A 72,089-nucleotide genomic window follows, 5' to 3' on the forward strand; every position below is an offset into this window, starting at 1 on the left:
GGCTTTTTGGGAGCTTTCCTGGTGATAGAAATTGTGTAACACAGCCTTATTTCACCCCTATTCAATAAAAATAGGGGTGACACTGATGTGAAACTCTAAATTATGCTGGTATGAGCTATTATAAAATGTACTCAAACATATCATCTTTAGATAATGATGTGTATCTATCAAAATGCTTAGAAAAAAAAACATTTGAAACCAGATTTAACCACGCTTCTATAGCGAATGGTTTTGCAGTCTGCAATTATATCCCATTAGAATTTACACCACGGCCAGATCATCCCTCCTCTCCATTATTCTATGCATCCATTCATCCTTTCATTCAACCAACCCCTCTTCCCATTGGACACCTAGAGCCCCTCCCATCCAGGCAGCCACAAAATACACTTCTTAATTCACCCGCATACAATCATCACCCGAACATCCCTCCATCCAGCCCTTCCAACCTTATTAATCTCGTCCTCCATCCCTTTCGTTCCATCCTCTCGTCTCCACCCAACCATTTTATCCTCCATTCACTGCAAACAGAAGACGTACAGTATCTGAAGTGAAACAGAATGAATATTAAGTGGGTAGCATTTGGACCAGGCTCACTGTACTACTGTCTCCTCTCCTCTCTGTCTGTCTCTCTTTCTCTCTGTCTCTATCATCTCTGGCTCCGTCTCAATCATGCTTCCCCGGCTCCATGATAAAGAGTGGTATGAGCTCCATCAGCCATGCAGATGAGTCCTGCTTCCTTTACCTTAATTAGAGCTCTCAGGGGACAGGCTGTGGGCGCCGAGGAGCATCAGCATCAGCCACTCATACCACAGAGATACCTTTCATCGAAAGCCGGAGAACACCAGGATGAAAACTAACACGGGCACAGCGGCTCAGGCACTATACAGGAGAGAAGTGAAAAGCAGTCATTATGGAGAAATGTTCCAGCATGGTGTTCAAGGCCAGTCACTTAAACAGCAGGCAGAAATGCTGCATTTCACTGTTGGGAGAGGAACTAAAAGCCAGTCGAGAGGAGGGAATAATAATCATTGAGAACTTATACATACAAATATCATGTTGATTTATTGAGAAGTCGCTCAACAGAAAATCAATTTGCAATTTTGATGATCAACTGATTGTTGTGGTCATTTTTTGAAGCAAAAATGCCCACATTTCACTGGTCACAGCCTCATTTGTTTTAGACTTCTATAAAATCAACTGAAATATCTTTGAGTTTGGGTATGTGGTCAAACCAAACATGCACATTGAATATACCAACTTTGATGCACTATTTATCTTGTCTTTGTTTGTTACATTTAATCGAGCTAATGTTGTAAATAAAGGTTTGTGTTGATTAAAACATAAATATTTTTAATTCAAATATTTTTGATTTACAAATCAAAGATTTATAGATGAATAACTAAACTATGAAAATTAAGACCACAACTACTGATTATTTTTGTTATCAGTAAATCAGCCAATTATCTTCTCAATTAATTGATATATGATTTGATCACAATTGTCTCATAAAACATAAGAAAAAATATCAATTTGATGTTGTTTTGTCTAAAATCCAAAATATGTACAGTTTAATATAACATGATAAGGGAAAGCAGTGAATCCTGACGTTTAACTGGAACAATCAGATGCATTTTGTGCATTTTCTTCCTTGACAATGTTCTTAAATCAAACCCTAGTTTCCAACTGATCGAGTAATGGATTAATCAACTAATCGTTCCAGCCTCTAATGAAAATAAATCACATCATAAAATGTTTTAATTCAAAATATTTTAAACAATTTAACCACAATCAAACGATGAGTTTGCCATTAAAGTGTAGCTATATAGTAGAAGAACAACAAACAGCAATCAAATTATTGATTTACAAAAAAATACTCACAGGACTAAACTAATATTTAGTTGTAAGTCGAACAGTTACACCTTCCCTCTCCGTCCCCTTTAAACGGGGAGGTGCTCCGGTGCTCACCCCCAGCCCGGGGCTCTCCGCTGCGCTCCGCTCCGGGAGGGGTAGAGCGAGAGTTCGGGCTGACTGAGGGCGGACGCGTCGGAAACCTCCCCGGAGGGGCCCCGTGTAATTCGATGCATGCTGTTAAAGCTTAGAGTATATTGTCTTCCCTTTGCTTATGAAGCCTCCACCCACCGGCCCACCCTACATTTAGCGGATCATGTGACTCGGGGTAAGTCATTTGCAAGTACAACAGTTCTCTGTGCGCTCCCATTCATTTCCTGAGAACTGCCTGAGCTGAGCAGCTGAGAGGCAGAAGGGGAGGGAGCTGCTCACTCACTCACATACACTCACACTCACTCACTCACTCACTCACACACACACTCACACACATACACACGTACATACACGCAGCAGAGTGAGAGGAGAGAAGAGGAGAGGAGAGGGAGAGGAGGAGAGGAGACAGAGAGGACTGTAGAAAGGAAAACAGTCTCCTAGTCTCCACGGCTCTGCAGCTTCTGACAAGGTCTGTGCATTTTTTCTCGTCCTGTTCCTCTGCTGGCTGCTGCTGCTGCTGCTGTGTGCTTCATTTGTCACGTTGCTGGGCTTTGTGCTTGTGTTCAGTTCGTCTCGTTCAGCTGTCATTTCTCTGTCAAAGCAGATGACAGCTCAGATCACCTATGGCATTGTGTTTTGGTGTGTGTCAGTGGGGGGAGAACAAGAAGACCCTGCATGGTGCTGCCTGGACATGCAACACCTATTCCCAGTGCAAATCCATAAGCTGTCATGACAAGAGAGAACAAAAGTGATCACACACCGAATGACCAGCAGCATCCTGACTTCACAGTGCCGGCACCAGTTGTCAAGTCTCACTTATTTACCTCAGAAGCAACTTCAAAACACATCAGCTTGTTGGAGAACGATACTGCCTGAGTGTGAAGTGAGACAGTGCCGCACCAAACTCTCTCTCAGCACTCTCTCTCGCTGGAAAAAAGTTTGCTGCTTGTCAGAGTTCCGTGCATGCCTTAAGAGAGCTGTGTGTATGTGTGTGGGTGTGCATTTGTGTGAAGCATTGTGGTGTGTGAGACAGGCTTGTGTGCCTACCGTTTCCTACTGTAGCAGCTTAGAGACAGAGGAACTGGGCTGTTAGCAACGGGTTAAACATTAGGAGGCTCGGGTAGCGGAGGAAGGACACTGGAGGGGTGTGTGTGTGTGTGTGTGTGTGTGTGGGAGTGTTGCAGGGGTGGTGTCTTGGATGTCATCGGCAGCACTCTCACTTTCAGGGTAATAGTCATTGGTATTGATGGGTGGCTGTCAGAGAGGCAGAGAGCCACCAGGTTGGGGAGAGTGGCCGGGGGCTGGCCCTTGGCTGTTATTTTCAATTACAGGGGACTGGGGCAGAGCTGACAGCAAAGGCATTTGTCCATCCAGCAAGGGGGAGGAGGAGGGTGTGTGTGTTGGGTGGGGGGGAGTGGTGGCCAGAGGAGGGGAGGGCGGAGAGCAAGAGAGAGCAGGAGGGAGGGAGGGAGGGAGGGGAGTGGGAGGGGAGATGAGACTCTGGCCTCTGCTCCTGGGTTTGATGTGGAAACTGAGCACTGACCTCTGTGACTTTACCCCCGCGTTGTCGAGAGGCCCTGCCTTGCCTTTAACTGTGTGACGGCAGTAGGGTGTGTGTTTGTGTGTGTGTTTAAGTGGGGGTCTCATCAACAGGGGGGAGAAAAAAAAAGAAGAGGGGGGCTGGGTCATGTGTGTGTGTGGATGAGACCCCCTGCAGCTCACGGATGTTCAGCGGGTGAGATTAGTGCCCATTTAAACTCTCACTTAAATCCATTTACAAAAGGGGCCTTCTCCCTGTGCATGAATAATCAGGCTGATATCACCACACATGTAGAGAAGACTCGCGTTGGAAGAAGAATCGTGTTGGAGCCCTGAGACAGAAAACATATAAATATTTCCTGGCGTTGACGACCAAGTCAGTGAAGCCTGTCATGAGGAGAAAGCGCTATTAGCTGAAAATAATATTATAATACTGCAGGGAGTTTTTTCATGATATGATAAAATGCTGAAGAATACCTTGATCTTATTTGCTGCAACAATAAACCAACCATAGTTGTGATTGAGGGGAGGTCGGCACAAGATGTGTAGTGTAGTGTAGTGTTGCTATTAAGGGCAGTACAGGTACGAACAAATCTTCAGACTGAACTGACCATAGTGAATCATCATTGTCACTTAACGAATTTAGTTGCATTTAGCACCAGAGCTTTTCTCATTGTTGTCAACTAACATACATCCTTGTTAAAAGCATATAAAAAAACCTTTTGTATAGTTTTGGACTGAACTGAGCTGCTCCAACAGACTCTTAACTGAATCAGCGCAGGACATCGCGGCTGTGTGAAAAATGACGTGTTCACTCACTGATAAATTCAGTTGGAAAATAACGCAATTGGTAAGCTTGGAAAAAATGAATGATTTCGAGTCAGCTAAGTGCTTCATAAATTTCCGCCATAGCATTTCTTGTACGGGCGTTAAGTGAGTTATTGCGAGCTGTTCTTTTCAAATGTTTGTATCGCCATCTTTATGGAAAACAAATCTCGACCACTTCCTGTTCACGTTCGCGTCATGTAGCCAGGTCAATAATTGGAACAAGTTCTCCAAATTTAACATCAAAATATGTTGCTCGTCCATGCTGACGATGGAGTTGGTCAGTGCTTAATCGCCATGGTTATTGTTTGGTTAGGCTTAGGCACAAAAATGATTAGCGGGGAGATCATGGTTTGGGTTAAAATAATACTTTGTTAAGGTTGGGGGAACTTCAACATCACAAGGGGGGTTAGGGTGAGGGTTATTATAAGTGAACCACAGTCTCTACCTCTACCTGTACTCAAACAGGTTGTATTGTCCTCTTTTGCTTGTTTCTGCTCTACATACACTTATATATGGATGCTAGTAGTGGACTATATTAAAAATGATAGTGTAAACATGAAAATAAAAATGTATTTCCACAGCAGCATCAGAATGTGTACGTGTTATTGGCGGAAAAACAGTATGATGTGGTACACCCCTAGTTGTTCTACCCCGCTGTCGCATCAAGCTGCTACTCCCACTCATGATTCCTTCGATGGCTCAACCCCCCACCCAAGACACGGTCCAGAGGCTTATGATAGAGATCAGTGCAGGTGGGGGGACTCAATTAAAAAGCCAATCACCAACGGATAGACTCTATCTGTCCATCAACACTGCTCCGCCCGGCACGTTTAATTGCGCAGCAGGATTCACCCTTTAAACGCATCATCTGTCTGCCACAGATCACAACACACAAATTGGGAACGTGTTGACAGATTGCATCTTTCAGGAAGAAGTGACGTTCTCTAGTGTGTGCAATCTAACAGCGTGGACAGACGCTTGTCTCATTCAGGGAGATGTGAAATTCCCCGTATTACCCCTAATCAGCTGGGTTAACTGCTGGCATATTGACTGAGCGCTGTCTCATTGATCCGGGTGGGTGTTATGGAGTGTATCGTCATTGATTGCAGATAGACTGCAGCGCACTATATGGCTGGATTCATTTGGGTCCCCGACTATAAGCCAAGGCCAGAGAGGAATGAGGCCAATTATGAAGATCGGGTATGCTCAAGGTGCATTGTGGTAATCAAGGTGTGTCACACTCGCATTTTCAGCCACGGGAGATTGCCATATGTTAAGACCCTGAGACACATATACACCCACTGGCTCTTACAATAGACTAGCATGTCAAGGGCATGCATGTGCAATGTGTGAGACAGACTGCACCCAAATAGATGGGTGACTTTGTATATCGATAGATGTACCTGCCCGCAAAAGCCACCTCAATCGACAGGACAAAAAGGTCATGGATCAAGAGGGTTAAACATCCAAAACATCTGCTGTTGTTTTGCAGTAGTTTCGTTCTGAATGACACATGCGTTGGTAATTACGTCGAATATCCTGTGCATGCGTGGAATGAGTCTTATACTGAAAGGTGATGGCTGCGAGCTGAACTCCCCCGAACATCAGAAGATGACAAAATGTTCTCTCCCTTTGCGATTTCTCTTGTGGATTCAACCTTTGACCCATGTGTCCAGCCCACGTTTGTTTACCAAAATTGAGTTAAGGGTGTACATGGAGTGCTGGAACGTGTGTGTTTTGTGACTGAGCGAGAGTGAGAGAGAGAGAGAGAGAGAGAGAGAGAGAGAGAGAGAGCGCATTGGAAAGTATTGTGCAACAGCCAGTGACTGTGGTCTGAATAGTGAACACAGACAGAAAGAGCTACAATCTAACATGGGTGATTACAGTTTGTCAAACACTCATGTGAGTATTTTGATTTTTTGCTGCCTTGCTGTGTTGAGTACTTATAAGGAGCCCGTACTCTCCGGAGCGACGGAGCTTATCTTTTGATGGAAAGAAAAACTGTCATCAAACAACAAACAGAATTTAAGATGATGTAGCCCGACCAGCACATTGGCCCAAGTTCTTTTTCGAGTAATGACACAATCTTTGGAGTAGCACACTCAGTGCTTACTGGAAGTGACTCATTTAGCAGAGCTGGTCCCCAGACTCATGATTTAAGGTTTCTTGACATGTTTCCGTGGCGAGGATGGGGAGGTGTGTCAATGGAAGTCCTGTCCATCTGTGCTAATGTTTCTCCTTTCCACGCTATGTGTTTTACTTCAGCCAAATATGGTCAATGAACTGGAGGAAGTAGAAGAGGAAGGAAGCCAAGAAAAGAGGATGGAAGAGCAGTCAAAGTCAGCATTTTCTGTGTGTTTTGGACCCTTTTTTGAGCTGCTTTTACAGGAAGAGTTTCCCCTTTACAGAATCTTTGGGGAGCTGCGTCTCTTTAGCTCCAGTGCAGATGGTTTCAGCAGACCTGTGCAAGGATGCTGCACGGATCGCTTTGTTTCCAGTTGTACTGTAGGTCAACTGTTAGGAAAGGAAATTATGCATACAACATGTGGAATCCATTTGGGGTGCCTGTGGCATTCCACAGGCTCTTTGGCTTTGACACAACCGAATTCAGGTTCACGCCATGGACCATAACTCCTCTCAATTAGCTGCTTCAACCAGGTATCAGCACGACACAGCAACGGTTGGAAAAGAGAGGAAAAATAATCGAAGTGAAGGCGTGAGTAGATGAGTAATGGAGGTAAACACAGCTGCTGGCTTTTATTGAGTGGCGTTGGAGAGCTGGAATGGGTCAAATCAAGAGGAAAAACTCGTGAGCGAAAATAACTGCGCGCGCATTCGATGTAACAAGTGTCAGTGTGTTGGAATGTTTTAGTTGGTCCGGTATTGTCTGTTTCCATGCGCTGCGCGTTGAGGTGGATTTGGTTGTGTCAGCACAAAGTGAGGTTAGACGGGGTAGGCGCTTGGTGATGCTGCGTCAAGAGGACTATTAAAAGTGTGATGCATGTGTGCTCGTGTGTTTGCGTCTATGCCTGCGTGCATCGCTTTGTTTGCATCGTAAGAGACAGTGGGTGAGAAAAAAAGGGACACGGAGAAAAGTGTAAAAAAAAAAAAAAAAAAGCGTGTTTATGTGTTTGAGCTGGTATTATTTCTATGTGACTTGTTTACAGTAGATACAGTAGATGAGTCAGTGTATTGGTGCCACTGCGTGCTCGCATTGTACAGCAATTGTAAAACATCTAGGTCGATCTTTGAGAGTGCATGTGAGTGCACATGTGCTGTGATGCATGCAGTAGACAAGCTATTGTGAGTAGTATGTACACAGTGCATATGTTGGGGGAAGGGGGACCGCTCACACATACACACACATGCCGGCATACATGTTGTAACACAAGCGCACACACATTCACCATCAGAGCCTAGGGGGGATATAAGGCAGTAGCCAACTCAAAGAGCCCCCCATTAGGGCAGAAGCCTACTGTACTGTCATCCCTTGGGGAAGGGAGGAAAAGAGTGAGTATGTGGGTGGTTGGTGGTGGTGGAGAGATGCAGGTTATTGTGAGGATGCTAATCTAATGCAACCCACCTCCCTGTTAGGACAAGAAATGAGAGCAGGGTTTCTCTCTGACCTCTGCTCCGGCATGTAGAAAGCGGCTATAACCTTTGCATGAGAGGCTGTCATGGTTCGCTTGCTTATACCTTCACAATGTGTCTTCATGCGTTTTTATTCTTAGCACCGACTGTCTACAATATACGGCATTTCTCTGTTTTGTAGTGGTTTCTTTACACTGCGGCATAAGGGCATAATCGCAGAGATTTTTTCCGGTATTCAATTTACTGTGAATTCAGTGCAGGACTGTGCCCACGATGCACCTCTGTCAGTTTGAGAGGATTATGAAGTACTGCAGTGTGGTCACCTCGACTGAGGACCTGTGCACTGAGAGTAAACAAGAGACGAGAACAGAGTCACTGAGTGCATTTTTTATTGATTCACTGGAGCTAACCTCTTTCTCTCTATCTCCCTCCCGCTCATGCGCACATACAGTATCGCCCTACAGTGAGTAAACTTCATCATAAACAAGAAAAGGATATTGCAGGATCTTCCTGAAAGGTTGGGCCAATGACTGCTGACGTTTAACGTGGTGTGCTCAGCTCCACTCCCCCCTCCTCTGGTACAAGCAAGGTTTTTGTGTCAGAGGCTATTTTAGATGCACAGCCACTGACCCTACTGCATTTGCTGAGGTGTGTGTGTGTGTGTGTGTGTGTGTGTGTGTTTGTGTGTATGTGTGTGTGTGAAGGGTGTTCTAGAGAGGTCACCCGATTATGTTGAAGCAATATCTCAGGGTCCATTGGCTCTTTAGCAGCCGTTTTGGTGCGACTCTTTTAGGTTTCTTTTTCGCCAAGCCCAATCCAGCCCTCACACAGAATATTTAACTTATTCTTTCTCATGATTACATCAAAATGATCTTCAATTGGACATAAACGGTCCAGAATGGTGTCACAAATTGCTTTGACTTCTAAGTCGAAGCTCTCTTGAGTAATGCCACCTCACTTTAGCGCTGTCACGGTCACAGCTTGTTTAGCTGTTTCTCTGCTGCATTTTGAGGCACATGATGCAAGAGGATGTCAGACTCTTCTGTTTACCTCTCTCTGGAGCACTGTGGAGGAGTGTGTGTGTGTATTTGCGCTCGTGTTCGTGTGTGTGTGCACACTGTAGGTGTGTGTGGGTGGCTGTTTGTGTTGAATGGGCATCTTTATTCTTCTTTCATGAGCACAGCAGCAATATTGAAAGACAGAGTTGTGTGTGTGTGTGTGTCTGTCTCCTAATCTAAGATAAATATGGTTCATTGTGGGTGCAGGCAGAGGTCACAAGGTTTGTGTGTATGGTAGCCAGATTGTATCAGAGCAGGGGCTCGGGAAGTCAGCTTTATAAAAAAGTGCGTTTGACACAGACTGAGACGCAGACAAGCCAGACAGCGACCAACACTTCTTTTCGCTTTGAGTGTTTCCTCTCAGAATAAGTAGCTTCTTCATTTCCCACAGTTTCATTGGCGGAGGTGGGGAGCTTTCACAAAGACAGAAAGCCACAAAAAAATAAAAAAGAACACTCACAAAAGATTTCCCTTTTGTCCTTTTAAAAAATGATATTTTTGACAGGTTTAGAAAGAAATACAAGGTTTTGAGTTTTTTATGCTAACATTAGAGCTCTCAAAAGAGACACCAGAGACGTTATTATTACTGACACAACTCAGATTTAACTGTCATCTGCTTGCTTTGAATACGTGTATTAGGGCTGACTTTTAAAGTGTGCGACAGAGACAGTATGTTAGATGTTTTTATAGTTGCTCCGTATGTTTAGCTGTGTTTCTGCCTGCTGTTTGAGCACATTTTATTAAAAACTGTACATTTGTTTTCTTGTGTAAACACACTGACACAATTGCGGTGCAGTATGTAGTGTCCACTCAGCAAAGTGTTCCCACAAATTATTTTTATGTGTTTGTGCGAGTGTGTGTGTGCTAGTAAAGGCAGTGGACTTGAGCTGCATCCGGCGACCTCATCCCCCTCATCCCGACAGGATTACTGACACAGGATCTCCCTGCCCCTGGCAGAAATAGCAAGGACCCAAGGGCAATCCACCAGAATATGGGAACTTCCGTGGGCCCTGCTAGTGTGCAAATGTGTGTTGTTTGTGTGTGTGTGTTTGTGTGTGTGTGTGTGTGTTGTATTTACATGGGTATCAACTCTCTATAAATGGAGCTGGTTTCCTCCCAGGTGCTGAGCTCGCTCCCCGGGCAAGAACATGAGTTCACTGCTCTTTCTCACTCTCGCACGCACACGTGCACACACACATGCATAACCCGAACCCCAGTTTTACCTAACTGTCTCGTCAGTCATTGCTACTTATGGAGAGGATTTACTGTATATTGTCCAGTACATGAAGGGACATTTTGTGTACAGGAACTTACATAATGAGGTCATTGTGCATGGATAAAAAAATCTGGCACTCTTGCTAAGCCCATTTCCATGTACAAATACTGTATCGAACCCCCTGAACTCATTTAACCTGACGACGAACCCATTCTGCATCGCACAAAATCCACTTTTTAAAAATTAAACACACTATGTATTTGGGCCACCTCCCAATCAAAACAATGAAAACAAAAAAAGACATAAATTGATGATATCGTTGGTGACGCAGCGTGGGATTGCGGGAGTTGTTGTCATTAAACAACCGCATTTTACGATGAGAATCGTTCTGACATGATTCAGGCAGAAATAAAGTTGGGAGACGAGGTTATGTATTTAAGTTTTATGTCATGTTTAGTCCAACTCGGTGACTTCCTTAGAACGTTGTTGGAAACATAATGTAAGTACACAACTCAATAAAATATAGAACAATGGGCTAGTAAGTTTTAGACATTTTAGTGTGGAAATGTTACGTATTATATCTTTAAATAACTTGCTGTTCCCTATAAAACAGACCACTAGAAACTATATATAAAAAAAAAGATCTGTGATTTATGAAGAGTCACACAATGGGTATTTTTTTTTCTACACTGGGTCTCAAATGTGCATTTCTTTTTAGATTTTCTCAAAGCTGGGCTTCACCACAACAGAGCTTGATTTGTATTCTGACATGCGGATCAATCAGATCAATACTCACCCTTTGCCATCTCCATTCATCCTTTGCAAATTGTTTTAGTGTCCATCTCTGCCGCTATCTCAGCCTATTCTCCTCTCTGTCTCTGGTTTTATTCATGCTTACATTTTCCCTGTACATGGCATTTTTTTGACAAACGTCACAAACGTGTCGATAATGTCCTCCCTCACAGCTCGCTTTCAGAATGATATGCACTGAGTGACTGAGTCGTAGAGTATTGTGTTGCTGGTGGCTGGCTATTTAAAAAGAATCATCCCCTATTACGTTTGTAATGCGCAGCCAAGTTTCGTGACATCGAGAAACGTGACCACGAGATGTGTTTTGAGTCGCAGGCTACATGTCTGAGTGCAGCGGCGAACCCAGTCATTCATGTACATCACGTCAAATTCAACAACAAGCAATCCCCGGAAAGAATCAGACAGATAGAGGATGACATTCAACTTGAACTGATAGGACCTGATAAGCTCCCCATGTTTTTCTGTATGTCCCAGAGATGAAAACATCCAACACATGAGAAGTGTATTCTGTCTAATAATAGCTGTGTTCATGAAGAAAGCTGTGTTTTCTCTCTGTGGAACTGATTTATTCCCAGAGGAAAAGGGCAGGGTGTTTTGAGGTAAAGTGCATCAGTTGAGTGCATCGCTAAGGGTTTTTTAACCCTAAAGGGAACTTTTTTCTCTTTTTTTCAAAGGGTAGTGCACACAAACTGTGGTTTGATACCATTGTGCTCTTCGGGTCCATGCTTCTATGAGCAGCGAGGTAGCGGCACTCTGCTCTCTTGAGCCCCGTTCAAAAATGTCCCAGAAGCATCCAAAAGACTTCGCCTGCTGCTCCTGCCAAGGAAAATACGGCTTATGAAATGGAAATTCTGAGACCATTCACAGAGTGCCAGGAATGATTAGAAAAAAAAGGACTATGTCCATCTCAGTACATCCAGGAGTGAAGTCTGAGGGAAAACACACATCCCCCACCTTGCTCACACAGCTAACAAACAGCATCAACACTGTTTACCTGGTACAGTATGTGCTGTTTGGGGTTAGAAAGTCATTAAAGGGGACTTCCACCAATTTTATACATGAAGGTTAGTAACCTCGCGACTAACCTAGTACTAACCTACTCTGCTTGTGAAAACAGTTGTTATGCGTCTGCTGTGGCTCTGGAGTTCTATTAAATCTGACAAAATAAGCCCTGATGACATCATCAGAGGGAGACGGATTTATAACAGAAAATCTGAGTTACATGGGGGTCTTACGAGAAAAAGAAGAAAGTATTGGGGGCATTCTGGGAATTGAAGGATCTATCTGTTTGGAGTTTGACTCATAGCCTGCTGAAGGACTGAACGTCAGGATATCTCAGCCTGTGCTGCTTTGATTCTAATAGACTTTGATCTGTCTCTTGTGAGAATACAGGTTTAGGGAACTAGAGTTCATCTTAAGTTTTTGTCTCAATAACAGAGGAAGAAAACAGTCTGTGGGGGCCCAAGTCAGCCATATTTGGAGTTTTTCACTTCCTCCTTTTTAGAAAAATTGGTCTGAAGTTACACACCACTTGGCCTAAGAGTGTAGCAAGTAGGCACTGGGCTAGTACAACTTTTGACGATGATCAATTTTAGACAATCTATGACAATCCAGAGGGAATCTAGGCTAGGTATCTTTTAGCATTACTTAGTTTTCTAGTGTCACCTTTTCCCTTCTGTTATGCACATTTATCTCCTGCTGTCTTTAGACTGTGTGGTATAACAAACTCAATTACCACCATGCTGAAACATCAAAATGATTTTTATTAGCTAGCCTACAGGAAACAAGTCAGAAGAACTTGCAACATTTACTTTTGCTAAGGCCAGCTGTGACTGCACTCCAGCTCGTTCAAGCTTGCAGATTATTTTTAAATGTTTCTTTTTTAAGTTTAACAATGGCAACAAAAATCATAATATCACATAAAACAAATATATGGCATACGTTTTTACAGCCTACAGTGAGAGAGATGTCAAAAAGTCATATTCTGGATTTGACTTAATATGTAGTTTATGTGTTTTTTGCTTTGTCGGCCAGCACTGACCTCTGTGGATTGAAGGTTCAAGTCTGTTGAACCTTTGACCACAACAAGCGCAGTTATTTGCCTGGGTGCAGTGATTCTTAAGCAGTAACTCTGCAGGGAACTATCTGAATGGGCTCTCATGACCAGAATGAGGCCAATAAGATGAGGTCATGAACACACACAGCTTAACATGAAGCAGACTGAGGTTGAGATCAGAAATCAGCTGTGTTTCAGCTGTGGCTCTATTGTGTCTACTGTGCTTGCAAACAAGATTATTTTCTGCTAAACATATATTAGGGCTTTATTTTCCAGGGTTTACAGTAGCCTGTTCTGTTACCTGTAAGCATGTTGTGAGTGTCGTCGGCTCACTGCTTTTCTATAAGTTGCTACACTGAGTGACTCAAAAGGGAGGAAGCGGAGGAGTGTGCTGGTGAGCTAGCAGTTGTAGGCTGGTTATCGGGCCAATGTGTCACATTGGGGTGTCCAGGGGCACAGAAGAGGGAAGTGAGTTTCGGCAGAGGCCAGCGGCACATGTGGAACACAGGAAATGCTCATGTCACATCACCTACAGCTCTGTCCTTTTTTGTACATTTGCACACACACAGATAATCATTTGTTTTTGATTTGCAACATTTTGAAATGGTTTTCCTCGCTGTTTCCCTCCCTCGCTTGCCCTTCTTCTTTCTCTCCTCTCTTTGGTTGAGGACCAGGTGGGAGGGGGTCTGTTGGCATTCTTGCACCGTGTGCTTTGCGCTCGACCGGGCCTTGGCTCCGGTCCATATCCCCTCTCTACCCTCTCTCGCTTCTCTGACTCCCACCCCTCCTCCTCCCCACTAAACACCCTTCCCCCCTCCTCAACCTCTTCAACTCCCCTTGGTTGCTTCCCTAACCACTGCTCCTGCCAGCAACCCTGCTCTCTTCAACAAGCCCCCCACCCTTGCTCACTTCTCTTGCTATCACCTTCCTTAGCACTTTCTCATGTATCTCCCATAATTCATTGCCCCCCTTCCCTTCCCTTCCCTTCCCCTCACCCTTTTCCATCTCTCTTCCATCCATGCCCGTGGCAGCAGGTCCAGCCTCTGTGACACAGATGCACCCAGTTGCTCTGGGCGCTCGACATGGGAACGAAGCATTGGCAGGGCCGTCTGTTACAGTGTGTTTGGGGGTGTGTGGTTGTTCCTGTGCATGTGTGCAACATGGGAGAGAAAGAGGGAGAGGGAGATGAGAGAGAAAACAGAGATGGTACACACAGCCAGATACTAAATCTGGTTTCAAGAGTTTGCCTAAGCTTAACTTTCACTTGAATAAAAGATGTTTCATCGGGGTGTGAGACAGTGTTAGGCAGGGTCTGTCTTCACGCTCACACAGCACAGGTAAGATAAAGCTAAAAGGCCTGTCATGAATGACCTGGGACCTGCTCTCGCTGATTGTTTGTTTTTTTTTTTTACATGTTTTCCTCTAGAATGGTTTTGGGTCCACTGGTGTTGTGTGTGTGTGGTCTTGTATAGGCGTGGATGATGTCACCAGTGTATGAGGTCAACATTTGGTGTAAGAAGGTCTGAGGGTTTCTAGGAAAGGTTTGTCACCTCTAATTGATCCAGCTTGTTTGTTCAGGGCCGGGCTTTATCCTTCCACTCCGACTAGTCGCTATCGCCTCCATCAGCACAGAGCTGATAGCCATCGGCGGACATGGAGGTAGTGGAGCTGAGGTCATAGATGAGGTTACGCTGTGGGAGTTTCAGTCCATACGTAGAAATACATTAACAACACAAACAATTAAACACAGACAGAAAAGCATGGGGGAAGCAGCCACTGAAATAGGTTTATTTCAAGTGCTTTTTACGGCAAGGACTGGCCTCAATCTTCACCTGCTCCCTTATTTTTTTATTCTAGGGATTTTGGTGGGGACAGGAGGGCGGGTGGGAGAGAGAAATGAGATGCCTCAACACTCCACTGCCCTCCTCTCTCCATCCGACTCCCCCACACACCTGGGATGGCCATTTCATTTCAGAGTGCAGCAAATGGAAAGGTGATCTTAATCTACCCTGTTTCCCTCTAACCCCCCCTTTCCATCTCCCACACACAGAGCCTCATACCGCTGATGGACAGCACACTGCTGGTAGCCTAAGCCTGCCGCCAGCACACCAAATTTAGTGATAGAAAATACTGGATACACATTGTTTTATTACCTTGAACAAATTCTCTTCATTTCAAACGCAATCTTTGTTCATGCTGTTGTCTCTTCTGGTTTGCGATCCTGAAGTGCTAACTGGCAGACGTGATCCTTTCGTGGGAGCAAAAGCAGTTGACTTCGGTCAACGTATTTCGACATGACCCCTTCAATACACAACGCCCCTCTGTTAGCTCATTACTCAGTGTTAGGTCTCTCTCGCTGCTGTTAGCTCTTTAATCATTACAGGCACAAGCAGAGGTATGCGATGGCTATTGATTTCCTATGAATAGCCTGCTGCAGGCCAGTTCATTAGGAAGGTGATCACAAACCACTGGATTAACTGGGCTCAAGGCACATTGTGAAAGGTTGTTGGTTTCAAGAAATGTCGTGCCACACTGTGCATAAGTCAAAGGTGTTTTCATTTTTTGTTTTTCCAGTAACACGAGTGCACACATTTAGCACAGGGACCAAATAACTTTAGACGGTGTAAACTTTTTTGAGGCTCACTAAAGAACATTCTGAGAAAGTGATTTATTCTGAAAAAGATATGTTTTCCTGCCAGAATGATGGTCATCCTGGGGAAAACAAACCTCACTTTCTGCCTCTCTTGGTGCACTCCTCTCTTCTTCATGGCTGGAGGCTGGACGGAGGCTGCAGCTCCACCCGCCTGGCCGTTACTATGGCAACGCTATCTGGGCCTACCAAGACCTGAAGCCGAAGGACATCCTGGACAACAATACAATAGCAGCACAGCCAGGGTACCTGAGGGACTTAGACCTGAGAGGCGAGATCTGGGGGGTTGCAGATTGAGAGAGTAAATCCTCCCTCTTTCTCTACCTCCCTCGCACACAAACACAGTCAGGATTAGCTTTTCGCTTGTGAGTCTAAGAGGAAGTGGAACAATACTTGGCATTAAATGATTTTTCTCTGTCGCAGTTTTTTTTTATTGAAATCTGTAAAAAGAGATGTTTTTGATAACTATCCTGAGTGGATTTTCTGGTGAGTAAAAACCTTCTTGATTATGGGAAGGGCCACATGGATATGTAGTGTTAGATCCGAGATGGTTATTGCAGTCAAATGACCAGCTGCAGAGCGAGATCATATGTCATTCATGATCAGAGCGTTCCGTCTCCGCACCAAAGTGGTCATGATGGCTGCGGCGCTGCTCACTGCAAGGTCTGGGCCACACATCCCGCTGCTGGTGCCAGCAGTGGAGAGTAATAGAGATGTTTAGAGTCTATTTGCCGTGCTTGCATTCCTCCATGTACTGCTGCTAAAATAATAAGAGGGAGGGTTACCTCAGGTCGGCCCCAGCTGAGGGATACGGAACATGCATTGTTGTCATTGGCTCTATCTGAGGATCCCTCTTAAAGCCACAGCGCGGAGCTGAGGAGCCGGGCACTGCTGCCCACTTTGCAGAGGCACAGTGCTCAGAGGCTGCAGGGCAACGGGTGAATGTATAAATGTGCTGAGAAGTGTGATTTTGTGTGTGTTTTCATGTGTGTCACTTTGTGGGTTTAATATTGCATGTATTAACATGAGTATGAAAAAATATCTTAGGAAGTCACTTTTACATCTCCAAGTATCAATGATGGGTTTGTTAAATCAGTTAGAGAGGAAACATGGTCTTGCTCTGTTGCTGCTGTTGCTGTTGGGTAACTGTATATGAAAGCAAGTATTTGTATTCCATTGAAGTGTTAAGAGGATTTTATTCAGCATCATGAAGTGTTATTAGCCCTGCAGCACACCAACAGGCAATTGAAAATCTTTATTCTAGAGAAGAGGGAGTCATGCTGTGCACTGACTGAGTTTACTCAGTTTGTGTGCATCTTTTGTCTGTCAGCTTCTCGTGGTTTTCGAAACATGAATCCGTGTCTATTTAAAATGTGTTTATTTCTCAGTGGGTGCACAAACATTGTAGATGTCCATGTGTGAATAACTGAGTGTGGGACCTGCTTAGTCATGCTAAAACACCCGTCTTACACCTCCTCTGTATCCCTTCACAGGCAGCCTAAGAAACAGGATGTTAATGCTTGACGGAATGCCTGCAGTCCGAGTCAAAGCTGAGCCCCTGGAATCGGAACAAGGGGTAAGAGAGCAGTTGTTTTCCAGACAATCCCCCCCCCTCTCTCTTTTTTTCCTGCTTTCCTTTCCTCCTCCCGGCAATGGGCCGATAATCACTCCCAGGCCTAAGCAAGTGAGCGAGAGAGTGAGTGAGTGAGTGAGTGAGCGTGGGGGCTAAGAGGAGTGGTCGGAGAGCATGGTAGTAAGCAGGAAGAGGAGAAGAACCGAGAAGAGGAGGAGAGCCACAGCTGGAGCAGGAATGCACCGGGGTGTTTTCGGGGAGGTGACTGGGGCCAGCAGAGAGTTGCGCAGATGCAGTCACTGCGCCTGGGAGGAGGGTCACAAGGGAAACTTTAAATCTTAGCCATCTCTGTCTGTTCCCGCCCCCTCTACTCCTCCCAATTTCCCCTCATCCTCCCTTACCCTTATTTCTCACTAACACACATGAGTAATCTCTCTGTCTCGCACACAAATACACACAAACACCACTGTCACAGCTCCATCTCTTCCTCTACTGTATCACACGCATGCCTCTGCTCTCTCACTGCACTCCTCTCGGTTTCCATCACTCACTAGAAATGTATCTCAGAGAAGAAGTTAATTGTCACTCCAGGAATTCTGATGTTAATCTTCTGCTCGAAAAACACGTTTTGTACATTGAATACCAACTCTACATTTCAAAATACAGTTCAAATTTCCATACATACACTTAATGTATCAAACATGGCATACTTGACTCAGTATTAAATCATTCTTTAAAAACATCAGCTGATTTTTTTCTATCATATAGTCAATCATAGCACAGCAGCAATCTATTGTGTTTTATAATTAAGTTCCATTTTACGGTAAACCACACTATATTTTTGGGTTGAGTGTCGAATGTGTGCATGTTTGGCCGCATACTGTACTATGTCATAGTGAATGAGTCATTTACTTTATAGAATGTGCAGTAAAAAGAAACCGTAAGTGACAAAAGTGCTGTAGTGAAAGTTTTATTTGCAGCATGAAATTGCTGCCAGTGACGGACATAAAATCCAATATGCGTGGCCTTTGGTTCTGAATGTGTAAAAATAAAATACACAAATACACTATAAAAAGACACAGAGGAGGAAAAAGCACCGCAATGCAAAGTCCTTTTCTGACCAACTGTACTGTATATGTCAGTGTGAACTGATTGAAATTGGAATCAGCTGTGATTGGTCTATTTCACACAACTATTTACTATATCACACAACTCCGCTCTTTTTTAAAACTCATATCTATTCGATATAGCTTAATATAGCGTTTGAGCTGCTGTTGCAGAAGTTGAAGCGTTATTGGACATCAGGTTTTTATTTCTGACATGCTGTTATAGGGCTGGGAGATATATTGATATCATACTGTTATGATGATATGAGACTATATATCATCTCACAGTTTGGATATTGTTATATAACACTATGGCACAAGTTTTGTATTTTTCAGGTTTTTCCTGGCTACATTACAGTAAAGTGATGTCATTTTCTCCACTTACCAAACTGCTCTACTTGTTGTTGTACTTGCTTTACCCACGTAATCAATACATCCACATTACTGACGATTATTTATCATACATTTTATTGTATTAATATTTAGTGAAAGTACCAATAATCATCCCTACAATATTGATATCAGGGTATTTGGCCAAAGATATCGTGATATTTGATTCCGTCGCTCAATCCTAGCATCTATGAGGTATTTTTATGTCAAAATATCGAGCTATATCGATATATCACTTGTAGCCAAAAAAATATTGCAATAGTATTTTAAGGCCATATCGCCTAGCACTATGCACAAGCATTTGTTAATAAGAAAAATCCAACATTTTGGTATTGGGTAAGCTTTTAGGTAAAGAAACTGAAAGCATTTCAGAAGCATTTTGTTAATTGACTAAATATTTTGTGAAAGCAACATGAATTGCATCGATCATATGGTCCACAATGTACCAGTGTTGTGGCAATAATGTTTAGAGATTTGACACATAGATGTTTTAGCGATTGGGAAATAATTAATAATAATAATAAAAAACTCTGATTCCTAAATGTTTTTGTCTTACATAAGTGTGTTCTGATCAAAAGGCCACATTGCACCATTCACTCTCACTTTTGTGTAATATTCAATTAGACTGTGCATGTCAGGAATAATGGAGTTGAACCTTGTGCAGGTTTTTCATGGCCCACATACTGTACAGTAGCAGTGCTCTCTGGTCCAGCATACCTAGAAATACAGTGGTCTTGTTATGGAGAAGCTGTTGCTAGGTTACAAGGGCTTTGTGTTGCTGCCACAGCTGTGTGCGCAGGGGGTGCAGGCCACTTAATATTTGTAATCATGATGAATTAGTGTTCAGTTATTATTGATTTCCATTCATAACATATCAATAGTATCTTGCCCCCTAATATTTCACAAGGAGCACTTTTGTGGGAGAGGAGCGAAATAGTTTCTGTTGAGACAAACCCGAGAGCATTGGTCGCTGATGGATGAGAAAATACCAGCTGCTGATAACCCATCAGGTTACCTCAGGTCTTGTAGAGAATTGTTCGCTGTGTAGATGCTTTGTATTGATAAGGATTGTGTCTGCCTCTGCAGCACATCTAAGGACCTGACAAAGTGGCAGCAGGTGGTTACTTTCTGGGTGTCCTGCTCTCAGCTGTGGCTCAAGGGTTTGAGAGCTGTGCTCCTGTGCTGCTACCCAAAAACCTGGGGTTTGAAGTCATTCTGTAGTGATGTCAGTCACAGACAGGATGTGAGCACTGCAGCCCACACGGCTTTGAAGTGCACCAAGATCCAATCTTGCCCTAACAGACTGTGCTTCCCTTTAGACGGCAGACACAGACAGACAGTTTAGGCTGCTGCAGAAATGTGGTCTTCATTTGGGTGGCGGGGGGCCAAGGGCTTGCTGGAAATGGTCTGCCTCGTTAGACAATTCGCCCGCAAGGGGCTGGAAAATCTGCCCCGCTAACCAGTATCCCCTAATAAAGACAATGGCATGTGGACAGAGGCAGGCAGGCGGGTCGAGCATATCTTTATACGTGCATGAGTATGTGTAGGTTTGAGCGCATGCAAGTGTTTGTATCTGTCAAAACGAAAGTGGGGGTGGCTTAAGTTTTCCATTTGTGATGGTTTAGATGTGTGTCAGAGTCTAACCCCAAGATGCAAATAACGTTCTGCTCTTCACTTCTGTGTAGCACTAAACACTCTGCTGTTTTGACCTTTCCACACGAGTGTTCCCCTTTTTATTCACACAGGATTGACCAATTCTACCACGTTATCAGTAACTGACCTAGTTCCTAACTGTCATGATGAGGATCACTCCTCCAACAAGCCCACAGGCTACAATGAAACTGAACCTAACACTTCTAAATACAGAAACAACAAATGCTTTTCTTTTCATCAGTGAAGGCAATCCCCCATCCTCAGTTCAGTTCACTCTGAAACAACATTCTTGGTCGGCTGTCACTTTTTCAAAAAAGCACGTTTGAATGACTTCCAAAAAAAACACTGCACTGCCCCCACTGCTTCACTTGATTGATTAGCTAACATTAGGCTACTGTAAGGCAGTTGCATTTTACATTAGCAAACAGCTGTACCTCTGTTTTTGATTTTTCCATCTATGGTATCCAAAGTCTTAACTGTTATTTCCAAACATTGCGTGTCATTATGTGTCATGATTAATGCATTAACCGTTTGCTTGTTTGGTTTTAGCAAAAAGAACACCCTTAACCTGTCGCAACAGGACATGCCATAAGTCAGAGAGACCTGGAGTAGGCTACAGATCATTACAAATCAAATATTATATATTTGCTGTTAAACTGATGTTATTGGGTCCGTTTGCTAATTTCAGAGCCCCCATGTTGAAAGCTGGTCGTTGGTTTACGTTAGCGGACTCCATTTCTAATCTAATGTGTTAGCTACTGTTGCTCTCTGTTAGAACGCGCACAGAGTCCCGACGGAGTCCTTCACAAAAAAATCCACAGTCCAGCAGCATTTAACAACTGAAACAAATCGTCCACAGGCTTGTATAGACAACAGAGAGAGATGGGAAAGGCCTCATTTTTTAACGTCACGTTACAATCTGCTCACATATGGTCAATAAAAAAGACTAATGTCTGTCCTTTGTCGCCGTTAGCTTCATTATAATCACATACCACATGTGACATTTCTGTTTGACTTATATTGCTTTTATTAAAGCAGGAAACAAAAAACACCAACATTTGATAAAACTGTATCGATTCATATCAATTCAATCTGCAACTGGTTTTTGGTGGACAACCTTCGTATATGATGGTGACACTTACTGTATATAATATACAGTATGCTTATTTAGTGAATATTGGCTTCGGGCTCTATTTAAGAATTCAATTGCATGAACAGGTGTGTGTATATTTGCCACAACAGCTTGAAACTTGACTCAGGCAGAGTTTAAGATGTAACACCATATTTTGTTAACCATGCAATATAAGTGAGTGGCATTCAGATGACACTCGAGGTTGGCACATATATTTTTTCTGCAGCTTCCTCTTTTAATTCTGTCTTCTTTCAGCGGCAGGAAAAAACTGGCAATACTGAAGAACTTTAGCAGCCAAATAGACACACTTTAAGAGCCCTTACTGAGTATGACAAGATTTCCAAAACACTCAGATCAGCCTCAATGGGTCTAATGACTTCAAAGCCTTCAGGCAGTATTGCTCCAGGCAGTCTGTGACACTCACATCCTATACAACGTGCAAGTTTACAGAGAGACCATGTGCAACAGCAGCTGGATGATAGCCTGAGGGTCTGTCAAGAAAGGCTACATTTGATGCAGACGTTGATGCAAGAGAAGAGCAGAGGACATTTGACATCAAAAACATACATATTATCAATTAAGTGATATTTCTTTTGAAATGTTTTCAAGGTAAAACTGTGGAGCGGCAACAATAGATCGAGATACAGGCTGGAAGAAAATCAAATGCAAAACTCGGATAGCCCAGAGGATCTTTATTTCCCTCTGTATCAGAATATATTATTTCAAGTCCTCTGCTTAGCATCTAAAAGCACTAAATAAACATTTCAGAGATGGTTTATATCACACTAAAATGTAGTAATGAGCAGCAAAAGTATTTGTTAAAGGTCAGCTGTGTAGTATTTAGGGGATGAAATGGAATATAATGTTCCTAATTATGTTTTCATTAGTGTATAATCACCTAAAACTAAGAATCCTTGTGTTTTCATTACCTCAGAATGAACTTTTTAGTCTACAGAGGGAGTGTGTCCTCTACCACAAAGTCCACTATGTTGCAGCGCGATGTCTCTTCAGTAACCCAGAACGGACAAACCGAACGCTCTAGAGAGGGCTTTTGATATTTTTAGCAAAAGGCCCTCTCTGCAGCCTGAGATGAGGAGTGATCAGTTGGTTCCAACCTGCAATATCACTGCTAGATGCCACAAAATGCTACACACCAGACCTTTAACTCCTCCTGTGGGCAGCCATAAGCCAGCAGGATAATGCATGACAATATACCAAAGAAAATGTCTTTGTAGTTGTCTACAACTATAGTATCAACCATTTATTAAATGTTGTATTACTTCTTGTAAATCCTAAATAGGTGGACTTAGGTTTTACTGACTGCTAACAAGGAGGGTCAATGGTGACTGACTAACTGAACGGAAATCTGCTGAAATGCATTTTTGAGCCTATGAACATTGTGAGGATAACAGTGAGTGGAATTAAAGGTCCAGTATGTTGGATAATTGATAACGATTAATATTCATTGTTGTTAATAATTGTATTTTCATAGTGTATAACCACCTTAAATGAAGAATTTTTGCATTTTCATTACTATGAATGAGCCTTATCTACAAACAGAGCAAGTCAAATAAAATCAATTTTATTTATATAGCCCGAAATCACAATCACATTGCTACAGTGCGCTTTAAAATCCTCAGTCCTTATAATTCGAGTGAGGGAAAACCTGCCATATTGAAAAAAACCCTTTTAAGAGGGGATGTAAGAGCCACAGAAGAGGGATCCCTTTTCCAGGATGCACAGAGTCTCCAGAGTCCACCACAATGCACTTCCACGTTTCTACAGTAGCCCAGAATGGACAAACCAAACGCTGGCTCTAGAGAGGGCCTTTCGTTTGTTTTGCATTTTTGGCAGCCACCTCAGGGGAGGGTGAGGTGATGAGTACTCAGCTGGTCGCAATCTACAACTATGATGCTAGCTGCCAGTAAATCCTAGACACTGGACTTTTATCTCTTCATCTGCAAAGTCAGTGTCCAATAATTGTGTTTATATGAATCTCCACCCATCAGAGTTATAACTTAACAATCACCCCATGGACATGACTCATGGCTTTATGAGTCAACAAAACAACCAACAATCGCAACTCAAACATTGAGCACCGCAGAACAATAAAATAGAGGTTGCATCAGCTGATTGGCGTTCACTGCCTCACCATACTTTGGCTCTCAGTGGCTCATTCATTAGCTTCTTGGCCACCGGCGGACTATTTAAATCCAATCATATTGTTACAGTTGTACAGAATAGCCGTTACAACCTGACACCTCTTACTACAAAGACCCTCATGCCAATGCCATTTGCTACTGCAGCTTCCTTCTCCACCAATCCTCCTCCTGTTTAGTTGAAGCTTTTGACTTTGCTATCTAATAATTATGTATCTATGTCTCCATTAAGGGGGGGTAGCTCTCCCAGCAGAACTCTCCCCTCCACCCAAAGCACACAGACTTCCACTCCAAATATAACTTTATAACTATTTGCTATAAATGGTCAGTTCCTTGAGGGCCTGACTGAGCTGTACTACTAGAAGGAAAGGAGGCAGCACAGCAAAAATAATCATCTCATGCAGTTTTTCACAAAGACTATGGTTAAGCTTTTATCAATTATGATACCTAAGGCTGTTTATATTCTCTTGATATGTATACAGCCGAAAAACAAATTAATTTAAATGTTTTTTTCCACCAAAGTATAATTACATGTGTTTAACTAAAAATGCTTGCTGGGTGGCGTGATGAATCAGACCATAATGTGCTGTAAACCTTGACCTGACACCACTGACCCTGAGCTGAACCCCACCAAGGTCCAGAGGTCATCAGAGGGCATATTTCATGGGGTAGGGTTTGTTTTCCAACCGAGGAGGAGTCACGCAGGGAGAATCGCTTTTTGATTCATGGGGTCGTAACATTTCCTGTGGGCCGACAACGAGTATACAAGTCTGGAGTAAAAATAGTAGGCTACTACACAAAGTAACACACGCACACTCACACACACCACTCAGAAAAATTCGTAATTCACCACAGACCCACTCTCAGCCAGCATTACATAAGGGGAAAGAAATGTGAGTCTCAAAAACAAAAGCAAGGATCAAAATCCAGAACATTTTTCGTATCTGCTGCAGCTGCGATTGGAGTTTTTCCTTTTACTTTAATGAGCTTTTCCTGTACGATCAGTAAAATCCTGGATGTGCTCCCTCCCTGATGGCCCTAACTGTGACTCAGCCTCTGAAAGGCTCCACTGTGAGGATCAACACCAGATCACCACACACTCCGGCACCCCTCCCACATTGAACATAGTCAGTCTAGATCTGCTACATCACATCTAACACAGCTCATTTGACGCTATAACAGAAATTGTGATATCAGAGAAGGTCCAAAGTATGGGAGTCCGGACAAACAAATAGCTAGTAGCAGGGTGAGTGTCCTTTTTCAACCGTGCATGTTCTTCATTATCTTTTCCAAGTAAACAGGTCCCTGAAACTTGTGTAGACAGATGGGGCGGTTGTGTTACAGTCTGCTTGGTGTTAAGTGAAAGATGCGTTGAGGGACACACTGAGCCACCAGCGTTGGCCTTAGGAGGCCCATCGCTGAGAGACCGAGGGAGATGGTCAGGAAATTGAGCCCATATGATGTTTTTCCACCGTCACAAAGGAGATTTAGGAGAGATACGAGGGGGAGCCAAGAGAGCTACGATTCTGTGGGAGTGATGGAAAACAGAGGAGGAAAACAGTGAGAGAGCAGCCCACGCCGAGAGAAAGGAAGGAGAGAGTGTACGGTGGAAGGAGGCGAGCGTGAGAGGCGCTATCTTTACTCCTGCGCGATTCATCTGCCTGTGACATCATGCTAATCAAGGGGACCTCACGAGTGGACGCCTGAATGAACATGAGGAAATTAACTGCTCCTTTCTCAATAAATGTCACTGCATTACCTTACTGACATATCTCTATCACGCACTATTGTTGTTCCTGAGGCTGAATGCCTGCACAAAAACAATTATCTTCGTCCTGAATTCATTAATGTGTCAATCTGTCCATAAATAGATCAATAGTAGACAGATTGTTTCACTTATTTCTTTCTTCCCTGCTGTGTGTGTGGCAGTTTAGTGCATTTTTAACTGATTCATGGTCTATTGGACCTGGTTGCTAACAGAACCTAACCAAGCAATCGGTTGTTACCGTCTCTTTTGTGGGTATTTAGCTATTTTAATGCCAGGGCCTGCCTCCCCGTTCCCCTGCCACTATTTTGAAGAAGCATCATGGCTGTGTTCTGTGTTAAACGCCAGCAAAGATGATTGTCGTTGGTTTAAAGAAATATAAACAAGCCGTAGGTGTTGTTTTTTTTTACCCTATACCAGAATGATAATAGGTGCAACCAGACCTTTCTCCAATGCTGACACTGCACTGTAGAGAAGTCTGGCTGTGTAAGACTACCTGACATCTCAAACCAGATGTGGAGTGAACCTAGAGTAGCTAGACTGACTGACATGGCTGCAGAAATGAAAATAGGATGCTTCTTTCATTTCGCTCGCTCCACGTCTGGTGTAAATCCTGCATCCTGAGGCTCTCAGAATGCATGGACATCCTCTTGTATGCTCATCTGCTACTAGAGAACAACTACATTTTGGTATAACTTCAGCAAAATACTTACAAAAAGTATAAAAAAAAATTGCTTCAGATAGGAGCCACAGAAAGAAAGGCTTACTTCACAACCTGCAGAAAGGACATCAATCTGTAAATGAAGGACAAGTGCTTGAAAAGTGCATGAATGTAACTCTTAAAAAGCTGTATGAGCCAATTTAAGGCAAATAAATGACAGAAATGAATCAGTGGTTTTAAAGCTCTAACATAAATTCTTCTTTTACTCCCACAGTCACCCAAAGTGCGCCCTTATTCTGCGATGGACGGCGTCCCCTTCTTCCTCAGCAGAGTTAAAGCCGAACCTCCAGAAGACCTGCTCGCTCACGACCTGCACTTCCACACGCAGACCGAGCCAGTGGACCTGTCAATCAACAAACCCCGCCCCTCCTATTCATCCACCACCGCCTCATCATCCTCCCCTCTCAGATCTGCTTTCTCTCCGTCTTCTTTATCGTCATCCTCCTCCTCCTCCTCCTCTCCATCGGTTATCACCTCAGCCTCATCGGTGCTCACGCCAGGCCCTCTGGTTGCCCCGGGAACTGGGGTGAGAGGTCAGCCGTATTTGCACATCCTGCACTCTGTGCCGCCGCCTCCATCCAGCCCTCTGAGCCTGCAGGGAGCAGGGAAGCTGGCCAGCCATGTTCACCGCATCCCAGTTGTGGTACAGTCACTGCCCCTCATGTACACCACTGCCGTTCGATCACCCTCCAGCCTCAACAACGCCATCATGCTACCTCTGCTGGACGAGGTCAAAAGCCAGGTCAAAGGTGAGACCATACTCTGTGAAATTACTTCCTGTTCATATGGCTGACTTAGGCCTTTTGGGATTTCTGTTAAACTTATTTTTTTCCAGTTGGAAACATTGCAATTTCAAAGGTGCTGCAACTATAAATTAAGCATTGATAGAACTACAAAAGAAATGACCCCAACCACAATGATTGTGCTAATCCCTCATGATTATATTAGTTTAGCATGGAAACATAAGCCGTCTGATGTGGCTTTTTTCAGCTTTGACAGACAGCTTCTCCACCTGATAAAAATCAGTTATCTCATGAAAAATATTCACCTAAATCAATCGGGTTGATTAATTTCACTTTTCAGCTGAAAACATCTTTATAAGGGGTGCTTTAAAGCCCGTTTAAAGGGACTCTGTGGAACTTCTGTGTTGTGCGAGAAGCCGGGCGTTAGTTTATGTTAGCGGACTCCATTTCTAAACTAACGTTAGCTGCTATTGCTCTCTGTTAGCAGAGTACTCTAGAACGTGCATAAAGTCACATCTATTGGACTGTCACAGAAAATCCTTCACAAAGAAATCCACAGTCCAGCAGCATTAAACAACTTCTACAAATCGTCCACAGGCTTGTTGAGACAACCAAGAGAGACGGGGAAGGTCTCAATTTTGACATCACGTTACGATCTGCTCACATATGGCCAATAAAAAAGTGATTAATACAACTAAATTACTACAAATTGTCACATACAGCCCCTTTAAATAATTAAATACCCATAGACTTTCATGGGAACCCCTTTAAATAAATGGAATAAAATATGGTCCATGTCTGATGGTCAGAAAACAAAGACAGGTCGACACTGAAACCAGGCCATGAAGAAGTAGCTGCAGCACCTATGTACAGTAATGTGGCTTGATACATCCCAATGACAAGCTGTTTATGATGGTAGATTCGTCTGCCCAGATACCGTCTGAAGTCGAGGCACTTGCAGACACAACGCTGTGGAAGCTGACAGTGTGTGTACGTTCTCTCAGAGACGGCCCCTCAGGCGATAATGTTCCATCCTCAGAGTGAGGATAGAGTTCACAAGTTGAAAGGCTTGGATTTCTTAAAAAGCCTCTGGTGCAGGTAACCCGGGCCACACCTGTTGTTACATCTCTCTCTATCGTGAAGCAAATATCTGAGAACGTTTGTGTATTACACCTCGCTGGCCTGGCCGACACTGTGTTATTGGTTTTCTCTCTGGGTGTGGTTTTACTGCCAACCACTGGGAGGGAGCCTACAGTAGGTGTTTCTGTCCAACTCTGAGTCGTACACTGGGCGACTGTTGTGAAAGAGGCTGCTTCTTGTCACTCCCTGCAGGATAGACAGACACACGTGCATGTTGTGTACGTGCAAGCAAACAAACAGATGTGTAATTAGAGCATGTACTCAGACAGACACTTGGTCGGCTGGGTGTGGTGGTCCCCTTAGAGATGGGCGTTTTAAAAGCTGTGTGTCTGCTCCCAAGGAGAGGAGAGGAGAGGAGAGGAGAGGAGAGGAGAGGAGAGGAGAGGAAAGGAAAGGAAAGGAAAGATGGAAGGACAGGAAAAACAAGACTTGCATAAGAGGGTGTGGATGGATACTGAAGATGGGTGGCACTTACACAAACACATGCAAGTACACATATACACATCAGCCCAACATCAGCTCTGCCCAGTTCTGAAGGCACCAAACACAAAGGAAATGGGGTGAATGAGTGTTTAATGTTGGGTGCGGTGCATACAGTCACTTTTAATGAGACAGCAACCAGTAAGCAAACAGAACGTTTGGCTAGTTACTGCACTTATTGTGAGTTATAGATTTATAGAAGAATTCCCACAGTACATTGATTATTGAAGTAACAGAATATTCTCCTGATACTTCCAACATTGACTTGAGTAATCGGGTGATCTCATAGAATATCTTGCTTTAATAGAAAAAGTGAATATACAAAAGAGTGAATAAGGGCTACCCTTCAAAAATATTAAATACATGTACATCATCCTGCCTTATGAACTAACAGTAACTGTAAGTTTGATAATATACATTCATTCACTATGTTGAATGGTATCAAACTAAACTGAATATACCAGCTGTATTGGATTGGTGCATTTTAGGCTCCAGCTGCAACTGACACCACCTAATATTTTGCTTTCTTGGGTGTTTTATGCATCACTATGAGGGCAGTAGGTGCGTGTGTGTGGGCAACTATTATAATAATGACATGAATAAAGCATAACTTTGTCTTTCTTAACTAGCCATCGCAATGAACTAGCCTTCATTTTAACCAGCACTCGTATTGATTCAACAGAACTTTAAAGTGTTAACGCTGATGTTACCTTCTGTTATGTTGTTACCGTAAACTGTAGCCCCATATGGAAATGTAATATATGACATATATGTTACCTATAAGGAAATATATTGATTATTACAAACATACATCCGTGGATATATGGAGATGTACTGTAGGTTTATAACATATAGTACAAAACCCATATTACATTTTACATATGTACACACATGAAAAATTATAACATATATGATAAACGCAAGGCAAAATTTGTATATGGACATATATGAAAACAATCATCACAGATGTTATTTCAATATATGTACATATACAAATGTTGCCATGCGTTTTTCATATATGTTATAATTTTTCAAATGTGTACATATGTAAAATGTAATGTAATGTAAAACTTGCACTGTCATGCAAATATATATAGTTTGTATATTACACATTTATACAAATACATATTTTATATGTATAATTAATCATAAATGTAACATATGGGCCAAAATATGTAATTTAAATACATAAACATATACATTTATACTGTATGGGCTGGACATTATGCCAATATATGAAATTGTTCCAAATTCTAATAGGTTTCATATTTGTTATATGTACATGAGAACTCCATGTATGTCCATACATTACATTTGTATATTGGACTGTACTATAATATAATAAAAACACTAAGTAGATCGTGGTGAATTACCATTTTCGTGATACTATAAAAAGAAGTCTAGCTCCATAATGTACAGTTAATTCAGTTTATTGATTTCCTGATTTATCTTAAATTGTCATCAGGGGGAGCCCGCATCCAGTCATTCCAAAATCCTAAGCCTGTCACTGTGGCTGAAGGTTTGGCTTGCCCATTGTGTCACCCACAAAAAAGCTAAATCTGATGCGTGTCGATACAATGGATTCCAAACTAAAGAAGGACATGGAGATGAGGTGTCCACCATTTATTTATTCTTTATTTATGCATGAAGACCTGTGAAAAACGTACATTTCTTAACAAAATGCATGATAAAGTGATTCCAGTATGTTTTAGTGCCGTTTTAAGTTTAAGTTTTAATCATATTTTGATGATTATTGGGTTGATTATTGGGAGAATTATTTTCATATTGTCCCATGCCTTCACTGTACAGATTTTGGTTTTGTTTGAGCTTGAAATGATCCAAAAGTCTGGACATAGTCTGTCTTTTTATCTGGCCTTGCCCCTCGCTATTTACTCTCCCATGGTCCATTTTGCAAACCACACCATGAAATTATCGCATTGCCAGAGAGTAATGGGAATCCATGTGAAACATAGTGCAGCATGTATATTTATATGGATTAAAGCTTCAGTGCAAAGAATTTGCATCAAAGATTTTATGTAATCGAGGTACTTGAGGAATCGCTCTAGAAATTAGTGCTACAAGTTAGTGAGTCACTAACTTAAGCCCATTCCCCGCATATGAAGTGCAGCGTGAGGGTCAAGAGAGTCCACATTTACCTTGTTTGACTTGATACAAACCCAACAACCATGTGCAGTGATGCAAGTCTCCGTCATACTGAAGCTTTCAACACAGATACAAAAACACTTGCATGCACACACACACTTCCACTCACCCTCATGCACACACAGGTTGGCCATCCTCTTTAAGAGAGGGCGGGTACCCTTCCCTTCACTGCTGTCTCCCTGTCTCCAGCAGGAGGTTGCCATGGAAACAGGGCTTGACTGGAAACAACAGGAGAGAAAGAAAGAAATCCGGTGCTCTGCCCACCTCTCCACCACTCCTCCTTTGTGTCCCTCGCTCAAAATACCCCTTTCCAACACGATGCATTTCCAAGTAATTACAGGTTTCCCATAGGGTAGGAGAGCTGATGACCACTCTGCATGTCTTAGTCTTCGTCCACAGTTAGAAGCCTTTAAAAGCAAACGCTCCAACAGACTTACAGTTATATTTCAGCACCCACCCCCCAGTAATAACACCATGTCTGCTCCTAACTCTAGACCCTCATTATGGGCCATTATGGCCACAGTCTCAGCTGAGAGGGCAGAGAGGGTGAAGTCCTGATAGCCTGTAAAAGCAGCAGGCTTACAGTAACCGGGGATGTTGCAGAACTCAGTGGATAACGGATCACAATATATTTGGTGTTTGCGGTGATTACGTCTTCAGAAACAAGAACAGTTATTAGTTATTTTATTTACTATGTTGTGCATGTATCTCTCTGCAGTTTCCAAGTTGTGCATTCTTATGTATTTTAACTTAACCAATGTTTATTCGACTGGATTTCCAGCAACTTTTCTTCGACAAGCGGTCTCTGGCAGGTTTTTATCTTTATTTTTTGTACAACCATCTCCTGAGTTATCCAGGATGTACGCAGTCTGTGTCCATGGAGACACAGATGACAGAATGGCTGCAGGCCCTGGCAATATATCCAATGAGTGGTTCAGGGGAGAAGTTGTCACAACTTGGGGAATAGATGTAACTTTGTCATGCCGCTCAAGAGACAGAGACCCCAGTGCTCATTGCCTCAGAGGGTCGTGGTTAATAGAACGCTGGCCAGTCTAATGTTAGACATTTTTATTCTTGGTTACTGTGCAAGAGAACAGAATCAAAGACGGGGCGAAGCTAGTTTGCTTATCATCCGGATCTTCTGTGAAAAGAACACAGCAGCCACTTCGACTCTTGTGTTGTCTTCAGGGCTTTTATGTTTTGTCATTACCATGAATATGATTCTCTGTCAGTTGCACATGTAGGGGAAAGGAGGGCAGAGTGCTCAGCAGAGTCGCACTCATGCATACACACATACTTTAAAGTGAGACATGTTCAGTATTCACACGCGCACTCAATCACAATCGCACAAATGCTCCCACTGACTCCCGTGTCTGTGTCCCGTCCTCACAGCACACACAGACCCCAACGGCCTGTCGCCACGGCAGATCAAAAGTGACAGTGATGACGACGACCTGCCAAACGTGACCTTGGACAGTGTTAATGAGACCGGCTCCACTGCGCTGTCTATAGCCCGCGCCGTACAAGAGTGAGTATCATGATCTGTGTGTGTGTGTGTGGGAAATGTTGACCCTCTATACTGACTTTTTCTCCTCTGCTGACCCGAACATGTCTAAAAAAAATCCATTTATCTGTCTTGAGTAACGTCATGCCACAGGAACTAGCTTTCCCTTATTACTCATTTATTAAACAAAATGCTTTATTTATGCTTTACTCACACTGCAAAAACTCAAAGTATTATGCTATATCAGTCAATAATACCTCATTATACATAGTACAAGACAGAATCACAGAGAAATCACCACTTTAATGACATAAATGGGACTTGTTTTAAGACAATTTTCACTGGCAAGTAATACCCTGTATTCAGTGGGTTTTTTATGGCCTTATTTCAAGTGCACCAACAAATTAAAAAAATAAATAAATACAAAAAATGACATGAAGGGAATGTAAAATGTCACTGTGGAATAAATGTAACGGTTATTTTTGAGAACAATATTCTAAAAATGTTTCCAGTGGTTTCTGAGGTGGAGGGCACGTTGGAGTCTCTTGCTCGATAAGTTACAAAACAATCCATTGTGGCTCAGAAGAATGTCTCTACATTTATACAGCTAACTGTCTGATATGTTTGTATGCATTGTATGTAGTTAGCTGACTGGTTCATGGTTATGGATAGGTGCCACACAGTGATTTAGTTTGCTCACATGATCGCATGAGGCATCATGGGTAGACTTTCATCAATGTTATACAAATTAAATGGCTTTTTTTAACAACAATTTAAAGGAGACCGATCATACTTTTTCATTTTTTTCCTTTCCTTCAGTGTTTTATGTTCTTGTGCATGTAAAAGGTTAAAAAGGTCAAAGTCTGGACCAACACAAGCTCTTCTGTCCCACAGAATACGCCGCACCTGAAACGCCTCATCAGTAGTCCCACCTTTAATTCTGTGACTTTGTGACATCACACTACGTCACCATGTCACACATTGGCTAGTTTGGCCATCTAAGAATTGATTTAGCGTAGCTGCTCTGTTGTTGTTAGTGGTGCTGGGTCAGGCGTGTGTGAGCTAACCAATCAGAGCAGACTGGGTATTTGGGAGGAGGGGCCTTAAAGAGACAGTATGAGTTTTTGACCCCGGTCTTTGAATATATTTATATGTGGCAGATGTCTCTTTGGGGCTTTTATTTTGAAAATGTAGTCTTTTTTTCTTCACTATTAGCTATTGTTTATCAAGCTGGTGAGGTTGAAACATAAAGAACATGTCAAATTTAAGGATGTCTATTTGAGTAGGGATCATATAAATTATGCAACATTAAAGTTAGTTAGAAAGTTTGTATAAGCTGTATAAAACTGAAAAAGCACAATGCACACACAAAATTTGAGCTTTGACATGGAATTACAGAGTTCAGAGTACTGATGTATAAAAAATGTTTTCCCTGACACCGCTCATTGTTAGTCACCCTGGATGAGAGCATCATTTACATATAAACCCTGTCTAAAACCTAGTATTGTGCATTTCTGTGTGCTTTCCTCACTGCTCCTGCACATTTGGACCTATCAGCGTGGGTGTGCATCTATATGCCTGACTGCGTATGGCTCAGACGTACTTTTAATACCCCATTCGGCCTACAGACATCACAACTCCTGTGGTGCCAGTCCATCTGTGTTGAATGAAAAGACTTCCCTCTCCAGTGGCTGACAGCTTACAGTATCCTGATCAGAGACGGGAAATCAGGAACATTTGGCTTTGCCCTGCCCTCCTCCCCCCGCCGCCTATAAACCAGAACAGTCATAGCTAGCCGCCTGGCCAGACTCAAGTTAATGCCCATAGGACTTTTATTTAGACTAACTGTAGGGAAACTATTCCAGGACTCTGTGAGAATCCTGCTAATGATGTAGCAGCACTAACAAGGCAGAGGCTGACGGTCGTCCAGCCCCAACTGGCTGTGTTTTGGCGTTAAGCGTCCAGCTTACAGGGCTGACATTGTGTCATTGCATTGTTTGCTTGTGCACTGCTGGCTGCGCGAACATCTACAGTAACACAACTAAATGAGTTATTGTGGTGGCACTGTGGAACACATTGTGGTAGAAACTAGTTCTCTGGCTGTGCTTGTACACTGGTGCAAGTACAGGGTGCTGTGTTTCAGGGAAGACACACACTCTCTCTCTCACACACACACACACACACTCACAGAGACACTCAGTGGAGGACTCAGGTTTCTGTGCAGGTTATTGAAAGGGACAGGCGTGCCCCTGAGTGCCACACGTGGGCACCGGGTGGTCAGAGGAGAACAGGGGTTGGCAGGACCCAACCTTTCACTGCCCAAGCTTTCACTATGGAGAGAAATCACCAGCCAGGCTTAGCAATGCCCTGCCAGAGCCTGCCCACACACTCACTTCTCTGTGTGCAAAGTGCAGACTGTGCTGTGTAGAAACTGTGCTCCTGTGTGTGTGGAAAGTATGCATGCACGTCCGTAGGTATTAATCCACCGGTGTGTGCTGTATGTGTGTTTGTACTGTATGCATGCACGTGTTTCTGCACAGTGGACACAACAGCTGGTTCCAGAAGGAGGTCAGCCATTGTCAAAAGGAACACAGACTTGCATGTTTGTCTGTGAAAAACAAAGCAGTCTGTAGTCTTCTTGAGTTACACGCCGGCTTGGCCACATAGACGAAGAATGTGCGTTCTGTATTGACACAACACATGCGCTCCGTGGACATCTGCACTGCAACAGAAGCCGACAGCACTTCTTTGAAATATATCAGCCCATTGTGTCGCCGAATTTTCTTTTTCTTTTCATTTAAACGAGTGCAGTGTGAGTGCAGAAAGGACTGCTTTACGTAATTTGGTTGCCACATTTACACAAGCAGTCATCCAGAGAGCATCAGAGAGGAGAAGTGTAAGGGCGGAGGATGGGAGTGCCTGCAGCTTTCAATCCAGGTATCCATATATAAATAAATGAGTGAAAGGAGAGAGTGAGATAGGGTGAGTGTGTGTGTGTGTGTGTCTGCGTGTGTCATGTGCTTCTTGGGCAGCCTCCTCCATATTCATGCGTTTCCCTGGGGACGGGTGGATAGGCTATTGTGGGAGAGCACGAGTGAAAGAGAGGGAGACAGTTGGAGAGGGAGAGAAGGTGTGTGTGTGTGTGTGTGTGTGTGTGTGTTGGGTTTAGGGGCTTGTGTTGGAAAGGTTGTCTCTGCTGAAGTCTGGCTGCTCCCCAAGGACCTGGGGGCCACGGAGCAGAGCAGGTGGAGGAAGGAGTTGGGGGGGTGAGGCAAGGGCTAGTATCCTCGGACAGGTACAGGAATGCCCAGTGGGCAGTCTTCCAGAGCACACACACACACTCACACAATCCATTTCCTGTTTTCTTGATAAATCCACTATTACTGCAGGCCTGTTTGAGAACTATGTAGCTGTTGTTATGACCTCGTTTCCTATGAGAAGTTAGAAAAATAGTGTGATATTGTGGGAAACCCCCATTACAGGTGACACGCATACACTTACCCCCTCGCTGTTTCTCGTCGCCTCTGCGGTGCTCACGTCGAACAGCGGATGAAGAGAGGGGGGAAAAAGGGGAAACAAAGGAACCAAAACAGAGGTCAGCTCTGTTTGAAATCGTTCTCAGCTGTACTTCCTATTTCTCTCCGCTGCTCTGGGAGACACAAACAGACACATTCACACAGCCGCGGTGCCGTGGTGACGCAGGGTTCAAGGCAGTGTGAGGTTGCCTCCGGGCTCACATGAGAAAACACAACAGATTGATTCTCATAAAACAGCGAGGATACATATAGACAGAGACGTGGTGTCATAAGATATAAAGCTATATTGTTTGTGTGAGTACATTCACCCCACACACAACTTCACGTTTATTGTTTTCTGCTGGTTTTTGGCACATTTTTGTCTCATTAGTTGCAAAAATGATTCAGCTTTTAATTACACAAAAGACGACTTTTAACTTTAAAGGACAAGTGTTTGGTTTGTCCATTCTGGGCTACTGTAGAAACATGTTGGTGCAACATGGTGGACTCTGTGGAAGAGGACCCACTCCCTCTGTAGCTCGGCGGCTCAAGCTTCAAATGATTATACATTAATGAAAACATAAGTATGATACATATTCTATTTCTGTCAATAGATTCCTCTAAATCCTACAAACTGCACCTCCAAGAGTAAACCCAGTATGAGCACAGTGATCCTTTACTATGGATTTACACATACTGTAGGCCCGCTGATATAAATAGCAGCCGAAAACTGCTAGTAGCTTCTTTCAGATGCGGTGGTGAAATCTTCTCAACCCACAGAGAAGCATGAAAATCCTTCACCTGCAGTTAAAACATTTAACAGTTTATTTTTTATATGACAAAAGCAACATGGAATCCTGAAATTGATACTTACATTTATGGCTGCAGCTAACCATTACTTCATTACTTTTATTGCTGTCTAACCCTGTCATCTTTTTTTGATGAATCATTTTGCCCTAGCACAGTCAGAGAATAATGAAAAATGTCCATCACAGAGCAGGTGATGTCTTTAAATGGCCGACAAAAATGTTGTCCGATCCCCAACTGAGAACCAGTGGTGGAAGAAGTATTCAGATCCTTTCCTAAAAAGTACTACACTGTGAAAATACTCATCTATAAGCAAAAGTCCTGAATTAAAAACTGTACTTCAGTAAAAGTATATAAGAATAATCAGGAAAATATACTTAAAGTATCAACAGTTAAAGTCAGTGTTTTACTGTTATATCTGATATTTTTGGATTTGTCTATGCAGCATTTTACCGCTGTAGATGTGGGGCTCATTGTAAATACTTCCCGCTGAGCAGGCAGCGTCTGTGGACAGCCAGAATTAGTTGATAAATGACGTTGAGAAAAGACGTCCAGTCAGGCCATAATCTAGACATCCACTGACATCCAGAATTAGTTGAGAATAGACGTTCATACTGGCTATGATCTGGACGTCCACGGACAGCCAGAATTAGTCGACAAACGACATATAAACGTCTATACAACATCCAGAAAATACGTATAAAAAACGTTCATTCTGGCTCCCCAGAGGACGTCTTTAAGACGTCTTGGATGTCCATAAATGACGTCTAAAAGACGTGATCTAGACCACTTTTTGCTCACTGGGTTTTTATACTGTTTGGGGATTAATCTACAGCAATTCATCATATTCTATAAAATCATAATATGTTCATCCTCCAGTTTATCACAAACATTTAAAATCAACACATTTGGGGATACATGGTCTTAACTGGACGAAAGGTGTATGAAAAAGTTTAATAAAATGAAACTAAAGCTGTCAGACAAATGTAGTTGAGTAAAAATATAATATTTTCCTCTGAGATGTAGTGAAGTAGAAGTATGAAATATTCTTTCCTATTTATTGAAAAAGTTATGCAACTATTAATTACTCATGAGAAGACATTTACCTTAAGCATTTTATTGTTTGTTAATTCTGCAATTGGATATTGGACTTGCATTGCAAAAGAGACGGATTGGCAGTCACACCTCCTCCATGTTAGTGCTCATCACTGGAGCTCCCCAGGGCTGTGTGCTCAGCCCCCTCCTGTTCACACTGTACACCCATGACTGCACTGACAGCCAGACATCCAGAGAACTCTGTAGTGAAGTATGTGGACGACACCACCATCATCGACCTTATTATAAACAACGGTCAGAGTTAATGCCGGGGGGAAATCAACAATCTTGCAGAGTGGTGCACAGAGAACAATCTACCGTTCAATGTCAGCAGAACCAAGGAGCTGATTGTTGATTTTAGAAAGAGGAGACAAAGACACACAACCCTGTCTACATCAGTGGAGCTGAGGTGGAGCAGGTGAACAGTTATAGATCAGTAGGAATTAGCATCTAAGAGGACCTTCTTGATCATCACACATCACCATTCTGGTTTAAAAAGTTAAAAAGTTTAAAAGCAGAGAAAAGGGCCTTCTATGAAAACTTATGAAAGCTTAAATCCAGAGCCAAATTCTTGTCATAGAGTCATAGAAAGCATCCTGACTGGAAACACCACAAACTGGCATAGAAGGCCGTTTCCAGTCAGGATGCTTTCTATGAAGGCTCTGCAGTGGATGATTAAATCCACCAGAACATCACTGGTACCCATCTACAGAGCACCAGTGATATCGGAGAGGTCAGATGTCTGCACAGAGCCTAAAGGACACTAAAAACCAACACCCACCCCAGCCACAGTCTGTTCACCCTGCTGCCATCTGGCTAAAGATACAGAAGTATCCGCTGCCGTACCACCAGACTACAAAGCAGCTTCTTTCCTCAGGCTGTGAGACTCTTGAACTCATCCTTCCACTCCGGAAAATTGTTTTGTTTTGTATTGATTCTCCTTTGAAGCATAAAGGAACCTAAACTAAATTTTGTTTTGCAACCTGGTTTGTAAAATAACAAATACATTCACCTTAATCCTTGATTAACTAAAGTTTAATTAGCTACAAATTAACCATTTATTATCGGTAGTTATTAAAAAATGTTGTATAAGTTGTATATCTGTGTATCCGTAAGGATTGGAGATCACTAATCAGTATCGTTTGTCCCATTGGGAAATTTCTCCGAGTACCCAAAATGGATTAAACCTAGAAAGCCGTCGCTGAGCTCTTGAAACTGAGCAGTGACGACGACAAAATTATCACCAGCAGCGGAGCAGCAGTCGTGGCACTTGAAATGAGTTAATTTATTATGAGTAATGAGTCGTCCTTCGTTCTTTGTTTTAGGAGCTGTTGTACTCAGAGATTCCTAAATTATATCATAATCACAGAGTCACTTCATGGATGAAGTCAGAATGTAAACATCCGCCTCTTCTGCTAGATGTCTGAGCTCAGAGTGTTTCCACTGTTAATCCTGCCCCTCCTCTTCACTGCCCTGGACACGCGCGCACGCACACACACGCACACACACACACACACACACACACACACACACACACACACACACACACACACACACACACACACACACACAGACCTATGAGGATCATTAGATGGCCCTGTAATAATTTCTAATTAAAACTCACTGTTTTCCTTCGCATTTATAAATACACTTCTTTGTCTAAATGTTCAGTTCTGACATAACGTTGCACTGAGATATTTTTTGGAGAAATGAGAGGGGAGCTGGAGTTCACTTCATATCTGACCCGTGTGCTCATTTCCTGTACAGCTTCAGATTGGCAGCGAGCCAAGAGCAACAGGTGATCTGTATATTTGTGTGTGTTTCTCGATTCCTGTGTATTTGTGTGGCCTGTACGTATGTGTGCGTCTTGATTGCTTTAGTGTATCTGAGTCTGCATTTGACAAATCGTACCTCGGTGCAACGCAGAGAGACAGGAAGTAGGTTGTGTGTGGCGGAGACAGTTCACTGGAGGGCCCGTCTGGCAGCCCCTGCTCCTCTTTCAGATCCCTCTAACGCGACAGAAGCTGCTCCTTTCTCCCTCTTCACCCCTCCTTTTACTCCCCCCTTCACCCTCTTTTACCTGCTTCTCAATATCCACAGCAGAGACTCTGAGACCTGAAAGAAAAGCTACTGTGCTCCACCACTGCTGACAGTTAAATATATCCCACAGATCTCACTCCTCCTCCCCTCTAGTAAACAGAGATGTTCTTGTTTTCTGTCTCCACTGTATCCTTCTCTTTCTTGCCCGTTTGTTGTGTGCATGTACAGCAGTCATGTGCTTATCGCTGTGTGAAAGGTGCTCACTGTTTCACAGTCGACAGTCACTGGTGAGACATGAACTACTGACCGTCTACCACAACCCTGCCCTATTTTCGTTCCGTCCTTTGTGTGTGTGTGTGTGTGTACTGTATGTGTACAGCATCATATTCAGAGAAGCGATGCGTGAGCTGATTTAATTTTTCCACAGATATGATACTACACTACACTGCAAGTGCTCACACACACACACACACACACACTGACACACTCACAAGCCTCGCAAACAAAAGCACACACTTAGCTACAGGGCTTCACTTTCAGAAGTGACAAATTATATAATCTGCTGTGATATTGAGTAGTTATTGGAGAGGAAATGTCATGACAAAATGTATTGATGACAGGAATAACGCAGGAGTCATTAGCCTCATTGAACTACTTTGAAAAAAATAAAACTCCACCTTTGATTGATGAGAGTATCGCAGCAATAAGAATACCAGCCGTCTTACCTCATCTACTCCCTCAGCATCACAGGACAGCAGTGTAACACTGCCACCTGCTGGAAAAGCTACTGTTCTGCACTAGCTTGCAGGGTCATTTTCTGGAGCGTACACTCATCTTTATAGAACCAACAGAAACTATACAGACTTAAGTTCACCTTTTCAAAGCTCTTCACACAGGTTACTAACATGCAGCACAACACTTAAAGGGGCACTATGTAGTTTAACTGAATAAACAAGCTGTTCTCAGAGGAAAATAAGGTCCCCAGAACACTGTTTGAAGCTAGAAAGGCGTCAGGGTCCGCCAAATATAATATTAAGTAAAACAGTATGAAGTGGTGTTGTCCTTTTAAGGTCAGTTTGTTTATTCAGTTTGTTCAGTCATGAAAGCGAAGAGAGTTTGTTTATTTGGTTTGTTTAGTCATAAAAAAAAACACTTAATGAAGTTTTCTGTCTTCTGATTAAAATTTCTTTCCTACAACTACACAGTGAACCTTTAATCTCAGATCCAAAATAAACTAATGCGACAAAACTACAACATACACATGGATCCACTCTATACCACTACACAGTGGTCACAAAAACACTGGCTGCATTCCAATATGGACCACTACTGTCTTTGAAGGGGGCTTCACTAAGAGACAATAAAATATTTTTCTAGGATTACTCTCATTTTTGCAGCTGTGTGCTGCTCCTTGGTTTCCTTTGTGCATTGCAGTGTGTGAGAATAGTGTCCATCAGCAGCATATTCACACATAAATACTGCCTGACATTTATGGGTCCATGCCGGTGTCAGCCGTGGCCGGAAGCGTTATGTTTTCAGCATGTCTGTCCGTCCCTTTCTCATGAACATGATATCTCAGGAATTCCTGGAGGGAAATTATGCAACTTTGGCACAAACATCCACTTGGATTCATTAATGAAGTGATTAGATTTTGGTTGTCAAAGGTCAAAGGTCAAGGTCACTGTGACCTCAAAGAGCTGCATAACTCAAGAATTCATACGCTAGTTTCCCACAAATGTTGAATACAATAAAATGATGAAGCGATGGCATCTTATATCTAAAAGGTCAAAGTTATACTCTTCTGGCCTTTATTCAAAGCAGCAATTCAGGAACAGAAGGGGAGATTGTGACTTCATTTTACATTTGGTTGGATACTGAATTGGTGATATTAACTCTGGGTGCCCACCTTGAAACTGTGATTAGATCCTCTGTGCTGCCGGGTTGAAGCGTCCACATTTTGCAATTTGCAGCTAATGCGACTGTTTTTTGTTTCTCTCAATTAACTTACAGACATACTGTACAGCAGTAGTCCACGTCAAGCTCATTGGTTGTGCTGGTGTTGATCTTCAGGTGATTGTCGTTGCACCATGTGACGAAGCTCTCTATCAGTCCTCCGTACTCCTCTTTAAAAATAGTCTCTCATTGAAGACAGTGTGTTTCTCACTGGAAATTATTCACTGGAATCATACACGTACATATAGTGTTAACTTATGAACTACCCTTATGATCATTATATATATGAGTCTTGACAGACATGGATGTAAACTGCAACTTACATACAGCCACGAGGCAGTAATACTAGTTCAGTATGAACGCAGTGCATACTGGAGACCTGCTTAGTTTCGCTGTGCCTCACATTGTTGCACAAAGTCATCGTCACAGTCTAATAATGCTGTTATGTTCATTCTCCTGTTGCAGTTCCATGTCCCCGTTCAGTATTGACAGCATACGGCGCCCTCGAAGGTCAGAGTCACCAGATTCCAAAAAGAGAAGAATCCATAGATGTGACTTCGAGGGCTGCAATAAGGTGTACACCAAAAGCTCCCATTTAAAAGCACACCGGAGGACGCATACAGGTCAGTGGCTATAAGTGTTTGTTTATATGCTACGATTATTATGGTGTTAGTTGATCTACAGTAATGACAGTAATCACAGTCTTTTTATCCCGTACCCTGGGCTTACTTTGTTAAGGTTGCACTGAAAACCACCTGAGTCACTATGGAGAATGTATAAACTCAAACTTTAATCTGGAGCAGGTCAATGGTTAATGCCAACTCTAGACAAGGACTTGAGCAGTTTAGCTAACAAACCACATCCAAGATAAAGACAATGAATGCACATGTAATGTAATGTATGTAATGTATTTATAATGCTTTATAAGATCTGCTGAACACCTTTGATAATACACTCTGATGTCCTACAAAAGTCGTCCGAAGGCATTATGTCTGATCGTAAAACTGTACATTCAAAGGGCAAAACTCTCAGTTTCTCATGATCACAGACTCTCTTATGAACATCCTGTGGCTTTCTTTAGTCTTAATGGAGGCAGACTGTGGTTATGAGTGCTGTAAGACTGTCCTAATGGCTCAGTGTCGGCTTAAAGTAAAAGGTGTATATTTATAATGACACTATCATTAGACCATGTATCACACTGTAACCAAATGGAAAACAAATTCATGATTGTGGCGTCACATTCGTGTTAATACGATACCGCAGGAACACCTTGAGGGATTTTGACCTGACAAAACACATTTTTGACCATTGCTCAACAGTTTGTATGATGATCATGAAAAGTTTTACAAACATTGTCTAATAGGGTAAAATGATGAACTGGTGACATTTTATATTCAGAAGGTCAAAGGTCAACTTCCTTGTGACATCATAATATTCTGCAAAAAAAAGTTCTGATCATACTTTAGGCCATCGCTCAGAAACAGCAACTTGACTGGTTCACGGAGGGATACAACCATGAGGCGATAATTCTAGTTGACAAAGTACCATCATGGTTGTGAGATAAAAATTGCAGACTTAACAAATCAGTCTGCACCTTAATTTCCTTACTATACAGTGATAATGTAAATGCACCAACTAATTCAGACTTGATGGTCATTGTGATGTACTACACATCGGGGGTCGACTGATGTGTTTTTTTCGATACCGGTTATTAGACATCAAGGAGATTGGAAACCGATATCCGGGACCGATATTCATTTGCAGTGAAAATGAAAATCTTTGTGTCAAAATTTTGAACAACCAGTGATGAAATAAACCTCAGTATTTACTCAAATACTGTTCTTAAGTACAACTTTCAGGTACTTTACTTGCGTATTTCCATTTTTTGCTACTTAATACTTCATCTCAACTACATCTCCACTCTTTGATAATTTTAGTTACTAGTTACTTTGCAGATTCAGATGATTCAGTGTTTATAGGCTCTGAATTCTGACATGTTACCAATCAGATAATGTTGTGGGCAGGACACTGAGTGAGAGGATGCTGCATCAGAGCCAAAGTAACACATTTCTGAATTAGTGTAGTTATTTTATCTGCAATTTGGCAGAAAAATCACCGATACCGACAGTCAGAAGAATGCTCAATATCGGTCAGGGCTGATAATCAATCCTCCCCTACTTCACATCTCAAGCAAGTTTTTATAGTCTGCAAATGCATATTAATATTGTACAAAAATGAATCAATGCCACCGGATGTCTGAAAAGGCTTCCCAACAAAAAAAGAAAATCTGACAGACGATATAGAAAATAACAAAAAAAATATTACAAAAAAGAAGATTTGTAGCATGTAAAATGATCAGCCAGACTGTCAGGTGTACGTGTGTATACTTTACAATTACTATAAAGAAAAGAGTGGACATGGACACACACACTGGTGTGGTCTTAAAAAACATAGATATTGATTTTTGTACAAGCAACTGTGATGCTTGACTCATGATGGGTTTCATACAACATTATATAATCCTGTAAAAGCTTATAGCTATTGCTATAATGTGTCGTACAAACATTTAGGGAGACATATCATCATTTATAAAGTATCAAGGCCACTGGCTAAGTAACTTTTAATATGTCAAGTATCCAGTGGCAGTACTGAACTGATCGATCTACAAGCTTCTGACTGCGCACTCTGTTTTCTGTCCTCCTATCCAGGGGAAAAGCCATACAAATGCACCTGGGACGGCTGCACGTGGAAGTTTGCCCGCTCTGATGAGCTGACGAGGCATTACAGAAAACACACAGGGGTGAAGCCCTTCAAGTGCGCAGACTGTGACCGCAGCTTCTCCAGATCTGACCACTTGGCCCTGCACCGACGGAGACACATGCTGGTGTGAATGAGACGGAGCGAGATACAGAGAGAGAGAGAGAGAGAGAGATCAATGGAACAGACACACACACTCACACACACAGGCAGCCGGGGGAGCGGGATCTCCCTATGAATGTTTCTCAGCTGGCCTGGACGCACACCCACACACACATAGACGCACACACACACTCTCATCCGTCACGAGGAGGGAAGATGAAGAGGTGCACAGAGCTTGTGGAGCACAAAACAGGGTCACTTCTGGATCCTCTTTGGGGTTGGAAGGAACGGACGGCAGGATCTGTTATTGTCTTTGTTTGGAGTATAATAGGGAACTGTCTTTTACAGCACTGTTTGTAAATGTTTCACTTTGATTTTTAAGATGAACTCGCACTTCTTTATTTGGACAAAAAAATATATATAATGCAATCGCAGCTGTCTCTTTTTTGGTATCTTTCTTTTCGTTATTGTTCAAATGGCTGCTTCTCCAGCATTCATAATGTGAACGACCCCAGTATGTGGAATGGATTTCCTGTGTGAGCAGAGAGAAGTAGGACTGGATCACAGGAAAAGGAAAGGACTTGGGCCTATTTGGAGTTACAGGCAGCATTGTTGCACCGTGCCTCCCTGTGAGTCTGACTTGTGACCAGCAGAGGGCGCCATTTCAACGCAGATGGCTTCCTTTGCCTGCTGGAGCCTGCTGTCATAGCCGAGGCACGCCATATGGAAGCTAAAAATGGGGGCTGGACTTTCACCTATCTCATACCCAGCAAAAAATAAATGACATGAACTCAAACAGCCACAACCTGAATGAATCAACCTCATCAACACGTCCACTGTTTCACATAGTCATTGCTTTCTTTCAAACAATGAAAACTGGACATGCGTATCATCACACCAGCAAAGGAACACGCCGCTTACCACACGCTCACAGGACCCCACATCTCATCAGTGCTACTCTTTATGTTGAGCCTCTTGAAAGCATTTTCTTCAAAAAAAAAAAAATCTTTGGTGGATTTCGTGCTGTGATTAGCAATCAGTAAAGTGCAATCTTTAAGGATAAATATACTTTCAGTATGGAAACGTTTTGTTTTATTGAATCTTGCTTCTTCTTCTGTTTTTTTTTTTTTTTTTAAATGCCTGCTTATTGCTTATGTTTGACTCAGAAAAGTACAACCCCTCATGTACAGTGAACACTTTGAAACAATCAGAGGAGATATCCAGTATGTGAAAAAGAAAAAAATAGAGGCACCTTACAGACTCTGCTTTCATTCTGTCCTGATCTATCTGTTGTTTTCTCAGCTGGGTTTGACAGTGAAAAGAACTTGGCCTTGTGGTTTTTTTTGCACAGCAGCACTTGACCATAAGCTGAAACTGACATCGGCTGCAGTGTTATTACAGGGATAGCGTGGCACCTGATGTACAATACAGAAAAGCAATACATACAGGACAGAGTGATGAGAGGGAGCGTCAGCGTCCTCGTTGTTCTGTTTGCTGATGTCAATATCGGGGGAGAAGTTTCTAACCGCGACTGCCACAACTCCCTCTGTCGATTGGTTCGTAGCTCTAATCGGGCTCTAATCTGATGCGTCTCAGTTAGCGAGTTACTCCGAATCATTTTATTTTGTTTTATTTTATTTTATTTGTCTCAAATACAGACAGTCACTTGAAATGTTTTCACCTCAGACCAGATATATGTTAAGATTATTATCTGATGTACCTGAGATTTGGCTATAGAAATGACTGACAAATGGAGGAATCACATTTACAGTACATGTATAAAGAATACATACACATCATGTACATGCATGAATACATTATGTATGCACAGGAAGGCCACATTTTTGATGCAGTTACTGGCAGAAACATCTCTTCAATTAATTTAAAAGTTGAGTCATAATAACAGACATTGTGCAGGTATTTGCAGACATAAACTCAGAGTATCAGGCTATTTTATTGCATAGTGCTGCTAAATGCATCTATTGGACCGAAGCCAGTAAAAAGAAATGGTGACCTTTTTGATAACAGCACCTTGAAAACTACACGCGCACACACACACGCACACATCACACACCCTCACTCTCAGTCAAGTAGCCAGATCCAGGAGGTCATTTCCACACATGCACCCCAAGGTATGTGACACCCCTTTGAATGGTAATGGTCTATGTTATCATTATTTATGTATATTGTTTGTGCACATGTCATTATGCCCAGTTGTATTATCATTTTGGCAAAAAGCATATCAGCACCTTGTTTGATTATTAGTATGATTTTCAAATTATTTTATTTCAGATGTCAATTTATAAAAACAAATAATCATGGTCATATTTTATCATCCATATAATGTATGAGAAGGTTTTATTATTGAGGGGCACTTCATCATTGCATATAACTCTTTTTTTCTTCTGTAAAAAGGATCTTTTGAAATGTTGTAATATATGTGATAGTGAAGATAAAACTTATTACAAAGTTCTACAGCCTGTATATACATTGGAAAAATAGGGCTTTTGATTAGTAGATGCAGGAAATACATTTATACATGTAAAGTCTTTTTTCAGAGACTGTAATTTATCTAATTTGATATACAGTGAAATGGGGCTAATGGTATTCATCATGTAAATGATCATATGTGATGTTCTATAACAGTTTGCTTTCTTTGGTTTGTGGTTCAATAAGTTCATGATCAAATCATTTGTATTCCCAAGGCTGAACCAGTGTTTGCTAGAACCGACAAATTATTTATATACAATGACCGTATTAAGGTACTCGATTCCCTGTGTTGCTATTTTGCTATACCCGGACAAGAAATTATATTGATCAAGCACATATCAACAACACGTGTACTCTCGTATTCAGTGTATGAAGTTGCCTGCCTTAATACACCAGTTTTTTGCTCAATTCAATTAGACTTGAATATGGTGTCTCCACAGGACAGGGTGTATTATGTTTCCCTCCAGCATCTCTTTCCTCATTTTAGAGCATAATTTTGTAACGGTAACCAGGGTCAAAGTTATGCAATAATAATGAATAGTGCCTCATATTGCAAACTTGTAATATCAGCTGCTCTGTGCAGAGTTCAGATTTCAACATGTGTGCTCAAATTAATAAATTTCAAATGGGAAACCATGAATTTTTTTGGAAAGAAACAACAAAGCACAGACAACGTTATGCAAGGCGGACCTCTAATGTTTCACTTTCTTTACGCACTGAGCCTTATGCCATTGTGTCAAATGCAGCATCCTCCCATAACACTTTCACAGGCTGTTTATAGCTCGCGTTATTACTTTGCTCGCAATAAGTCACTTCCTCTGAGGGGAACAAAACTGAGTTACGAAGGCCTCATGATGTTTCAGCTTCATCATATGAATGGAACATGGAAGATAGTGAGGGTTCTTACTCACAGGGAAAATATCCTGTGGCTGGGATTCCGGCTGTAGAGCGACGCCTTTGTTAATGAATACTGATCTTACACTTCTCTATCAGTTCAATATCTACTTTACTTTCTGTGTAACATCTGCTTTTGAGTTCCTGGTTTTGAAAAATTTTAAGTAGTGAAGCCAATGCCTTTGTTTCAAGTTTGCTGATATTACGTACAGTAATCGTTGTTCCTGTATTTATGTAAAGTGAGTGTAGTGTAAATATATTCAGATCTTTTCATTCTTACCGTAAAAAAAGAAAAAAAAGAAAAAAATTGTGATATTGCTCAGCATCGCTTCAAAAGGGAGATTCTGCTCATGGAATTCCACATCTGTAAAAGAAATTTTTAATCCCAATATTTTTCAAAACTTCAAGAACAGATGTCCTTCTTTATTTCTGTTACACTTTTCTTTTCTCCAAGAGTTGTTTAAGTATCCAGTCAGTGTTTTGCCTTTTTCTCTGTATTTTTCATATGGATGGAGCTGTGAAATTAAAAATAAGTTCAAACATATACATGTATATCAATATGAATGGAGGCATGAAGGTTAATAAAGTTGCATTTTGTATGTAACACACTGGTATGGAGCTAGTTGCTATCTACGACTGAGACGGCTGGTATGTGGTTTCAATGTCGCTCAGACATCTGAGTACTGTACTCACATTCTCTGGCATTCAGAAACCTAATCTTGGTATTAGGGAAGACATTTTAAATTATTGGTGATATGCAGTACAGTAGCTTGTACACAGTGTACGTCTGATCACTACAAGAAGAGCAGAAAATTATTAAAGCCATTACAAAAAAATGAAAACCATCGATTAACCAGACGTACTACAAGGAACTTTTTACTGGTAATGAAACACTTTTAGTTTATAGGAGACATTCAGTGCTTATCTTCATGTTCATACTTTCAGTTATGCTAAATCAATTCTTACGTGCCAAACAAGTCACTAGACATACGTGTGTGATACGGTGATGTGGTGTGATGTCACAAAGTCATGGAATTAAAGGCGGGACTACTGACGAGGCGTTTCAGGAGCAGTGTTTTCTGTGGGAGAGAGGAGCTTCTGTTGCTTCGACCTTTTTAACTTTCAGGATGTTTTACATATAAAAGAACATATATAACATACTGAAGGCAAGGAAAAAAAATGAAAAAGCACAATGGGTCTCCTTTAATACTGACGCCTCTATATGCAAACGAGACGATCAGTAGGAAGATTGGCTATTTCTGTATAATTTTAATAGTCATTCTTAGTGCTTGTCACCAGGTCGGAATTCTGACTTATCCAGGTCAGTCATTATGTTTTTCTCTTACGCAGTATTGCTGAGGATGAATTGAGGAATTGAGGAAAGAAGCTGCTCTGTAGCCTGGTGGTACGGTATGGCACTACAACAAAGTTTAGTTTTTTGTTTCACCATCGTCATCTTTTGTCCACAGGGGCCACCAGAATCAACAGAAAACTAAAGCGGCATATAAAAATTCTTCAGTGCCTGAATATCCTCATTGACGTATTCAAACATCTCAGTAAAACATTGTGTACCTCTGTGCGATACCATGGTGTTTTGTTGCACCAACAGAGAGTTGTATTTTAAGATCTGCTATTATTTAACACAACATGTAGAGAATGCTGTTTCTAAGAACAGGTTGCACTTAAAAAACGCCCAGCACATAGTGTACGGCACTCTATTATAACTGGATCTGGATGAATGTTTCTGTCAGCCAGCAAAGGATTCAGATGATTACAATAGCGAGGTTTCAATTCCCACCCCACAAAGCATTTCACCGTGCAGTATATCACATGCGTGATTTATTACTCACAAGGGCCTATACAGTGTAGGCTATACTGTACAAGCAAAGTAGAGTCAAAAGAAGCTGAAGGCAAATAAGAGCGATATTATACCAATTGTCAGAGTGAAGTGCCTCTGCATTCGGGACAAGCTGAGACAACTCCTCTGGTTTGTACAGCTTCTCTTGGCACCTAAAGTCTGCTGTGACTCATGTCAGGGACACTTTCCAAGAGTTGAACAAAAGATGCAATCTTGTTCTGTTTTCATGACTTGTCAATAAGAACAAGTGCACTAAGGGTGTGACCCGCGATAATAACTGAATGCTGAAGGCAAATCATTAACCAAAAACGAATTGGCGCAGCAAGGATGACCCGACACTGGGAGATGTGAGGGGAGACGACGGTTTGTTTGGCATTCAAATCATTTGGCATTTTGAATGACTATAATAATTAGACAGAAGTAGCCAGTCTTCTCGTTGATGGCCTTGTTTGCTTATGCAGGTCATATAGAGGCGTCAGTAATAAATTCAGACTTTTTCATAGACAGACAGCCGGACATGAATAGCTACATAAACGGCTGGCAAAATACTGCTTCTACTGGTAGTTCCTGCTAATATAGGTGTCTCCAGGAACACATTATGCCACACAATCACACAGACTCACAATGTGAACCAGACGATACAAAAAGAAATATTCAACTCAGAACTTTTATTTGCACTGTGAGGGTCACATGGCTTCGTAGCACATTAGATCAATTTGGACTGCATCTTCATGTTATGAAGCTACGACACAAAATATTGTAACGCCTTTCATGTCAAAATATTTGTGTGTATATATATTTCAAAGTATTGCAATAATTCACCGGCACATACGTCACTGAGCTGCTGTCTTGGCTGGAGAAAGTGATGACAGTGTAGACTGTAACAATATTCTACCATTCGATCCTTCTTAGACTCTGCCAAAAAAAGTTAAAAATAAACAGTCTCTGCAATTTAAAAAAAGAAAAGTTTAAAATCTTTATACACCCAGAAACAATCAATGGATCGTATCCTTTAAACAGCAGATACAAAATATATACATATTAAAAAATTATAGAGGCTTCAAAAATCAATTTTGTTCAACCTGCCTGACTCAAATTACAAAGAAACTTGGTCATAAATAGAGACAGAGGAGGGGCAGCCAACATACAGAATCACTTTAGTAAAGTAAAGTACCTGGTAAAAGAACATTGTCCCAAAGGGGCAGTTTTGTTTTCCATTCATCCAAAAAAGAAAGAGGCAGTTAAAGGCACTTTCAAAGTGTGTTTGAATATATGGACAGTAGTCAAAGAAAACCAAAAGCTGACACAGATGTTCAGACTGGCAGGTGCTCAGTCTGAATCTAAAAAAAATATCTCAAACTCACAGACATCCATTTGGAACCTCTTATGACGACAAATCACGAGTAACCTGATGCTGTCAGAAGATATGTAATGTTGGACACTTAAATTATTTCCTGCCGAAACAAAGTCAGAATGAACGAGTCTGGATTCGCCCATCGTTACGACTTCCGGGAGAAGGAAAATAACCCTGACCTGCCGCTGAAATGTCACGTACTCAAAGCTCCTCGGTGTAAAATGAGATATTGCTGTGTGGAGTTAACATGGGACAAAACAAGCCCATCAAAAACAAGTTAAACCTTTTCTATAATTAAATAAACGAGTTCTGTAATGACCACATCTCTGTTACAATATGGGGTCATAGATATGGAACATTCATAATGACAATGATAAATATCTCATCGCCATTATCTCCCTCTTATTTCAGCGTTATAAATAGATATAGATTTTGTTGTGAGTAAAGTTGTCCTCAGTGGCAAAGTAATCTATAAATCTGGCAGTGTTAAAGTCATGCTGCACTCTCCACCTGGCTCGCAAACAGCGCTAATTCCAATATTTCTTCTTCTTGCTGTGTCTTTTAGTAAATCCACACCTTTTGTACCTACAAGTGAAACTAACTGCTTATACTTTCTATATTACGCACATCAGTCCTTTGACCCTCGGCTAAAGCAACGTACTCTTTGACCTTCCAGTTCATATATCTGCACTTACAATATGGCAGTTTGGTATTTAAGTTAATTTAATAAATGTCTGTAAATGACATGACGTTGTTGAAGTGACTTGTACAATGATACAAACAATGATAGTTGTGTATGTAGTTTGCAGTACAACAAAATCTAATGAAAATAAAGTCTTAAAAAAGATTAAATATTATGTCGTTATTACATTTGGCAAATTATTTCTCACTGACACCTTGGCAAATGTCCCCAATATTGCGATATGTGTGTGTAAATAAAATAAGGCAACAGTATTATTTGATCCTTTCACAATAAAAGAAATGACTCGTGGGCCAGCACTGCTAATAATATCTCCACTGGGGATGTGAGTGGAATAATCCACAGTTTTTAATTAGTTTGTTTGCTGATATGTAACATGTCCACTTCTACTGAAAAAAAAAAAAAAAAAAAAAAAAAAGATTGACTTGATTTGCAGGGTTAGGTTTTCTAGCTCTGGTGTCTCTTCATGTGCAGGGCCAGGTGATCAGAGCGGGAGAAACAGCGGTTGCACACGGCACACTGGAAAGGCTTCGCCCCGGTATGTTTCCTGAAATGGCGAGTCAGCTCGTCCGAACGGGCGAAGCGCCACTCACATCCCTCCCAGGAGCACTGGTACGGCTTCTCTCCTACAGCAGACACACACACACAAAAACAAAAAGCAGAATGAAGCTACTGCAGATGCACAAAACATCAATGACGTTAATTAAAAGTATGGGATATATCTTTCTCAAATTACTGATAAATGAGTTTTTAAGATTATGGACAAGCTGAGAACCATTAATCACAGTGTGTCCTGTTTTTGAGAGCTGCAGGGTTTATGTGATTTGACAGCAGTGAGATGTGAGCCAGGTCTGTCAGCAGACAGAATGCGTCTGCACGCCAAGTACATTTTTCCGCGATCACCGCTTCGACCCAAAAGAAGACTCGAGTGCAACTCAAAAACATTTTACCTGTGTGTGTCCGTTGATGAGCTTTCAAATGAGAAGACTTGGTGTACACCTTCTTGCAACCTAAAGAAAAAAAAAGCTCATTAACATCAAAATGCCGTCCTGTCACTTGGATATGAGCTTTTAATAGGAGCAAGACTCACCTGGAACATCACAGTGGTGAATCCGCCGTCTCTCCAGATCAGGATTACACCTCCGGTTGCTCTTAAATAGAGCCGACTGGGCCAACACTGGGGACATTGGACCAGCACCAGGTGCCGTCTGAACTGGTGTCAGTGTTGGACGCTGCACTGGCACAGGACCTCGACTTTGGACTAATCCCACACTGGAATTCTGGTCTGGGTTTTGGATTGGAGGGACACTAGAAGTTTGCCCTGGATTGACAGGATTATGGGTGTGAAAAGTTATCTTGGAGGCGATGCTGGCTTCATAGGAGGGAGGTGGGGACAGATTGTGGAGGAGCTCCTTCCCCCTGTCTGGACTGGAGGGCTCAGAGTTCGGCGGAGAAGGTGGCAAATAGGTCGGCCTCTGCTGATGTCGAAAACATTCATTGTGACTGCCCGTGGGTTTGGCAGAATTCTGCAGCGGGGCTACTTGGACGTTTCCCATGGGAAGACCTAACGGGGCCATGGGGATGGAGTTCAGCTGCGACCCATGAACAAGCTGCTCCATGTCAGAGTTCAGCAGCTGAAACAGGGGAACATCCTGGAAGTCTGGCACTTCCTGCTTGATGAAAAAATTCCCGCTAGCGGCGTCGGCCGCACTGAAAACACCTGGGTACTCTGGGAGTGTTGGTGGCACCCCGTTGCTCTGACAGGTGGCGTGCATCAGAGAGTGTGAGGGCTCCGTTTTGATCTGTCTCATAGTCCTGCAGAGACCGGGATGCAGGTATGTGACGTCAGGAAGCAGCAGGCTCATGTTGACACTGTAAGGAGGCGCTAAGTCCTCGGTGAAAGGCTGCTCGAGCATCAAAGAGCCGTCCCTGCACAACATTTTGGAATTTACTACGTCCTGTGGGTGAGACAGGTAGCTGTCCATCTCTGATTTACCCTGAAAGACAAAAGAGAGGCAAATAATCAAGTCAGCCATAGTCAAGTTCTGTCACTTAACAGATAATTGATTCAGGCTCTCTCATTGGTTATTGGTAGGGCTGCATGATGTGGTAAAAAAATCATGTTGCAATTATGTTGACATAAATCATGACTGAGATATGATTAGGACTGCAACTAACAGTTACATTTAATTGTTGCAAGAGGCTGAAATCTTGGAGTGGAATTTTCACTTCTTTTTACTTTAAAAATCACTCAAACCAACTAATCGATTATCAAAATAGTCCGCGATTAATTTAATAGTTGACAACCAATCTATTGTTTATTGGAGCTCTAGATATGATTCATGATTAAAGCGAATTAATTTTCATTTTCACAAAAAAAAAAAAAAGAAATCTGTCAAAATCACAATGATGTGACATTTGTTGGGGTCTGTGTCAAACAAACATGTTCTCTTACACCTAAAGAACAAGATTTATAGGCCAAGGCATCTCAGCACTGCAGTGTGTCGTTTAAAGGATGTTTTGACGCACATTTTGTCTTTTTCAAAAAAATACATTGAGACCATATTGCGATTTTGATCATATTGAGATGAATTGACAGTGTATTCCTTGGTTTGTAGAGGACTTAGGTGAATGTATTTGGCGGGAGATTTGGATTTGTTTATTGTTTTCGATTAAAAATCATCAATGCAATTTCATATCATTTTGGAGCAATATTATGATCATGTCTGTGTACAAAAAGTTGGATAAGCAGATAATAAACACCCAAAAAGCTTAATGACAACACTTTCTCAGTAAGTTCACTGAGGACTAACTACAACCATAGTTAGTTTTGATGCTCTCCACATTGATTTTACACTCATTCTGCCAAACAGCTTGACGTGCTTCACTTAAACCTGAACCCTGAATGTGCAGCCTTAAATATTGGTGTAAAATCGTTGATTAGATTAGATTAGATTAGATTCAACTTTATTGTCATTGTACACAGTACAAGTACAGAGACAACAAAATGCAGTTAGCGTCTAACCAGAAGTGCAAAAAGCAGTAAAGTGCAGAGTATGTACAGTATAAATAGTGCAAGACAGATAATGCAAAAGCGGTTTAGTTTAGATTATTTCGGTCATTTTCCAATTTATAAAATGCAAATACACTGGTAGATAGACAATAAATTAACTTTCTAGCTTCAGAAAACAAAACAAACAAAAACAAATAAACAAAATAGGAATAAAAAGGTGTAGGCTGAAGCCTTAGCTTATTACACCTACCCTTTAAACATTAATTATATTTTGTCAGCTGCCTTTAAATTATACAGTTCAATTTAAGAAAGTAACAGCAACTAAGAACATACACATTTTACACACAAAAATCCCAAACTCATCTTATGTACACACTGATGTTCATACTTCTTTTATATTTGTTAATCACCTTGTGTTCAAATCATTTTTTAAAATCAATTGTGTGTATTACACTCTTTCATTTCAAAAGACTAAGTATAAACAGTAGAATAGCACGAATTTAACATGGACCCTGAACGCCTCAGTGGTTTTCTGCTCTTGTGTTTTGTATTATTCTTATAAAATGATAACTCCAGACCTGCTGCTGAGCATGAACACTGACCAGAACTACCCACCATTCTCCACTGATGGTGAAGCATCTGACCAAACTCCCTGTTATGAACACATTTGGGGCCTGCATGCACTTGCGTACACACCGCCACATTAAAGACGCCAACGCCCCCCCCACCCTCACCCCCACCCTCACCCTCACAGGCAGCAGACGCCCTTCTGAAAACGCTCCAGCAGCCGAAGCTGTTTGTTAATACATGGCTGAAATTAGACCATCCAGTTGCTCTGCAGCGCTGCCGCTGCTGCTGCTGCTGTGCATCTCTTCCTCCCAAGTTTGCGGGAGCTTGTGCAACCTCTCACATCCCCCAGCCGTGCCCTGCTTCTTGCGATTCAAACCCAGTCAATGTCAGCATCACATTCGGCTGCACAGAGCGATCTCAGTCACGTGTTGGGACAGTAGCTGTGAATATTACAGCAAACAAAACACACAGGCCCTTCTCCCAGTGATCGGCTCACATCTTTCAATGAAAAAGCAGCCTGTTTCGCTCTGATCAGCAACATCCACTCTTCCCACGTCAAACCGGCAGGTATCGGTAAACGGTGTGATGCTGAGAGGCAGAAGAAGAAGGGGAAAAAAGGGCAATCTCTTACCAAATTATAATCTTGAAAGGAGGAAGTTCCCGGGATGGCATCCCTCGTGTTACAGAGCACTTGTCCATGATCTTCACCCCTCAGACCGTCGGCTGTCAGCGGCGCAGCGCTTTTACGGAGAAGCTGCGCGTCCTGCCCCGGAGCGACCCAAACATTATTCCTCACGGCGGCGGCCATAAAGGCAGAGGTGACTGTCTAACTATCCGAAATCTTTCACCAATAAATTAAGCATAGGTGTACCTTTTGTTTTTTAGACAACAATCTGTACGAGCAAAACGAGCCAGCTGTCAAACGTTCATTCTGCCTATTTTGCGCTGGCTCGTCAAATTACGCAACGGCGTGGATTGAGCGCGTCTGCAGGGCGGGGCTGAACATGTACAAAATAAACAGGACAAGCGGGCGATCAGGATACGCCTCGTGTAATGAATACTGGGGTTGTATGATGAGGTGAAATGGCTGAGGGTTAGAAATAACACTGAACGCCCCAAACACGTGGGGACAAAGAGGCGATTATGGAAGGTGAACGTGTCAAGTAATTGAGCAGTTTACTCACACACTTCAGAGTAAAGTGAGCCACTGGTTTGATCGGTGCAGTATCCCTCAGGATCGTGTTGGACAGGCTGAGACTGATTTAACTCTCACATGACACGAAAAGTTCAACTAGAATATTCTTTTATTTTAGTCACATTTTATTACAAAGGTTGATTTGGGTTGATTTTGACCTCTAAGACCTGTAAGAACAAACCCACACTGATGATATTTCAGTGTGTCACCTGCCACCCCAGTCAGTCAAGTGAGTGCAATTTTTCCTGTCAGTTTTCGATGCACTTTTCTGATCTTCTTCAGAGCCTCCAGCACGCTTGGGTCCTGGTGTGGCATGTTAAAAACGCCACTGCAGTGCAGCTGTCTGTCAGGACTGCATACTTGATGCCAACATTCCTGAGCCAGCAGTGAAGCCTGCACACACATACACTGGCAGGGGATGTTTCCATCAAAATAGCTCAGCATTTCAATCAAATGCATGGTGTGCCACTCTCAGATTCAGCGCTGATGATCTGCGCTGAACCTGCCTGCAGTTGTCGTAACTATGCCCTTTAATAAACCAAGCTAAGCTGCGAATGCTGCGTTCGTGTGCTTATTTTTACTCCCTGCACACCTTTCTGTCGTGACCTTGTAGGAACTCTGACATATGATGTTTTTATCTTTCCATTCCTGTTCTTTACATCCTTGGATATACTCTAGATTTCTGGCTCAGCAGTGACAAAGAATCAGTAATCCAACCTCCAGCCCTCTGGAGATCACGGTGACAGCGGCTTTATACCTCAGCTTTAACAAAACAGAACTCACTTGACAAGGTTTAGTTTTTTTCCCACACAGGTGTATGTAATATTACCCCATGTCAATGATATTGCCAGTGCAACATGCTGGAACTGGAAACACTGGTATGTCACAACATTGGCACGGATGTGGACGAGGTTAAGCATCATTACATTATGAAAAAAAAACCCTGTGTGTGTAAAAGGATTGTTTAAATGTGACATTTACTGCCACTCCCATCCATGTTTGTCTTCAGGCAGTTTCTGTCCTCTTATTAAAGTGTTGTAACTGCACCCACTGTAGGCTTGACTGAGCACGTTTTAAATGTGAGTATCTGTGAGGTTAGATAAGGTCATGTGTCAAACCTAAACATAGTGAAAAGGCTGTAGATACAGTATATGTTACTCAAAATACATTATTTTTTCACCATTCATAGACTGATTCATACAATATGTTCATCCACTACTTTTTGTTTGGGGGTTTGTAAATGACACCACATTGCTGTCCAGGCCCCTCGGCTGTGAGCCTCAAACACCAAGTCTTCCCCCCCTCATAAATACGTAGGAGGATCAGGGCCACGTCTGAACAAATTCTTGATTTCCGACTCTTATGTTCTTAAATTCTAAGAATTCTTTTTTCCTAACTATTGGACAATCAGCTTTCTCCATAAGGGGTTGTCAACTCTGGGATACTTTACCAACTGAAATCAAACTAATTCCAGATATCAAATCCTTTAAGTGCTGATTAAAAGCAAACCAGAGCTTTACCTGTATTTTGCTGATTGTGCTCTTGATGTCAGGTGTATCTGTGATGTGTGTTGTAGTATGTGTTGTTAATTGTACGTCCATATCACTTGTGTTCTGTGGTTTTTATGATACTGACCACTGGCAGTTTTATATTTTAATCACGCTTTACATGTAAAAGCCCAACCAGGGACAAGAGTTAAAAAAAATAACAACACCTATCTAACCTGACATCAGTTTCACGCTCTGTATTGGAACAAACTCAAATTACATCTTCCTTATTAAATACAATTTAATTAAAACTCAGAACTTAAATCAGTTTTTTAGCTTTAATTAATGAATTCATTTATTTATTTTTTGCCCTAATTGTCTTCTGCACATAGATCTCTAGACATAGACACATATAAACTGTTTTATAAAAATCTTACGTCCTTCTCCTAATTTGCTTTGTTTGTTTAAATTGAGATCTCATTTTATTGACCCAGTTTAACTTATGTTTAACCTTCTGTTTTCTGTGTTATCCTCTTCCTGTTACGCAATTTTGTAATGTAATTTTTAAAAATACATTATTTATAAAAGTTAATATCATAATGAACTATTATCAGATATTGATCAGTTTCTACTTAATTTAATCTGATTATGTTTCGATATTGTTAAGGACGCCACACGCAAACTATTAATATAATCAGAATCACCGAGAAAATGCTCACATATTCATATTTTTCACGACCCAGTAAAAAATCCAAAACATATTCAAATGACTGCTGATCAATTAGGAGCTGACTGATTTGCCTGTCATGTGCTGACCTTTCAAAGTGCAATCTAAATCCATGGATGTCTCAGCTCCAAGGGGAGCAACTGTCATTCTTGGCCGTGGCTCTTCCTGTACAGCGAATGTGAGCCGAGCCCTCCTCCATATCCCCCGTATTAAAACCTCACAATATGCCCAACAACTGCACAGCGGAGGAGAGAGAATGCACGGTATGTGCTTACAGCATCACAACTCCTCTCTCGTCTCACATGGACTAATATGGCCAAGCCAAGAGGGGATAGGACAATAAACACATGTAGCACATTGCTACTGTAACCAGAGTGTGTTTTTTTATTTTGAAAGGGTAAAATAACTTTCAGCAAGAGGGTTGGTTTATTTAATGTGCACTGCTTGAGAAACTGATACGACTAATAATGTGCATATTTGTGTGCAGCGCTCTTATCTTTGTTTATCTATTAATTTTCTGTTTATTATCTTAAACGTAATGATATTCAGTGTAACACAAGTAATACAAATCTTAAGCTCTATATATAGTCTGTCTTCAAGCAGGTGCTTGGCACTCCCACCAGAGGGCAATGGTCAGCTGCAGTGGAACTTCGCTCGTGCATTTACGTACTGAAGCTTTGTACTGCTGAACCATCAAAGTAACACTGTTAATGCATTCCTGTTTTATATTGTGTATAATTACCTTCTACAGCAAGTGAGTGGAAACAGCAATGTGATGCTTTTTTATGCAATCAGTTGACACTTTCATTTAGTGCTATTAAGATTTGTTTTTGTCTGAAAGTGTTTTTTATGACACATGCAAGTTCATTTTTAAAAACACCGATTGTTTCCACTATAAATTAAAAGCTTGGCGTGTGTATTGACACAAGGACGATTACTTTAAAAAGCCTGCTTGATATGTATTTCCTTTGACTTTCCATATTCTCTTTAAAACCTCGAGTATAAGCACTCAGAATTATAATTTATTTGATGTCTGTTTCACAAAGCCTGCCCTTGAAAAAAAAAAACAGAATCAATAAATTCTTCTTTGGCTTTATTATTTCGTCTCAAGTTTGGCTGTGTTACAAGCTTGGCTTGTTGACTCCGTGCAGCATTTATCTGATCTGACACAGTTTCATTAGGCATTAGTAATCATTTCCATAGCACACAACATTAGAGTACTCCTGTTTGTAAAACAGCAGATGAGGCTAATGCCGTCCTCTGGGGAGAAATTCAATATAATTCGTTAATTAAATGGAATAATTTAATTACAGTAACTTAGAAAGCATTCATCAATATAATTGTTTCTGGAGCCACCATTATAATTGAGGTTTAAGTGAAAACAAGTCCGTTTCTAATGTTGGTAATGTGCTGACATAGTTCTCCCACCCTCCATTTGTTCCTCTCTCTGATCTTCCACCATGCCGTTTCTCCACAGTGTTTTCGTTTGATAGCCAGCCATACCACATCAGCAAGACCAAAACATTTATTACAGCCATTTAATTTAACCTCTCTACAGGCACGGACAAGAAGACAGAGATGATAGCACAGCCGCACTGAAAGACTCTCGCTGTTCGGCTTCTAATCTGATCCTCTCTGTTGCCCTTTCATAAAGACACCAGAGTATTACCCTGACTCCAAACATACCTCTGCCATTTAAACTGTCTTGGATTTCAGCACAAAGACGACTAAATAGAGTCCAATTCATTCTTCAGGGCCCAAATAATAAAACATAATTTTAGTCTAATCTGCCTAAGGAATGTCCTCTGTTTGAAGTTGACAGTGCTCTATCTTCTGGGAGGAATAATTGCCTTTTGAGTACAGCAGGAGAGGCCACTGAGGTAAGCCTGTCGAGGGTCTGCACCTTACAGGTGTGCCCTTGGACAGACAACCTCCTCGTTGTTCTATAGAGACACAGAGGGAGAGAGAGGGAGAGAAGGGGGGAAAGCCAGACTGAAAGAATTCATCTGCCAGTTGAAACTTTACAAGGCACCGGCACAGCAGCTCCACTCTGCATTCTCAAATCACCGTGTGGCTGAAGTGGAGTGAACAAAGACACACTGATCTGCTGTAATTCCTCCTGTCTGATGCAGCTGACAGACTCTTGTCGTTAAAGTTTTATCATTTTGTTGGACAAGTTTTGTGAAATTGACCTGCTTGTAATCTGCTTGATTTGGACAACTGCATTCATGACGAAGTTATGGACAGCCTTTGTCCAGAAATGTAAACGGCACTCCTCATATAGTGCAGGCTTTGTGTGCTCACAGGAGCACGTTTCAATACATGAGCCATTGACATCCTGCGTGGCCATTGATTATTACGTTAAACATTAATTTCCCAATCAAGTGTAGCTATTCATCGGTGATATGAGGTAGTTATTTTTGAAGCCCTCTTTCTAAGACAAACTGAAGCTCTGCTTCATTTGTCAAACTTCTCCCTGCTTTTTAATGGAGCCTATTAATTGAGCAGAGAAATCTGTCCCTTTCTGAACATGGCATTGAAAGCTGCTGAACAGCTGTCCCAGCTCTGGAGAATCATATGGAAGAATGCATTATCGGCCTTGTTTGAATATTCCCTTAGATTTGGAATAATCAGGCAGCTATTCAGCAGTGAGATGGCCACGCACAGATGCCAAAGCACAGCTGAGGGGAGCACAACGGTGTAATGCCACACAGACACACACAAAACCACCGGCATGAAAAACGTGAATAATGCAGGTGTGCTTTATTTCTGTATAGTGTGCTTATCATACATAATAGCCAAGACGCTTTCTTTCAGTCCTTTTATCTCCCTTTTTCCCTTCCTTCTTGCCTTGTTCAAGGTGATCCTCGCTTTGCATATGGCTGATTAATCTTATTGCACAGTAGCTAACATTGATCACAGAAATGATTAGAAATGCATTAGTCAGCAAACTGTTTGGAGTGGTTGGGTTTAAGTGCTAGTGCCAAGCCATTTTCCATAGGTGTCCATGTTTTTAATTTTGTTATATAGAATTTTGCAAATGGATGCATGCATGCCGCCCAAATACAGCATCAAAGCTTTAATGCTTACAGACATAATTTAATCTCCTAGATGGCAGGCCTGATGGACTGTGTAGAGAAGGCATCCCTGCTAAATTCATTATGCTAAAAGTTGCTAGATCTCACGAGCTGATGAGAGAGAGACAGAGGAGCATAACCCGTGTTTTGTATTTAGTGCTGTATAAGATATCCTGGCTCTGCATTGCAATGTTGATGAAAGCAGACTGTCCTCGATCAGGGTGTTTGCACTTTTTTACCAGAGAGCTGTCATCAAGTTACAAAAGTGGACGGTACCGACTTCAGCGTGGAAAACATAACCTTAGCCATAATGTGATATTTAGTCTGAGGATAATAATCCAAATATCAATCACATATAGTAGACAACCAGTGCTGGAGAGTGAATAAGGACACTGAATATAATAAAAAAAAGGCTTTTAATAATTATACTTTTTCCTCCAATTTCATTCCATTAAAGGTGCAGTATGTAGACTTGGAAAAGAAATTCAAACTCAGTGAGCATTTACAATATTAATAAGGTAAAAATACAAACTCAGAAATATTTATTTGATGTATTTCTATAAGTGAAGAAACAAGCCATCCTCAGAGGGTAATAAGACTCCCCAGAACATTGTTTGATGTGAAGCGGGGGGACGCTTGGAAGGGTCCTGCAAATATAAACAAAGTAAAACAGTATGAAACGTTGTTGTCCTTTGAGGACAGTTTGTTTTTCAGTTTATTCAGTCATGAAAAATCAATCAATGCAATTTTTTTTTCAATGCAAGATTTTTTCCCAAAACTACACAGTGCACCTTTAAGATAAAACTTTATTGATTACCAAGAGGTGGGAATTCACAAGATATCCAACAGATCATCTCTAAAGTAGTTAAACAACCATTACCAGCTGCAACATTAAAGTGATGACTTAATAGTGCATTAATAAATATAATTCAATGATATAATCTGCATTATTCTGAAATATGTCATTCTGCAGAGTGAGTACTTTTACTTTTGGTACTTTAGATATGATTTGATTCTAATACGTTTTAGTTTTACGTAAGTTAACAATTTTAAATCATGACTTACTTCCACCTCTGTTGACCACATACATATAGTATAACACAGTGCTAATGTGTTTAAAAAGTGACACTGCCACCTAGTGAATTAACTTAAGATGATCTGTTCATTCATTCTTGAAAGACAAGCAACTCTATCCATCTGCACTGGAAACAATCTTGTTCTTTTATTCCTGCAAAATAAAAGTAAAATGCAGAAACCCCTGCCTTCATCCCAACACACTTTTTGAAGCCATTCTTCATTTTGCCCTGACCTCACTGACTGCAGCCCCTCCTCCTCCCTCACAGCTCAGACGCCTCCTTTAATCATTAAACAAAGTCTTTCTTTATTCAAGGAATTTTCTTTTCTTCTTCTGATTGCAGTGGTAAAAGAAGTTCAAGTTCAATTCATTTTTAGCTTTTATACTTACAACAATTTGGTATGCAAGAACATCCATACCAAAGCTACATTAAGTTGGGTTCATTATAGTGACATTCCTTTGTAGAGGTCATAGGAGAATGTGAGAAGGAAAATAATTATTCATAGCAACATTTTCCAGGTACAAAACAAGAAATTGTGGTCAGTTTACTGACATGATATGGCATATTGAAGGTGACAAAATCAGAATTTAAAATATATCATCAATCACCCTGCTTAAGTAAATAGCTTTATTCAATTTTCAAATCAACAAAATGTACTTGATTACTTAGCAAAGGGGCACCTTTACAATTAAAAAGCATGGCATCCCTTCAACAGCGGAGGTGCAAACTCATAAGGGTCCCACCAAGACAACTCTTGCCACATGTTCAACACTCCCTATTAAAAACCTGGGGAAATTAATGAGCTTCCATTGGCACCCTCACAACAAAGGGATCTATAAAGCAGCCTTAATGTTCTCGGGGAAACTTTACTCTTCAGTAGTTCCCAATCAACCGGTAGCAGCAGATTTGGTTTTATTTCCCTTGTAACCCACAACGGGGGCTAAAAATGCTACTCACTGCATCTTTACATAAATGTAATCCTTGATTGAAATTGCTGTAAGCTCATTCCCAATCAAAGATTTGTCAATAATTAACCATGTTGGCTTGTCAAAATCTCATACTGTATAACTACGCTGTATATCTTTAAATAAAAGCTGAGCAGTGTGCTTTCAGAAATCTATAAGTGTGTCTACCATTCAACATTTATTTGTTGTTTATTCACTCTACTAAAAGCAAACCCAAATGGGGTACATGGAGAACAAAACCCTCTCATGTTGTGCGCATCGATTCGTACTTTCTACCTGCTTGTACACAATTAAGAACACTTAGGAATCAAAGAGCGCAGAGGTTTGCAGAAAGGTATTAATTAGAACTTTATTTATGCAGATGCCTTGTAAATTTGCATAAAAAGCAATTCCACAGATGGGTTTATGGCAGTAATGACTGTTCCAGTCTGCAATAAAACATCTGCTTAATCACAACAGAGACAGTCAATGGCTGCTGCGAAAAACAGCCTGTCCAAGTACATCTCAAAGAAAGTAGTGAGGTGAGGAGATGGCGTGGACGGGTTAGGTGAAAAAAAAAAATGGTAAAGAGATTTAGGGGGAAAAAAACCTGTTCAAAAGCAGCGTTAGTTAAAAGAGAAGCACTTCTCCCAAACATTTGCTGGTGGTACTTTGAGTGCTCTGATGTTGAGAAAAATACCCTTATCGTGTTGGCAGAACAATCCACTTACTGTGTCTAAGAGAGGAGAGAGTTTCGTTCCAAGTCAAGCCAAGTCTTTGTCTGCGTGTGCCAACTATTTTGAAAATATTCCACTTTGTGTCTTTTTAATCCACGAGAGCCACACACAGATACGAGCTTGTGTGCACAAACACACACACACACACACACACACACACACACACACACACACTCACACACGCACACACTCACACACACACTCGCAGCAGTGTGGCTGCAAGGTCACTCCAAGTATTGATAAATCACCCAGCTGTGATTCCCTCCTGACAGCTCAAACTAACATCAAGCTGGATGGGGGAGAACAAAAGACCATCAAGCGGCCCTTTTCCTGACACTTTTATTCAATCACGGCCAGATTGCTTACGACAGCACCAGCAGCTGTTTCGTCTTCATCTTTCCCCATTTGATAAAGCGTGTCAAGTCATATTTCTGTAAGTACTTCACCTCACCCCATACTGTGCAGATCCGCAGCGATTCGGCATATGCACATTCCACATGAGGGGATCGTCAAATGGGTCAGGGAGTAATGACACCCCTCTGAAGGTCGCAGCACACTGGTGTGGGGGGTGGGAGCAGGTAGGTGGGTGGAGGGGGGTGGCGGCGATGGGGGGGGGGCGACGACAAAGCAACAAGCTGAAGGTCAAAGATAAGAACAGCCGCAGAGATATCTAAGATAGCCAGCAGAAATTAAACAATGAGGGAAAGGCAGTGGGGCTTTGATTGTGTGATTGTGTTGTTTAAGAGAGAAGGGGGGGTGGTTGTCGTTGGTGCTTGGGATTGTTATTTTGGGATCACCATCCCATTCAGAGCTCTTCTGTTGACCTTGCTCCTCATGGGATGGAGGTCTGTGATAGGACGGAGAAATATTGCAGATGTCTATTGTTTGTTTGTGATCAGACATCGGCCCCGGACAGAAATGAGATTTCCATTTCGCGACTGCCTTTTAATGTTTACACTTAGATTGCCTTTACAGGCTCTGCTTTCCTGTGCGGGTGTCTGATAACAATTACAGGTGTTTGAGTTTACTGTAGAGGGGATGAATGCCATATTTGAAAATAACGATTGCAACCAAGAATAAAGAACTGTGCACTGCTTAGCTCCGATTATTTTCATGCACTTTTTGAGGTTTATAAAGGAACAGTTCGCCCCCAAAAGTGAAAAGCAGTCATTAGTTACAGCCAAAACCATTGTTTTTTTAACCTTATGTTAGCAGTTAAGGTTTCTACAAACCAAGGTAGAAACGTCCAAACGTCCAAGGTTGACATTTGTTCCTATCCGTGGCTTTTCATGTTCACTTTATATGCTTATTAGCTGACTTTCAAAATGTGAGTCAGAGAAGATGGTGGTGGCATTATTACAAACCACAAGACAGCAGGTGACAGCAGTTTGACTCTGTGGGGAGATTTCCAGCTGCTTTTGTGGCGACCAAATCAGGTTGACTATTTTAAGCCTAACCATGATGTTTTCCTAACCCTAACCAATTGGTTACTGTGCCTTAACCTAAGCAGGCCATAAGCACAGCACTGTGACGAGAGAGAGAGAAAAAAACTGAACCTACACAATGTAGTGAAGCAACATAAAGAAAACATTAAGTATTAACTTATCTGTGATTCTGAGCTTACTTGTATTCTGATGATTGAGTTGAGTACCTATTCATGATAACCTGCACAAAGCTTCACTTGCACCAACATTCTGAAAAAATGAACATAAATATTGATGTTGATAAAAAATACAGATACAGCACTTATATGGACAGAAATAGCTTTACCTGACTGGACAATCTAGCGAGTATCAAACCTCCATCGTACATCATCTGAACAAGAGTCACACCACTAGAACCTGTACTGTAGCTCTTGAAAACTGTGTCACTGGATGATTCAGTAACACACCTGTTCTAAGTCAGACTTCTTCGGGCACTCCATCTGAAATGTGTCTCAGGATCACCTCTTCAGCATCTTTCCTCTGAAAAAAAAACAAGATCTTCCAGGTCTGATGCTATTTTGGCCAGAGTGAATGGCCACCAGTTCCGTGGAAAAAGAGACATGTAAATCAGGTGGAATGTAGGAGACGCTCGTATCAAAAATGGGACAGCTCACTCCACTCAGACTTGGCCTGGCTCCCAGGAATGCAGTTAGCTAGCACACAATCACTGCCTATTCACGGTGGCACAGCTGCTGTGGACATATGTTCCCCACCAAAGGAGGAGGACATCAACCAGGCACACCTTGAACAGGTTAGCAGATGAATGGCGTTCAGTCCTTTGACAGTCTGCCCTCGTCTCGTTGTATTTTCCCTTGCTCAACAAATAAGTTCCTCTCCAGTGTGGCCTAAACTTTTCCCATACATTCATCCGTGACAAACTGACTGCCTAAACATGACAGGAACAATATTGTTTTGTGTGTGTTGGGTGACACAAGTCAGTGAAAACTTCTGTAAATCAGAAATCAGTGACATTGCTCAATCATTTAGAGTGTTTCAGAAGGACAATGAAGCTCAAGGAACAGTAATAAGGAATATTAATAGTGAAAGCGCATACAAAGACTTTTTTCCTCGCCCTCAGCAAATGACCATATGTGAGAGAAAAGATTACATTTATTCATAGCTGTCTTTCATCAAGAAGCTTAAAACCCAAACTTCGAATGTAACCCCAAATTATATGCATATTGGGCTGACCTCTTTCACCCTTTTTTCTTAAAGCCATAGAGGAGGTGTGATATGCAAAAACCCGCAGATCCTTCAGCTCATCATTTAGACGGTTTCAGCACTTTTGGTTTTCCAGCCGTCCAAGGGTGATCACGTTAGCCACTAATAGATAAAGAAGAGGCTCCCCCATTAGCATGGAGGTCATATGTAAAAATTCTCAAACCTTGCTGTCATTGCAGTCAGAGAGAAAAAACAATGTGACTTACACTCGAAATTCACTCGATGCAATGTCAAACACTCTGAATTGTCACACAGAGAAAGCGCTAGATAACTGCAAACCATTCTCACATTATCCATTGTTAACACTCGTGCTTTTGTCACCCATCTCTGCAGCTATGACCTATTAGCTTTAGTGAAGTGCTCTGAGGCCGCGGAGCCATGTGAAGGTTGTTCACCCATCCAACAGGGCCATTTACAGGAGAGAGGCCCCAGAGCCGAGCCGCAGCAGCTCTCTAATGACTCTATCAGCTACACTGATGGGAGCAAATGGCACCCAGAGATTTCAACGCATTCCCTGAGCGTGCATTACATTTGCTCTCCTTATTTTCGTTATTGTGTTGTAATGGTTATGCATAGGTATGCATGTAAGGACATTGTAAAACATTTGAAATTACACCGAGCAATATCAGGTCTTTACACATTCAGCAACACGCACGCCAGATGTACTCTAAAGTGAAAAGAGTATGATGCCATTGCCAGCTCAAGTTGCTAACACATCTTCAAACGATCTTTTAGCTCTTTAACCTAAATACAACCTTGGTATAATTATTGTGATTTCCAAGGGAAGCTGTGCCGATCTCGCATCTCAGTCCAACAATTACAGGAAACTATGTGTAAGATAAAAACAGAATATGTGCTTCCCCTTTGTGAGAGATGGTGCGAAGTCACAGGAGTATTCATTAAGGCCTTTGTGTCCTGTTTGAAATAGTGCTGTTAAAGGCTTTAGCTGTGGGCATCTCTCTGGAAGAGATATAATGATCCTCCAATTAGAGACAGAATCATGAGACCTGTTTATTAGTCCTAATTCATCTCCTCATTGTGCTGAGCATATCAAATACCACAGAGGAAAAAAAAAATCAACAATTTGCCCGCCATAATTACAGATCTATTAATAGTTTCACAACAATGACAAGCAAAGCTATTCACATCATTTTCTATAGTCAAGAACCGTACTGCACCACTGTCAATGTGTCCATTAAAGGCTGCGTTTATACCAGCTCAGTGACATCTTGCATTTCAAAGACAACTCTGAGCCTCTTCAGATAAATTACACTTTTTCATTAACTAGAATGCTTTGGGTATTATTAATTCTAAATGGATTTTCAGACACCTCTCTACATTTGTAGCTTATCATACAATAGCAGGCTTTTGTGGCTGTAAAGGTATTTTCCATTAAGACCAAGAAGGTGAAAAAAAACCCTGCAATGCATTGTTGAGGTTTCTGTTGCAGCAGTCTAAAGGCAAAAAAGGATACAACATAAAATGACAAAAGAAAATCCCGATACTTAACATGAAATACGCAAGCAAACGTTCCACACGGCCCGAGACGTGTTATTATTATTCAACAGTTCTAAAAGGTGATAAATGAACACAAAATGAACAGAAAATTCTGACTGGTGACCCTTAGATACATGCAGGTGATCTATATTACACAAACTAATATTCTGAGTCTACACACAAGTAGGCACTGGGTCTAAACTCTTTGGTTTATCGCATGAGGAAAATGTAGTTTATCTTTGTGTGTTGTGTGTGTAGACACTGATTAAACTAACTTAGTCAACTGATTCACAAGTTTTAACTTTTCGCCTGCACTCCATCAGCTTTAAAGGTCCAACGATATAAATTTGTACAAAATCTCTCATTACTTTATTGTCAGTATCCAGCCAACCTTTCACTAAGTTAGGCTACAACACTTTTTTTCACACAAAATATAATGGTAGTGTGAGTGTAGGGTGGCATTTTCTTTTAGGCTCCCATAGTAGAATATGTCATGGTAGAAATAAGCATCAAAGTTTTAGCCATGGTATACAGTAAATAATAGAGCATAGTGAACATTGTTTTTCAGTTTAGCTGACACAGTTTACCCACTTCTTATTTTACCACTACAGCCTTGAATACAGTAACATTAAATACATGTACTGTATGTACTTTACGTTAGGCTGCATGTATGTCCATAACCTGTCTACAAGCCACTCAAGTACAGTGCTTAAGTACAATTTTGAGATACTTGTACTCATATTAAAATGTTCTGCTACTGTATACCTCCACTCCACTACAATCTGGAGGCAAGTGTTGTACTTTTACTCCACCACAATTGTTAGAAAACGTTAGATAGGCTACAAGTTATTAGCAGGTGGAGCCAAAGTAGTGTATTTTTTAATTAATGTATTTTATTGGCAATCACAGTTTTAAAAAACACATTCTGACAATCAGAAAATGCTTAATATGTGATAACTGTCCCAACTGTACTAATTGTACAAATGTAGACATATGCATTATTTTACTTTCACTTGTACTGTATCATAAGGTTTATCAACAGAAAATAACTTTTAAATCCTACATAGACTAGACCTAGAATAACAGATACTTTTTTTTTTTTTTTTTAGACTTTTACTCAAGTATTTATTCATGTGGGTGACTTTCACTTTTACCAAACTAATAGTCTATTTCAACATGAGTATGTACTGTATGTATGTAAGTATGACTTTGGGTAGGCTACTTTTTACAGCACTGTCTGCAGGTCATGGTCAGAATCTGAATTAGCAGTGACAGAGATAGCCTGTACTCAGTGGCTCAAAAGTTGCTGTTCTGCCTAATAAGGTAAAGTAAACCAACTTACTGCATGTTGGCTGTCCTTTATTGTGACCTGTGTCATCTCATACTGGCCTCTCCACCACTGTGGCGTGTGATGTACTGTTAACCACCAGATCATTCAAAGATGAGCCAGCAGAAGATGAGCTGGCAGTGACGGACTATCTCAGTTCTGAGCACGGACGTTACATTAAGGTTGTGAGCTGCAGCTCCGGCGGCCATCAGGCACAATGCTTCACCGAAGTGCGCAAGAGGATGCGCATTTGCGCGTGCGGTAAGAAATGAATTAATTAAAACCTCGAAGTCAGTTCGCAGTTTTGCACATCCGCTTCCCTCGTCTCAAAGTCTATGAAGTTTTTAAATTGGTTTTCGGTTAAATGCCTGAAATAAGGTATGTGGTTACCACAGGCTTAAGACATTTACAAGTTTTCTTCTACGACATAAAACACATCATTAAATGTCCCACAGTTTAATTATAAAACGCTCTTGTGTCTTTAAAACGGTGTTTGCTAACAAGTGGCTAAATGACAAGGGAACCAGCGCGATGCTAACTTCCGGGTTAGCCTACATCGCCACACCTCTCTGTTGGTCCATCCAGATATTAATGGAAGAATTATAACGTTATCTTAGAAACCTTAGCTTGTCTTACCTTTAAAAGTATCCTCTTAGTAAATGGCAGAAAAGCTCGGCCACTAGAAAATGTTAGTTTGCTAAAGGCTATAGTTAGCTGCCCACTAACCTTGAGGTGAAATGTAAGGTACTATGTTGCAGATATGTTGTTGGGTGGATAAAGCTAACCTAACCTGTTGTGAGAGGGCTGATACTGCATGAAGTACTGTATCAGGCAAGGTACCAACACTTGTATAAGCTCATTAAGTTGTCAAACTTGAGTAATGCAGGCCCTGAATATTGTAAACCTAAAGTGGCATTGTTTTTTCAGGTGGTGGCCTATGTCCTATTTGACTTCCACAAAGTCTGACTTTCTACCTCAAGATTAGGTAAAAATAAAGACTGTGATGAATGCAACACAAAGAGCAGAAGAAAAGCACAAAATGAAGGAGGACCTGCCATGCCATAACTCTGAAACATTCAGGTATGTATGAAGTATTAAGTTAGATGATGCACAGTAAAGTTAGGTATGTTTTCACAGGTTCAGTTGTTTCCTGTTCCTGTTCGCAGTAATGTTAGGAAACAGGGCAGCTTATTCTTGTTATATAATAAAATTCACTGTTTGCTCAGGATGATAAGATGTAAATGTGATGTGATATAACACTGGTCAAAATAAAAAATATTTTACAGTCAGTGACCAGAAAAAATACCCCTTCTACAATATAATGCCATAGCAGCACAAAAGCCCAGTCATAAATCCTAACTTGGTGAAACTTAAAATATAACGTTTTTGTTGAGATTGTGTCAGAGAGGTGTTGATTCACCTTTATGGCTCATGATACTTTATTGGGTGATTATATTTTCACTGGGTGTGATTAAATTACCTCACCACCAACTCCTTCACAGCATCACGGGTTATCCTTTGCCGTGTGGAAAGTAACTGATTTCAGGGTCATAGAAGGTTTGTCAGGATTTAAGTTATTGAAAGTGACATTTGTCAAATATTGCATTGATACCAGTTTTGCAACTTGTTAACAGTAACTTAGTCATTATTAGTGCCACTGTATTGCTGAACCATGGAAATACAGTGGCATGTTAATGGCACATCTGTGATGGTACTGTTTTACTGGTAAAATTTACTGTTGTACTGTTACAATATTGTACTAGTTACTAAAATGCCATTTTGTGATTAGAGCTCGATTTTGATAAAGCAATGAATTTTACATTTAATCCAATTACTTCAGATTAGTTCAAGAAAGAGAAAAATTCAAAAGCACTCTTCTGGCAAAAAGGTT

At 41.6% G+C, this 72,089-nt stretch overlaps 2 protein-coding genes across 3 annotated transcripts; one reads left to right on the forward strand and one right to left on the reverse strand.

Annotated features, from left to right (window-relative positions):
* The first annotated feature begins 2,029 nt into the window (after positions 1 to 2,029).
* klf12b (Kruppel like factor 12b) lies at positions 2,030 to 48,475 on the forward strand. 2 transcript variants are annotated; one of them, XM_084361752.1, is made up of 6 exons: positions 2,030 to 2,176; positions 17,243 to 17,325; positions 26,463 to 26,997; positions 32,167 to 32,302; positions 42,154 to 42,311; positions 44,397 to 48,475. In XM_084361752.1, exons 1-6 carry the CDS (start codon positions 2,083 to 2,085, stop codon positions 44,576 to 44,578), a joined length of 1,188 nt encoding a protein of 395 aa, XP_084217878.1. In that variant the 5' UTR covers positions 2,030 to 2,082; the 3' UTR covers positions 44,579 to 48,475. The 2 variants fall into 2 exon arrangements, with proteins under 2 accessions (XP_084217878.1, XP_084217879.1); XM_084361753.1 differs by lacking the exon at positions 2,030 to 2,176 and adding an exon at positions 2,185 to 2,470.
* Positions 48,476 to 50,440: 1,965 nt separating this feature from the next.
* On the reverse strand, positions 50,441 to 56,375 carry klf5b (Kruppel like factor 5b). The gene is made up of 4 exons (XM_084361751.1): positions 56,058 to 56,375; positions 52,934 to 53,840; positions 52,794 to 52,853; positions 50,441 to 52,469 (listed from the first exon to the last, which is right to left on the reverse strand). Exons 1-4 carry the CDS (start codon positions 56,232 to 56,234, stop codon positions 52,291 to 52,293), a joined length of 1,323 nt encoding a protein of 440 aa, XP_084217877.1. The 5' UTR covers positions 56,235 to 56,375; the 3' UTR covers positions 50,441 to 52,290.
* Positions 56,376 to 72,089: the final 15,714 nt, after the last annotated feature.

Source organism: Pagrus pagrus (genome assembly GCF_965226575.1).
Source record: "Pagrus pagrus genome assembly, chromosome: 9".
Taxonomy (NCBI): Eukaryota; Metazoa; Chordata; class Actinopteri; order Spariformes; family Sparidae; genus Pagrus; species Pagrus pagrus.

Coding starts and splice junctions, on each gene's coding strand:
- klf5b (XM_084361751.1), bottom strand. CDS start 56,234: ATGGCCGCCGCCGTGAGGAATAATGTTTGGGTCGCTCCGGGGCAGGAC. Junction 53,841..56,057: donor CCTTTCAAGATTATAATTTG/GTAAGAGATTGC, acceptor TTTGTCTTTCAG/GGTAAATCAGAGATGGACAG. Junction 52,854..52,933: donor TCACCACTGTGATGTTCCAG/GTGAGTCTTGCT, acceptor TTTTTTCTTTAG/GTTGCAAGAAGGTGTACACC.
- klf12b (XM_084361752.1), top strand. CDS start 2,083: ATGCTGTTAAAGCTTAGAGTATATTGTCTTCCCTTTGCTTATGAAGCC. Junction 17,326..26,462: donor CCCTGGAATCGGAACAAGGG/GTAAGAGAGCAG, acceptor TTACTCCCACAG/TCACCCAAAGTGCGCCCTTA. Junction 32,303..42,153: donor ATAGCCCGCGCCGTACAAGA/GTGAGTATCATG, acceptor CTCCTGTTGCAG/TTCCATGTCCCCGTTCAGTA.